Source organism: Lactuca serriola, chromosome 9 (assembly GCF_051521515.1).
Source record: "Lactuca serriola cultivar US96UC23 chromosome 9, Lser_US96UC23_V15, whole genome shotgun sequence".
Taxonomy (NCBI): domain Eukaryota; kingdom Viridiplantae; phylum Streptophyta; class Magnoliopsida; order Asterales; family Asteraceae; genus Lactuca; species Lactuca serriola.
The window spans coordinates 17,899,921-17,970,706 of NC_136416.1; the positions used below are offsets into that span (position 1 = coordinate 17,899,921).

General features: G+C 37.0%; 7 protein-coding genes and 1 long non-coding RNA gene across 12 annotated transcripts; 4 read left to right on the forward strand and 4 right to left on the reverse strand.

Moving 5' to 3' along the window:
• Positions 1–23,358: 23,358 nt before the first annotated feature.
• On the forward strand, positions 23,359–27,168 carry LOC145072273 (auxilin-related protein 1-like). 2 transcript variants are annotated; one of them, XM_079018673.1, is made up of 8 exons: positions 23,360–23,495; positions 23,596–24,160; positions 24,824–25,959; positions 26,055–26,143; positions 26,225–26,290; positions 26,366–26,455; positions 26,543–26,719; positions 26,875–27,168. In XM_079018673.1, the coding sequence occupies exons 2-8, from the start codon at positions 23,610–23,612 to the stop codon at positions 26,911–26,913; spliced, it is 2,148 nt and encodes a 715-aa protein (XP_078874799.1). In that variant the 5' UTR covers positions 23,360–23,495; positions 23,596–23,609; the 3' UTR covers positions 26,914–27,168. The 2 variants fall into 2 exon arrangements, with proteins under 2 accessions (XP_078874798.1, XP_078874799.1); XM_079018672.1 differs by having other exon boundaries at positions 23,359–23,495; positions 26,225–26,455.
• Positions 27,169–27,298: 130 nt separating this feature from the next.
• Positions 27,299–29,151, reverse strand: LOC145072274 (RPA-interacting protein A). Its single transcript, XM_079018674.1, has 6 exons — positions 28,850–29,151; positions 28,382–28,480; positions 28,075–28,306; positions 27,887–27,978; positions 27,650–27,757; positions 27,299–27,526 (listed from the first exon to the last, which is right to left on the reverse strand). The coding sequence occupies exons 1-6, from the start codon at positions 28,940–28,942 to the stop codon at positions 27,365–27,367; spliced, it is 786 nt and encodes a 261-aa protein (XP_078874800.1). The 5' UTR covers positions 28,943–29,151; the 3' UTR covers positions 27,299–27,364.
• Positions 29,152–34,925: 5,774 nt separating this feature from the next.
• On the forward strand, positions 34,926–36,753 carry LOC145072651 (uncharacterized). Its single transcript, XM_079019117.1, has 6 exons — positions 34,926–35,226; positions 35,308–35,342; positions 35,839–35,982; positions 36,071–36,121; positions 36,315–36,379; positions 36,479–36,753. The coding sequence occupies exons 1-6, from the start codon at positions 35,150–35,152 to the stop codon at positions 36,587–36,589; spliced, it is 483 nt and encodes a 160-aa protein (XP_078875243.1). The 5' UTR covers positions 34,926–35,149; the 3' UTR covers positions 36,590–36,753.
• Positions 36,754–36,780: 27 nt separating this feature from the next.
• On the reverse strand, positions 36,781–38,255 carry LOC145072650 (DUF2996 family protein). Its single transcript, XM_079019116.1, has 5 exons — positions 37,946–38,255; positions 37,759–37,837; positions 37,404–37,600; positions 37,139–37,211; positions 36,781–37,056 (listed from the first exon to the last, which is right to left on the reverse strand). Exons 1-5 carry the CDS (start codon positions 38,093–38,095, stop codon positions 36,902–36,904), a joined length of 654 nt encoding a protein of 217 aa, XP_078875242.1. The 5' UTR covers positions 38,096–38,255; the 3' UTR covers positions 36,781–36,901.
• Positions 38,256–39,477: 1,222 nt separating this feature from the next.
• On the reverse strand, positions 39,478–43,350 carry LOC145072913 (MLO-like protein 1). The gene is made up of 14 exons (XM_079019406.1): positions 42,586–43,350; positions 42,447–42,504; positions 42,103–42,314; positions 41,885–42,001; positions 41,734–41,794; positions 41,523–41,617; positions 41,323–41,397; positions 41,082–41,170; positions 40,943–40,992; positions 40,791–40,831; positions 40,462–40,671; positions 40,304–40,371; positions 40,156–40,216; positions 39,478–40,061 (listed from the first exon to the last, which is right to left on the reverse strand). The coding sequence occupies exons 1-14, from the start codon at positions 42,709–42,711 to the stop codon at positions 39,855–39,857; spliced, it is 1,470 nt and encodes a 489-aa protein (XP_078875532.1). The 5' UTR covers positions 42,712–43,350; the 3' UTR covers positions 39,478–39,854.
• A 2,967-nt stretch (positions 43,351–46,317) lies between these two features.
• LOC145073435 (oligoribonuclease-like) lies at positions 46,318–48,724 on the reverse strand. 2 transcript variants are annotated; one of them, XM_079019986.1, is made up of 9 exons: positions 48,586–48,724; positions 47,920–48,078; positions 47,706–47,825; positions 47,560–47,636; positions 47,383–47,464; positions 47,221–47,276; positions 47,043–47,129; positions 46,821–46,911; positions 46,318–46,553 (listed from the first exon to the last, which is right to left on the reverse strand). In XM_079019986.1, exons 2-9 carry the CDS (start codon positions 48,017–48,019, stop codon positions 46,435–46,437), a joined length of 732 nt encoding a protein of 243 aa, XP_078876112.1. In that variant the 5' UTR covers positions 48,020–48,078; positions 48,586–48,724; the 3' UTR covers positions 46,318–46,434. The 2 variants fall into 2 exon arrangements, with proteins under 2 accessions (XP_078876112.1, XP_078876113.1); XM_079019987.1 differs by lacking the exon at positions 48,586–48,724 and adding an exon at positions 48,356–48,508.
• Positions 48,725–52,235: 3,511 nt separating this feature from the next.
• LOC145074247 (mitochondrial import receptor subunit TOM40-1-like) lies at positions 52,236–55,280 on the forward strand. The gene is made up of 11 exons (XM_079020657.1): positions 52,236–52,535; positions 53,327–53,408; positions 53,494–53,593; positions 53,701–53,796; positions 53,879–53,929; positions 54,090–54,155; positions 54,243–54,344; positions 54,430–54,498; positions 54,586–54,669; positions 54,781–54,876; positions 54,958–55,280. Exons 1-11 carry the CDS (start codon positions 52,409–52,411, stop codon positions 55,012–55,014), a joined length of 930 nt encoding a protein of 309 aa, XP_078876783.1. The 5' UTR covers positions 52,236–52,408; the 3' UTR covers positions 55,015–55,280.
• A 9,816-nt stretch (positions 55,281–65,096) lies between these two features.
• Positions 65,097–67,352, forward strand: LOC145077221 (uncharacterized). 3 transcript variants are annotated; one of them, XR_013693021.1, is made up of 5 exons: positions 65,097–65,774; positions 65,982–66,033; positions 66,436–66,566; positions 66,940–67,008; positions 67,143–67,352. It is a non-coding gene; the product is annotated as an uncharacterized LOC145077221 (long non-coding RNA). The 3 variants fall into 3 exon arrangements; XR_013693020.1 differs by lacking the exon at positions 66,940–67,008 and having other exon boundaries at positions 65,102–65,774; XR_013693019.1 differs by lacking the exons at positions 66,940–67,008; positions 67,143–67,352 and having other exon boundaries at positions 65,099–65,774; positions 66,436–66,867.
• Positions 67,353–70,786: the final 3,434 nt, after the last annotated feature.

Here is a 70,786-nt window from a genome sequence, read left to right on the forward strand (position 1 = left end):
ATGAAAAGTAAATATGATATAGGAGATGACCCTTGAGATAATATCTTTAGGGAAGACTAAAAGAAGATAACGGGGATGGGTAATTGGGTTGATTGTTTGATTGTTTAAACATAATAACTATATTATTGTGGGTTGAAAACCCTATGTACTCACCAGGTTTCCCAACCTGACCCACTTAGTTTATTTACATCACAGGTGACGATATGAAGTGACATTACACTGAGAGATTTAAAGAGATGTAGATCACTAGTGTAAATAATTGTAAGTTCTGTTTATGCTTATGTTTCTGTATTAACAATGACATCCCAAACGTTTTAAAATGAAATAAATACGTTTCTTCGAAAATGTTTTAATAACGTATTTATCGTGTTTTTCTGGGAACAAATTCCGCAACATTTTTATAAAATGAAGTACTCTGATTTTTATAAAGCATAAACAAAATCGGTCTTTTCTGGCCGTGATTTTGGGGATGTCACAGGATCACACACAATAATGTGTTTTATAACATCAAGTTACTGATGCGTTTACACATTATCAATGTATAACCAACCAGCAAATAACAACCATATCTCTAAGTTTTAAGACTATATGATGTTATCACTTTGCGATCACTTAAGATAAGACACCTTTAAGTGATACAGCAAACTCGGGTTTAATCCAATGCTCAACTCATATTCACAAGCACTCATGAACTTTGCAGCAAACCTTTGCTATGTCCAAAACCTTTCAGAAAATCTACAAACAATTCATGACAGTCTTAATTCATATCTACTTCCAAAATATGACCGACTGTGGACCTTTTGAACAATCATATCATTCAGGAAGTCAAAACATGCAAAATGGAAACAATAGATAAATAACCAACATAAGATAGTAACTTTACTCATAAATAATACAATTTCATTTATTCATCAAATGTCAAGTACAAACTATCTATTACACATTTCCTATCTAATCCAAACTTATATCATCCTTCAGCCCAATGCTCTTAGCGTGCTGCAAGTGTTTGACCCTACTCAGTCCCTTCGTAAGGGGATCTGCTGGGTTCTCTTCTGATGATACCCTCTTCACGACGAGGAGTCCCTCTTCTACCCGATGTCTGATAAAATGGTATTTTCTGTCAATATGTCGAGATCTGCCATGATCTCTCGGTTCCTTGGTCAAGGCAACCGCACCTTCATTATCACAGAAAATTTCCATCGGCTCTTTTATGGATGGCACAACTCCAAGGTCTCCAATGAAGTTCTTCAACCATATAGCCTCCTTTGATGCTTCGCTCGCCGCAATATACTCTGATTCGCACGTTGAATCAGCTACGGTCTCTTGCTTGGAACTTTTCCAAGTCACCGCTCCTCCATTTAGGGTAAAGACCCAGCCCGACTGTGATCGGAAGTTGTCCCGATCCGTCTGAAAACTAGCGTCACTGTACCCTCGTACCCTTAAGTCATCACTCCCACCGAGGACTAGAAACCATTCCTTGGTCCTCCGAAGGTACTTAAGAATATTCTTAATTGCAATCCAATGTGCTCTACCAGGGTTCCCTTGATATCTGCTGACCATGCTCAAGGCGAAGGCCACATCAGGGCGAGTACAAGTCATAGCGTACATGATAGAGCCTATTGCGGAAGCGTAAGGTACTCGACTCATATCAGCTATCTCTGTCTCTGTACTCGGGCTCTGAGTCTTACTCAGCTTGGTATTGCTTTGGATTGGCAACTCCCCTTTCTTGGAATTTTCCATACTAAAACGCTTTAGTACCTTTTCCAAGTATGTATCCTGACTGAGTCCTATCAGTCTCTTTTCCCTGTTTCTAACTATTCTTATTCCCAGAATATAAGCAGCCTCTCCGAGGTCCTTCATAGCGAAACATTTCCCAAGCCAGGACTTGACCTCTTGCAAGGTTGGGATATCGTTTCCTATGAGTAGTATGTCGTCGACATACAATACGAGGAAGCTTACTATACTCCCACTGGCTTTGACATACACACAAGATTCATCTTCGCTTCGCAGAAAGCCAAACTCTTTAACCTTCTCGTCAAAACAAAGATTCCACCTACGAGATGCTTGTTTCAATCCATAAATGGATTTCTCAAGCTTGCATACTCTATTTGGATGCTTCCCATCGACAAAACCCTCTGGCTGATTCATGTAGACATCCTCAGCCAACTTTCCATTAAGGAAAGCGGTTTTCACGTCCATCTGCCATATTTCATAATCATGAAACGCAGCTATGGCAAGCATCACCCTAATAGATTTTATCTTCGCAACTGGCGAGAAGGTCTCATCATAGTCAACTCCGGGAGTTTGAGTAAAGCCCTTCGCAACCAATCGCGCTTTATAAGTATGCACTTTCCCATCCATGTCCGTCTTCTTCTTGAAGATCCACTTGCACCCGACTGTCTTACGACCCGGTACATTATCAACCAAATTCCAAACTTGGTTGTCGTACATGGACTGAATCTCGCTGTCCATAGCCTCTTTCCATTTTGCAGACTCTGGGCCTGCCATGGCTTCCTTATAGCTGCTCGGTTCATCTAAATTTACTAGTGTACTATCACTAATAAATGTATCCCCTTCAGTAGTAATATGAAAACCATAAAACTGGGGTGGAAAACTAGCCCTAGTGGAACGTCGAAGAGGTAGGGACTCGTCAATAGGTTCAACAGGAGTTTCCTCCTCAAGTTGAGTGCCAGTGTCCGAGGTTCCTTCATCGCTTTGATCTTGAATCTCTTCAAGTTCAATTTGCCTCCCACTGTCTTCTTGGCTTATTAATTCCCTTTCTCGGAAAACCCCTCTTCTAGCAACGAAGACAACATTGTCACTCGGTCTATAGAAAAGGTAGCCAAAAGACTTCTGCGGATAGCCAATGAAATAACACTTCTCACTACGAGGTTCTAGTTTGTCGTGAGTCTCTCGTCTTACGAAAGCCTCGCAACCCCAAACCTTGATATGTGCCAACGAGGGAGCCTTCCCTGTCCACATCTCGTGAGGAGTCTTGGAAACCTTCTTGGTGGGAACTAAGTTAAGTATGTGGGCGGTAGTCTCTAAGGCATACCCCCAGAAAGCTATTGGTAACGAAGTCCGACTCATCATAGAACGAACCATGTCCAACAAGGTCCGATTACGTCTCTCAGCCACACCATTCAATTGTGGCGTTCTCGGAGGCGTCAATTGCGAAACGATTCCGCATTCCTTTAGATAGTCGTGAAACTCAAGACTTAGGTACTCTCCTCCTCGGTCTGACCGAAGCATCTTGATTTTCCTGCCCAGCTGATTCTCCACTTCATTCTTAAACTCTTTGAACTTTTCAAAGGTTTCCGACTTTTGCTTGATCAAGTAGATATATCCATATCTACTATAATCATCTGTAAAAGTCACGTAGAAGCGGCAAGCATCCCTTGTGGTGGATCTAAAGGGTCCACACACATCGGTGTGTATGAGATCCAATAAACCCTCACCCCTTTCACAAGTGCCAGTAAAGGGTGACTTGGTCATCTTCCCAAGTAAACAAGATTCACACGTGTCATCGTCCCTAAGGTCGAATGACTCCAACACTCCATCCTTTTGGAGTTGGGCTATGCGTTTCTTGTTGACATGGCCAAGACGACAATGCCACAAGCATGCTTTGTCTAGACTAGTAGACGAATCAATATTCAAAACATTATTTCCAAAATTATCAACAATCATCACAGATTCATAAATCCCATTACAAGGTAATGCATTGAAATAAAAAACACCATTCAAATAAACATTAATAGAACCATTATTATTATCAAACGAATATCTGAAACCTTGTCTAAACAACCCGTGAAAAGAAATAATGTTTCTTGCCATATCTGGCGAATAACAGCAATTCTCTAAATCTATTCCTAACCCATTACTCAACACTAAAGAATAAACACCGACTTTGGTCACAGGCGAAGATCTTCTGTTTCCCATAATCAGGTTCATCTTCCCATGCTCTATCTCCCTACTTCTTTTTAGGCCCTGCAAATCAGAACAAATGTGGTAACCACATCCTGTATCAAGAACCCATGAAGTAGCAAATGATGAGTTATTAGACTTAATAGAATACATACCTGCAAATGTGGGCTTGATCTTCCCATCTCTTATGTCCTGCAGATATTGAGGGCAGCTTCGCTTCCAGTGGCCCTTTTGGTGGCAATAGAAGCACTCTGCTTCTTTAGGATCGGAAGAGGGTTTAACGAAGCCAGCTTTGGTCCCACTTGAGGACGAACCATCACGGGGTTTCCCTTTATGGTGGCTCTTACATGGAGCCTTCCTCTTTTTGCCCTTTCCTTGACCTATTGCCATCACAGGAGCGGCCACAGCAGGGGACGGTGCAACAGATTTGTCTTTGAGGTTGCTCTCAGCAGTCCACAAAAGTCCTTGGAGCTTGCTCAAGGAGACCTCCTCTTTGTTCATATGGTAGGTCATCTGTGACATCCCCAAAATCTCGGCCAGAAAAGACCGGTTTTCATTTATGCTTTTAAATATTTTCAGAGTAAATCCTTTTGATTTGAAAGAGTTGCGGAATTTGTTCCCAAAAACAAAACATGATAAAACATTGTTTACCGAAGCATTTCATAAAAGAAATGTATTTTCATTATAATCAGAACTCGGGGTGTCATGTTCCGATACAGACCAATAAGCATAAACGAATACATTACAAGTCATATAACAAATATAAACATATGCAGACTTGTAAACAAAACAACTTGATGGTTCATCCATCTCATGCCCTTCCGCCACTACCTGTAATACAATTTAAAACTGAGTGGGTCAGGCTTGGGAGCCTGGTGAGCATATAGAGTTTTCAACCCACAATAAATATCATATTTAATTTTCACCAACCAACAATAACCCAATTACCCATTCCCGTTATTCTCACTTTAATGTCCCTAAAACAACTAACATAAGGGACCTAGTCTAAGAATATTTCATCGGGGCGACAACACATGCTTCGGGGGTACCTCAGCAATATAAGTCAAATAAGGCAACCATGAGGGGGATGGAGTACCGCGAATGAACACCCAAGTTCATTAACACCTACAGGTGGCGAACCTGCTAATGTTTCCACACGACTGTCTAGAATAGCCAGTGGTCGTCATCTAAACTCCGCTAGATGACTCAATCAAACAACAACGAGGCTTCTCATCTGTTTATTACACACCAACTATCTACCCATGTTCTACCCAACATATTAGTAGATAAAAATGTACATTTGTATACATAGTTTAAAGAAAACCTGTATAGCATGCTTTAATCAACACATATATCACATAACAGATGAGGCACACACACACATAACACATATCTCATAAAGAAATAAGCAGATCTATAAGATAGAAGAGAGTGAATACTCATTCACACATAACACAACCAAATATATACACATAGCACGTATTTTTATATAAAATACTTCGTATTATTGTATTAGAAGAAATAACTACACACTCACTTGATCAGAAGACGATCCGACATCACTACGGCTTATAAAAGTAGTAATCCACAGCAGATCTGGAAGATCTCCTCGAAAATCGAACTTCTCGCGGGCAGAGCTTCGACTCGGGAACCGCACTTTTCGGGATCTTCGGGGTCTCGGGACTTGCCTCGGGGCTAGAGTATGATACCGGGACTTCGGGATAGCTTCGGCACGAAAAACGATGCAAAAGACTAGAGAGAAGAGAAGAAAATGAACAAGACATAAGGCTGTCCTCGGGTCCTTTATATAGAGGCTGGAAGCCTCAATTACGCGGGGCGTACAGCAGTACGCAACGCGTACTGCTCCAATGTTCGTAAGCGCATGCGTCATCCGAAGCCACTTGCTGCGATGTCGACACCCTCGGAGTACGCGGGGCGTACTCGAGTACGCGGCGCGTACCTCGGATCAGATCAATGACTCGTTCGGATAATACTTCCAAATTTTGAATTAAAAATAAATACAAAATGATTTATAAACTTCGGAAATTCATAACTTCTTCATACGAACTCCGTTTTCGACGTTCTTTATATCCACGCGAAGGTGAGACTACGCTCTATGACTTTCGTTTAGACTCCGTCGGCTAATTTTGACTTTATTTTTATTAATTATTTTTAATAGGCCGGGACAGAAACTTTCGTTATAAATTCATAACTTCTTCGTTTGACGTCCGTTCTTGCCTAACTTTTTATCGCTTCGATACCAACAATGAGATCTTCGATTCTCATTTAGATTGCTTCGGCTAACAACCGCTCGATCTCAAATCGAGTAAAACAGGCTGTATACCGCTAAGCCGGAACTTCGATAAATCATAACTTTCTCATACGAAGTCAGATTTGGGCGTTCTATATATATTCGGAAACCTTGTTTCAATTACTACAACATTAACCAAAGATATTAAGTTTATTTTACACTTAAATTTTGACGCTTATTTTTATTCTTAATTAATCAAACCACATAATTAAGCAATTAAGCACAAAACACATAATACTCAAATAATACAATCTTATTATTTCAAATCGGGTTACAAAGGTTAACCTAGACTATTACATTGCTAAAAGTGGCAAGCCCGGAAACACAGGAGTTATAATTCTCCCCACCTTAGAATGATTCCGTCCCCGTAATCACACATCAACAAACAAATGCGGATAGCGACTCAACATGTCACTCTCCGTCTCCCAGGTGAGATTCGGCCCATTCGTGTGTTTCAATCGGACAAGCACTAACCCAACCATTTTGCGTCGCAACTTCTTAGTCTTTCGGTCAAAAATTGCCTCTGGTTCTTCAATCAACCTTTTGTTCTCATCAATTCTCAATTCAGAAATTGGAATTATATCAGGAACTTCTCCCGTGAACTTCCTCAAATAACACACATGAAAAGTGTTGTGAATTCCATTCAGCTCTTCGGGTAATTCGAGCTTGTAAGCTTGATTCCCAATCCTCTGAAGGACTTTAAACGGTCCAATAAACCTTGGACTCAACTTTCCCCTTTTACCAAATCTTATAAGTCCCTTCCACGGCGAGACTTTAAGCAAAACCGAATCTCCAACCTCAAAAGTTATCGGTCTCCGCTTCTTGTCAACATAGCTCTTTTGACGATCTTGAGCTGCTAACATTCTTTCCCCAATTATTTTCAACTTTTCAGCAGTTTGATGAACCATCTCCGGTCCCATAAACTGCTTTTCCCCAGCCTCAAGCCAACAAGACGGCGTACGACACTTCTGTCCATACAAAGCTTGAAAAGGTGTCATCTTAATGCTCGAGTGAAAACTATTATTATAGGAAAATTCTACCAACGGTAAATGTTCATCCCAATTACCTAGGAATTCCAAGGTACATGCTCTCAGCATATCTTCAAGTGTTTGTATTGTTCTTTCACTCTGACCATCAGTCTGCGGATGGTAAGCTGTGCTTAAACATAACTTGGTACCCATTTCCTCTTGTAGACTTTTCCAAAACCTTGAGATGAAACGGCTATCACGATCCGATACAATCGTCAACGGAACACCGTGAAGCCTCACAATTTCCTTCACGTAAGAATTCGCAAGCTTTTCCATAGACCATTTCTCCTTGGCTGCTATGAAATGCGCACTCTTAGTGAATCGATCAACGACCACCCAAATCATGTCGTGACCATTCTTTGTTCTGGGCAGTTTAGTGACAAAGTCCATAGCAATGTCTTCCCACTTACCCATAGGCACAGGCAATGGTTCTAAACTCCCGTAAGGTTTCTGATGTTGTGTCTTGACTCTCGCACAAGTCACACACTCGGCCACATACTTTGCAACATCAAGCTTCATCGTCGGCCACCAGTAGTAGGGTTTTAGGTCCCTATACATTTTAGTGCTACCCGGATGAATTGAGTACATGGTTTTGTGAGCTTCTTCCATCAGAAGATCCCTAATTCCTCCTGACTTAGGTACCCAAATACGATCTTGGAATACCTTCAGTCCATGACCGTTAGTACCAAACGCCAACGTTTTACCCAAACGTTCCTCCTTTCGGTCATTTTTCTCAGAAGCTTCCTCTTGAGCTTTCTTTATACTTTCCACAATAGTCGAGACAACTTCAATTCTCAACGCTCCTGGCCTCTTCCTTTCCAGATTGACCTTCCGACTGAGAGCATCAGCAACAACATTAGCTTTACCGGGGTGGTAAAGTATCTCGCAGTCATAGTCTTTAAGTAATTCTAGCCAGCGTCGTTGCCTCATATTCAATTCTTTCTGATTAAAGAGGTATTGGAGACTCTTATGATCAGTAAAAAGTTTGCACTTCGTGCCATAGAGGTAATGCCTCCATATTTTCAGAGCGAAAACTACCGCTGCCAACTCCAAATCATGAGTTGGGTAATTCTTTTCATGCTCTTTCAGCTGTCGAGACGCATATGCTATCACCTTTTCTCTTTGGGTCAAAACACAACCCAATCCAACACCAGACGCATCGCTATAAACAGCGAAGTCTTCAACTCCATCAGGTAGAGAAAGTATCGGTGCCTCGCATAGCTTCTTCTTTAACTTCTCGAATGCTTCTTTATGCTTCTCACTCCAAGCATAAGTAGCTCCTTTGTGGGTCAAAGCTTTCAATGGAGTAGCAATCGAAGAAAAGCCTTGGATAAACCTGCGGTAATATCCGGCTAATCCCAAAAAGCTTCGCATCTCCGTGGGACTTTTCGGTTGTTCCCACTTCGTCACAGCTTCGATCTTCGCTGGATCAACCATTATCCCTTCTTGGTTGACCACGTGACCCAAGAATTGGACCTCACGAATCCAAAAATCACATTTGGAGAACTTTGCATAAAGCTTCTCCTCCTTCAAAACTTCTAACACTTCTCGCAAGTGTCTGCCATGCTCCTCCTGGCTTTTCGAGTAAATCAGAATGTCGTCTATGAACACTATCACAGATTTATCAAGGAACGGGTTACAAACCCTATTCATCAAATCCATGAACGCTGCTGGAGCATTGGTTAGTCCAAACGACATAACCAAGAACTCGTAGTGTCCATATCTAGTTCTGAATGCAGTCTTCTCGATATCTTGCTCTCTTACTTTCAGCTGATGATATCCTGACCTAAGATCGATCTTCGAGAAATAGCTTGAACCTTGCAATTGATCAAACAGGTCATCAATCCTCGGCAACGGATATCTATTCTTTATTGTTGCATTGTTCAGCTCTCTGTAATCGATGCACATTCTCATACTTCCATCTTTCTTCTTCACAAATAACACCGGAGCTCCCCAGGGCGATGAACTAGGTCTAATGAAACCTTTGTCCAACAACTCCTGAAGTTGCATCATTAACTCCTTCATCTCCGTCGGTGCTAATCGATAAGGTGCTTTTGCTATTGGCGTGGTTCCTGGTAACAAGTCTATTCTGAACTCCACTTGTCTATCAGGTGGTAATCCAGGAAGATCCTCGGGAAATACTTCCGGATAATCACACACCACTGGAATACTCTGCATCACCTTCTTTTCTTTCTTAGCATCAATCACGAATGCTAAATATGATGTACATCCCTTGGTCAAACACTTTCTGGCTTTCATTAGAGAAATGATTCCAGAATTCACTCTGCGTTTGTCCCCATACACCATAAACGAATCTTTCCCAGGTGGGTTTACTTTAACTATCTTCTTCTTGCACAAAATTTCGGCATCATTGGCGCTAAGTCAATCCATTCCCAACACGATGTCGAAACCATTTAGTTCGATAGGCAATAATTCCTCGAGAAACTTATTCCCATTAAGGTCGATCAAGACGTTTTTCATACGATGGCTAACAGGTACAAACTTGCCACTAGCTACTTCGACTAATAAAGCATTATTTAGTCTATCAACAGGCAAAGCTAGCTTTCTACCAAACTCATGCGAAATAAAAGAGTAGTTGGCTCCAGAATCAAACAATATATGAGCAGGTAATTCGTTTACGAGAAAGGTACCTGAAGCGACATCAGCTTCATCTTTAGCAGCCTCAAGTGTCATCTGGAAGGCTCTTGCCTTTGGCTTTGGTGGAATGTTGGGCCTAGCTGCCTCCTTCTTCTTCGGACAGTCTTTCAAAATATGCCCCTCTTCATTACACCCAAAACACATCCTTTTGTTGTTCGGACATTCATTGGCAAAATGTCCAACCTTTCCACACTTGTAGCAGGTCACATCCTCGCTACATTTCCCAAAGTGCCTTTTCTTACACTTATCACACCATTTTGCTTCGCCTCCTTTTCCTCCAAACTTTTTCGAATCAGATTTCGAGAATTTGCTCTTCTTACTGGAACCAGATGTTCCTTCAAACTTCCTTTTCTCACCAACCTCAACCTTGACAGTGGTTCTCCCCTTGATCATGTTCTCCACAGACTTGGCAGCCCAGATAGCTACCTCTAGAGTAAGTGCCTGACGTACTGGCACCTCGTACTCCCATGGAAGTCCCTTCGCATACCGATCCACCTTTGTCAGCTCGTCTGGAACAATACGCAAGGCAAACTCCATCTTATCGGTGAAGTTATTGGTGTACTCATCCACTGACATGCTACCCTTCGTCAATGTCAAAAACTTATTCTCCAACTCCAACAGATTTTGAGCCGAGCAGAACTTGCGCTTGAACTGCACCAAGAACTCTGCCCATGACAATTACAGTGGCTCATTAGGGCTTAAGGTCTTCCCTAGAGTGTTCCACCAACGAACAGCTCCACCTCGGAATTGACGCACGGCATAGATAGTTTGCAACTTGCCTCTGCAGCCGCAAGTCATGAAGGCTAGCTCCATTTTGGAGATCCAATCCATAACCCCAATCGGATCCTCCTTTCCATTGAAGGTCGATGGTTTGCAAGTCAAAAAGTCCTTGTACTTGCATCCCATTCCATCATTCCTTCCATCATGGTTATCTTGCCTAACTATCGGTGGGTTGGCTGGACCAACAGACCCACTGAAGTTTCCACCTTCCGAGTGCCCTTCATTCAGTTCAGGCTCTTCCACACGAATCGACAGTTCTTCACGATTTTGTTGAAGCAACCATCTAGTTTCATCCATCTGACGATCCAACATCGTCTGAATCATCAATTGCACACCAGCCATGGTTATTGGCTCAGGTGCTGCTGCTACGACAGGTATTGGCTCAATCACTGGTGGTTGATTCCTGTTTTCGTCAGCATTTCCAACTCCACTTCTTGTTCTCACCATTTTGATCTACACACCGAATAAGGTGAAATTAGATCCTCAATCATGATAGATATTCAAATCATCCTTATCACTTCGAAACGTTTACATGCTAGTTCTAATATCGTAGACGTACGCTTAGAATCCTACACACATAAGGTTTCTAGATCCGGTCGGCAACAGACCATAGATCTGAACAAATAATATCATATATGGCAACATATAACATTTAGCACATAAAGCATTTTAGGCAACTTTCCTAAAATAAACTAGTGCTTGTGTCTAAAACACAATAGACACGCATCTCAAAACTTCACTTAGCATTCTAAGTTTAAGTCTAGAAATCCTACAAATTCCTAGTTCGCTTAAACTAATGCTCTGATACCAACTGTGACATCCCCAAAATCTCGGCCAGAAAAGACCGATTTTCATTTATGCTTTTAAATATTTTCAGAGTAAATCCTTTTGATTTGAAAGAGTTGCGGAATTTGTTCCCAAAAAAAAAACATGATAAAACATTGTTTACCGAAGCATTTCATAAAAGAAATGTATTTTCATTATAATCAGAACTCGGGGTGTCATGTTCCGATACAGACCAATAAGCATAAACGAATACATTACAAGTCATATAACAAATATAAACATATGCAGACTTGTAAACAAAACAACTTGATGGTTCATCCATCTCATGCCCTTCCGCCACTACCTGTAATACAATTTAAAACTGAGTGGGTCAGGCTTGGGAGCCTGGTGAGCATATAGAGTTTTCAACCCACAATAAATATCATATTTAATTTTCACCAACCAACAATAACCCAATTACCCATTCCCGTTATTCTCACTTTAATGTCCCTAAAACAACTAACATAAGGGACCTAGTCTAAGAATATTTCATCGGGGCGACAACACATGCTTCGGGGGTACCTCAGCAATATAAGTCAAATAAGGCAACCATGAGGGGGATGGAGTACCGCGAATGAACACCCAAGTTCATTAACACCTACAGGTGGCGAACCTGCTAATGTTTCCACACGACTGTCTAGAATAGCCAGTGGTCGTCATCTAAACTCCGCTAGATGACTCAATCAAACAACAACGAGGCTTCTCATCTGTTTATTACACACCAACTGTCTACCCATGTTCTACCCAACATATTAGTAGATAAAAATGTACATTTGTATACATAGTTTAAAGAAAACCTGTATAGCATGCTTTAATCAACACATATATCACATAACAGATGAGGCACACACACACATAACACATATCTCATAAAGAAATAAGCAGATCTATAAGATAGAAGAGAGTGAATACTCATTCACACATAACACAACCAAATATATACACATAGCACGTATTTTTATATAAAATACTTCGTATTATTGTATTAGAAGAAATAACTACACACTCACTTGATCAGAAGACGATCCGACATCACTACGGCTTATAAAAGTAGTAATCCACAGCAGATCTGGAAGATCTCCTCGAAAATCGAACTTCTCGCGGGCAGAGCTTCGACTCGGGAACCGCACTTTTCGGGATCTTCGGGGTCTCGGGACTTGCCTCGGGGCTAGAGTATGATACCGGGACTTCGGGATAGCTTCGGCACGAAAAACGATGCAAAAGACTAGAGAGAAGAGAAGAAAATGAACAAGACATAAGGCTGTCCTCGGGTCCTTTATATAGAGGCTGGAAGCCTCAATTACGCGGGGCGTATAGCAGTACGCAACGCGTACTGCTCCAATGTTCGTAAGCGCATGCGTCATCCGAAGCCACTTGCTGCGATGTCGACACCCTCGGAGTACGCGGGGCGTACTCGAGTACGCGGCGCGTACCTCGGATCAGATCAATGACTCGTTCGGATAATACTTCCAAATTTTGAATTAAAAATAAATACAAAATGATTTATAAACTTCGGAAATTCATAACTTCTTCATACGAACTCCGTTTTCGACGTTCTTTATATCCACGCGAAGGTGAGACTACGCTCTACGACTTTCGTTTAGACTCCGTCGGCTAATTTTGACTTTATTTTTATTAATTATTTTTAATAGGCCGGGACAGAAACTTTCGTTATAAATTCATAACTTCTTCGTTTGACGTCCGTTCTTGCCTAACTTTTTATCGCTTCGATACCAACAATGAGATCTTCGATTCTCATTTAGATTGCTTCGGCTAACAACCGCTCGATCTCAAATCGAGTAAAACAGGCTGTATACCGCTAAGCCGGAACTTCGATAAATCATAACTTTCTCATACGAAGTCAGATTTGGGCGTTCTATATATATTCGGAAACCTTGTTTCAATTACTACAACATTAACCAAAGATATTAAGTTTATTTTACACTTAAATTTTGACGCTTATTTTTATTCTTAATTAATCAAACCACATAATTAAGCAATTAAGCACAAAACACATAATACTCAAATAATACAATCTTATTATTTCAAATCGGGTTACAAAGGTTAACCTAGACTATTACATTGCTAAAAGTGGCAAGCCCGGAAACACAGGCGTTACAATTAAAGGTGGGTTGCACCTGATCCTACATCGGCTTGGAAGGAGAACGAAACATCTCCTTATAAGGGGTGTAGATACCTTCCTTGTCACAACGCGTTTTAAAGTCGTGAGGGCAGCAGATCCCATAAGAACTCTGCAGTTAAGCGTGCTCGGGCGGGAGTAGTACCAGGATGGGTGACCCCCTGGGAAGTCCTCGTGCCGAGTGGCCCAAAGCGGACAATATTGTGATACGTGCCAGAGGGGATGTTACAAATGGTATCAGATCTAGGGCACGAGTCGATGTGTTTGACAGGGACGTCGAACCCTATAATGGGGGGTGAAGGTGGGTTGCACCTGATCCTACATCGGCTTGGAAGGAGAACGAAACATCTCCTTATAAGGGGTGTGGATACCTTCCTTGTCACAACGCGTTTTAAAGTCGTGAGGGCAGTAGATCCCATAAGAACTCTGCAGTTAAGCGTGCTCGGGCGGGAGTAGTACCAGGATGGGTGACCCCCTGGGAAGTCCTCGTGCCGAGTGGCCCAAAGCGGACAATATTGTGATACGTGCCAGAGGGGATGTTACATCATCCTAAACTGATTGTAGCAGGAGGGCAAGGAGTGGAGGATTATGTCGATAGCCAAATCCTCATCAAACTTAACATTAAGTTTGAGAAGATGATCAACATACCTCTGCATTTTCTGCAAATGAGAGGTTAGGGATTCTCCACTCCCCATCTTAGCGGTGATCATGTTAGTAATGATCTCATAGCGCTCTTGCCTCGCGCTCTGGTGATACCTGTCCAGCAAATCCTGATGCATTTCATATGGATACATGTCCTCATAGGACTTTTGGAGTTCGAGGTTCATGGTGGCCAGCATGATGCAGTGAACTTTCGTGGCATCACGCTCGTGGGCCTCAAAGGCGGCCAATTCTTCAGGAGTAGCAACAATTCTTCAGGAGTAGCAACATCTGGGATGATCTTCTCAAGCTTTTCATCGAGGACATATTCTTTGTCCTCGTAGCGTGTGATCATGCGAATGTACCTCATCCACTCGTTGAAGTTTGAACCATCAAATGTCACTTTCTGACACAAGTTCATCAACGAGAATGACCCAGAAGCATTGTTGTTGTTGTTGTTAGCAGACATCTGAAAAAGAAAGGAACAAAGTTTGATTAGAATTAAATCCCTAATTAAACACCCAAATGAGAAATTAGGGCTAGGATCCAACAACATTATTTACAACTTAGAAAGGGATGCCGTACTCTAAAAGTAAATAATTTGAAGGTAAGTGAATGACGATTCACTAATTCTCACCATGAAAAACGAAAAAGCAATTTAGGTTTTAAATGTATTGAAAACTCCTAGATCTTTGAGATTCATTGAACTTTTCAATGACATGTTTAAATCTCGATATGCATTTCAAATTTGCGACTGGGATGCCGAGGATCGCAAACAAATTTGTGAATAACCATGCGAATTAACGTGGTGCACCCAATGTCACTATCACCCAATCAATGTGCCGGTAAACCACACACGCTCCATTGATCTATGACAAACATCGAGTCACCCTTCGCTACCTATGTCATCCCCAAATTGATGTGCCGGTTAACCACACGCACTCCATCAACGTTTGACAAGGGTACGAAGTGTAATTCCATGGATTAGCATCATTTTCACATTTTACCCTAAAGTAACTAGGAATGGGAATTTGCAAAAAGCATGTAGTTACTTTGTATTCAACATTATACTTTTAATGAGTAGAGGGTTGCCCTATCCTACCCGTTCGGCTAACGACCCTCCACCAGTCAAGCAAGCGGTAGGTGTGAGTGTACACCCATTAAGCGCCATTTTATAGGCAGCAACCTTATACCCACCTTATAGACCGGCTTTGTGAATGAGGCTTACTAACGGTAAGACTAGCATTTAAGTTATACATATATATTAATTAAGCTTGTAATATATAATAGTATAGGGTTGAATTTTAAACTTGTAAAATTCTAAGGGTTTGAAATTTAAATTATTCAAAATTAAACTTTTAATTACAAAATTCAAATTTCAAAACTTGAGGGCAAGCTTTGAACTTTTCAAAACATAAGGGATCAAATAACAAATAATTCAAATTAACCAATTAATTTCATAATTATATATATTTGACCTAATCTTAATTTTAGTCATTAGATAATTACCAAATAATTTTTAAATAATCCATATTTATCACATGAATAACTAATATTTAAAAGGATTTGAAATTATCTATTCTTTTGGCAAGGATAAACACTTAATATAGATAAAATTCGGATTTTAACTTCATAAAACAATTAAGCATCAAGTCCAAGTCAAAACAGCAGCCAAAAACCCAAAAAACCCTAATTCTGACGAACTGACTCGCCGAGTCAGGCCTGGACTCGCCGAGTAGGGGCCAACTCGCCGAGTCCAGGTAGTGACTCGCCGAGTTGAGTCGGGCAGGGACCAAAAAAACGTTTTTGCAGCAAATAAAGCAGTTAAGCATCACATACAACTGAAACCAATCAAAGCTCTGATACCACTGATGGGTTTTATGCATAAGAAACATTCCTATGTGCTCATACAAACCCTAATGCTTGGATCTAGGTTTCACTATTGAACATGCTTTGATTCCAAGATTTACAAACCCTAATCTAGCATATAAACAACATAACTAACATATAGAATCAGATCTAGATGTTTACCTCTTCAATTGTTGGCTTAGATCTTGTATATCTTCTTCTTTTTGAGCCTAGAGTCACAAATGCAACTCCTCTAATGGTTCACAAACCCCACAAGCAAGAAGGCAATATGAGAGAGGGAGAGGGAGGCTAGAATTCGGCCTAGGGTACTCTTGGAATCAAGTGGTAGCCGAATTCATGCCCTAGGGGTCATATTTATAGTTACAGATTACTAGGGTTTCACTCTAAACCCTAATGGACAGCTTAACCATAAAGCAGCCCATGGAACCTTCTGGAATAAGGCCCTTGGACGAAAATATGATGGTTACCCATCATAATTTCGTTCCCCCTTAAGCCCATTAGGTTTCCTTAACCTAAAACTCAACTATCACACATTTGACAGTTTATACCCCTTTATTCAATTAATCTCTTTTGACCACTAAATTAATTCTTAATTAATTTATGACCAATACTAATTAAATAAATATGATTTCTCCTTTAATATATTATTCTTATAATATATTAATAAATCATAATACTCTCTCTTTCTCCTTAAATTACCTTGTCAAGTTGCTATGGAGAAGGCAACCCAAAAGGACCATGCACAACCGGGTCAAGTACATACCAAATATAGTTACGGGCTTAGACACTATTCCAACACGACGTACTCCCTAACTTCAGCCCCTTAGCTCTTGAGGTCTTAAACAGTTAAGACCCACGTCCAATTTCTAGATCTGACCACATCTAAGCCTCTTAATCCATGAAGTTGATGACTTTAAGCCTTTGCATGGCTGAACAAGCCACCAACTACCATAATATTCCATCCTCTAACTCTAGAAGGCTTAATACTCAAGCATGACCTCAAACTAACAGCCAAGATGGAAACTTTATGGTTCTAAATCACTAATACCACCGAAAAGGGACATATCTCGGACCATGGAGCACCTTATACTCATAAAGTCTCCACCTTTGGGGTTTTTAACCCTAGAAATGGCACATGCAACAACAACCAAAAGAAGAGGAAAGTTTTAACTTTATACCTCTAAGTGTAGCCCCTTTCTCTGTAGATCTCAGATCCAAATTGGCACTTCAAGCTTTAGCTTCCAAGAGCTCCTTTCCTTCTTCTTCACTAAGCCACCAAAACACAATTAGCTCCAACAACACTCACACACACTAAGGACGATGGGAGGCTCTCTCTTAGGGTTTCACTCACTGATATGGAGGCTGAGAAATGAGCCTTAGCACCCTTTAAATAGTGCACAGGACGGATTAGGGTTTTTGCTCCTGGGCCGGGTATGCCTGGCGTAACTCTGGGTACGCTCAGCGTACCTTGGCGACTCCGTGTCCAAACTAAGCTCATGAGTACGCGCAGCGTACCCCTCTGGTACGCCCAGCGTACTCACTTGCTAGTTTCCCTCCACTCAAGGACTAATCTGACCAATTGACAAAGAATAAGGGTGAAAGAAATGCACCTGAATCTCGGGGTGTTACAGTTATATGTTATGTATTTTGGGGACCTCATGGCAAGATGCAGCCGTTGGATATCCCGCTGTGGAAATGGGAGGATATTACGATGGATTTTATCACGAAGCTTCCCAGGACCGCACAGGGAATGGATTCGATATGGGTCATCGTGGATCGATTGACCAAGACCGCCCACTTTATCCCGATTCAGGAGAGCATCTCGGCCGAGAAATTGACCGATATCTATATCAGGGTGGTGGTGCCCCGGCACGAAGTGCCAGTTTCGGTGATTTCGGATAGGGATGTGCGGTTCACATCCATGTTTTAGAAGAAATTCCACGACGAGTTGGGTACCCGTCTGCTTTTCAGCACCGCCTTTCACCCGCAGACGGATGCCCAGAGCGAGCAGACCATCCAGACTCTGGAGGACATGCTGCGGGCTTGTGTTTTAGACTTCGGAGGTAGCTGGGATACCTACCCTCCGTTGGCGGAGTTCTCGTATAATAATAGCTATCATGCGAGCATCAACCGTCCTCCTTTCGAGATGTTGTATGGGAGGAGGTGCAGGACCCCGATATGCTGGGGTGAAGTTGGCCAGAGGGTCATGGGGAGCACCGAAGTGGTGCTCAAGACGACCGAGAAGATTCAACAAGTTTGGAGCAGGCTTCAGACTGCACAAAGTCGGCATAAAAGTTATGCCGACAAGCACCGTTCAGACATGGAATGCCAAGTCGGAGATATGGTTCTCCTGAAAGTGTCGCCTTGGAAATGCGTCATTCAATTCAGGAAGCGGGGCAAGTTGGGCCCAAGGTATATTGGACTGTTCAGGGTTATAGCCCGGGTGGGCAAGGTGGCATATAGGCTAGATTTGCCAGTCGAACTCAATCAGATACACAACACTTTCCATGTTTCTCAGCTGCGAAAGTGCCTGGTGGACGACTCAGCAGTGGTACCCTTGGAGGACATTCAGGTTGATGGCAGCCTGAATTACATCGAGCGGCCTGTAGCGATCCTTGATCGGAAGTCAAAGGATTTGAGGAACAAAAGAGTAGAACTCGTGAAGGTGCAATGGCAGCACCGGAAGGGGTCGGAGTGGAATTGGGAGCTGGTGGATGAGATGATGGAGCACTACCCCGAGCTGTTTTAGGATCTAGCAGCAGACTTTGAGGACGAAGTCTAAAATAAGTGGGGGAGATTTGTAGCACCTGGTTCTTGGTACGTATTCTGTTATTAAATCTTCATTTATCTTTGCATTTTTAGCCTTGGACTCGGCGATTCGAAGGACTGACTCGTCGAGTAGAAGCGGGATGAGGCGCGGAGTTTAAGTTGTGGACTCGGCGAGTCGGGGTCCGGACTCGTCGAGTAGCCACTGTCTGGACAAAAACCCTAATCCAGGGGGTTTGCACCCTATTTAAACGACCTTATGCAGCCTCCTTTCCCCCTTTATGCTCCCAAACACTTTTCCTAGCAAACCCTAGCCGTTTTTAAGAAAATCCAAGGCTTTTGAGTGATTCTTGTGAGTTTTGACCTCAAAGAGGAAGGAAGAACATAGAAAGATCAAGAGGAGACTGAAGGATTCGAGTTTGGTTCACCATTTGCAGTCTACAGAAGGTATAAAGTCTAAACCTTGCTCATTCATTTGTTAGATCCCTCTTTGGGGTGATTTAGGGCTTTTATAAGCCATTTTTGGTGGCCAACCATGTTTGCAAACATGGTTGGGGGTTTGAGCTTCTGGATCATGTCATTATTGGAGTCACAAGACATATTTGGGTTGCTTTTGCACTCAAGGAAGGCCCCATGCAACAAAAGAACCATTTTAAAGTCTTTTAAGCTCAAAAGTCCCATGCATGCACGTAAAGTTTGTAACTTTACGTGCTAGATCGAGTTTAGGGGCCTGGATCTATCTTTTGGTCAAGTGTTGTACATCATAAATCGAAGTTTTAAGGAAGGCATGTGACCGACTCGGCGAGTCCATTCCTGGACTCGGCGAGTCCAAGGGTTCTGTCCCATATCAGTGAGGGTCAAAAGGACCAGATGAGTGTGGAAAGGTTTTAGGGAGTTCCGGGGAGTGACCCAACGTTCTGAACTAAGCAAACTGTTCTGGAAATTCATGGTACTCGGCGAGTGCATAACGGACCCGGCGAGTCCAAGGCAAACTTCATAGAACTCGACGAGTTGTTCATCAACTCAGCGAGTCGAGGACAGAACGTGTTCATAGGATGAAGAGTAACTCGACGAGTTGTTCATATAACTCGGCGAGTCAGTGGCAGGACATGAGTATCAGTTGATGATGAACTCGATGAGTTGTTCATACAACTCGGCGAGCCGAATGAGGATTCAGTCGGTGTTCATTTAGAAGGAAAACTCGTCGAGTCATCGCCTAACTCGACGAGTAGAGACGGGTATGAGGTCTAATGGAAGGATAGGGACTCGGCGAGTTGTCGAGCCAACTCGGCGAGTCAGGTCAACTAGAAGTTGACTTTGACTTTGACTTGGTCAAGGGGTAAAATGGTCATTTTGCCCTAAGAGTAGATGTCAGTTTCTGACTAAGTGTTTTGTGGGAATTTTAGTCGGAGGATTTCCGGAGCAGCAGCAGCAGCAGTCGGAGGATTCCCACACAGTTCAACAGCTACTACGAGGTGAGTTACCTTCCAATAGCGGTGGGTCTAAGGCCACAATGTCGGCCCACCAGTAGAAGACGTATGATAGATGATTGTCTTTGTGATATCATCTAGGTTTGCTACTACTTGATATGTTATATGCTAGCATGATATGTTGTATGTGATAGTAGTGACGTTCGGTTGTTAGGACCGAAGGGTAGTCAGACACCCTAGATACGTCTGACAGTATGTGATGATATGTTTGCATGCTGGCTTGTTATGTTATATGTGATAGAGGTAGTAGGAGGGGACCAGTCCCCGAGTTCGGTTGTTAGGACCGAAGGGTAGTTCAGGCACCCCAGATATGTCTGATAATATGTTTATGTTATGTTATATGTGATAGTAGTAGTAGGGGGTGAAATAGTCCCCGAGGTTCGGTTGTTAGGACCAAATGGTAGTCAACACCCCATAATGGCTCGACATGGGTAGGTCAGCGCCCCAGAATGGCTTGACACGGGAAGGACGGCACCCCATAATGGCTGTACGGGTAAGTCGGCACCCCAGAATGGCCGTACCGGGTAGGTCAGGCACCCCAAAAATGTCTGGCAGTATGTATGTGATATGATTGTATGGTATGTGGTACGATAGGGGAGCTCACTAAACTTCGTGCTTATATTTTCCAGTTTTGGTTTCAGGTACCTCTTCAGCGAAGGGGAAGGAGCTGGCGCGGTAACGGCACATCATACACACACACATTTGTTTTCCGCATTATGAGATGATCTGGGATTGTACTCTGACATTATTATTATTTTCATGTTTTGGGTTTCAGATACGAGGTATGTTTTATGAAATGATATGATCGAATGATGTTTTACTACAAATGTTTTACAAACTACTTATTTTAAATGAAATTTTTGGGCATGAAAATTGGGTCGTTACATTAAATATAGAACTTATCAAATTCTAGTGTTACACGTACACATCCTCCTATTGCCTTATGTTTTGAGAGATTGACTTGATACTCTATTTTCTTGGATACGATTTGGAAACAATGGTTGTTTATTTATGGTTTATTGTGGAAATGTTTTTATAAAAAAAAAGTTGTCATGGTTGTGGGATGTTACATTTTTTAATCAGTTCACCCACTACCTAGACCATTATTTTTGGACCTACAAATTTAAAATTACAATCAAATGGGAGAATTTTGGCAAGGATTGAAGGGACAAGAACAGGTACATAAGATGGAAAGTTCTCTTTATTCTCTAAATCTATAGTTGTTTGTAGAAATCTGCTTCCAATGTTGTTTTAATGTGATGAAAGCAATAGCTATGGAGGATTGTTGTGTCAAAGTAGCAGTATACATAAGGCCTTTCATTGGAGATGAAAAGCTTCAAGCTTGTAAGGACATTGTCCTCCCTGTGAAACCTTAGGTTTAAGAAATTGTCCACTCACTCATCTCATAATCGTCTCTTCTTTCATTGATTGTTGATTCCCTAATCTGGTTTATGTTTTTGGCAGCATTGATTGGTCTCAGAGATAAATGAATATGAGGTATGAGAGATACAATAAATTGTGGAGGTTATCGTCTGGATGGGAACTCAATTCGACGAATCCTTCCTAAAATCATAAAACTCAGATGTTGGTGGTGGTTCTTCATATGGATGGGAACTCAATGATTTTGGTGGTGGCTCCCCTCCAGAAATTGAATCACCAAATTGACCTTTCAATCTAATTGAATTCACACTGGCGCCGATGGCGGTGTTGTTTTATAAAAATGAAGCGGAGGTCATGGGGTGTAGTTGCAACGGGGGGTTGTGATGATAGAGCACTGCCATAATTTAGAAAGGAATGAGTGAGATACATGTTAGATTAAGTGTCTAAGGTCTTAACTAAATTGGTATAATCTTGATGAATAAAACTAAAGTCTTTTTTGGGTTGCCCTCATAATCAGGAAATAACTTGGATTGATAATACGAGAGAGATAAATGATTTATTAATATATTATATGATTAATATATTAATTAGAAATAGTAATAACTAATTAAGAATTAATATGAAATTAACTACAGGTTAATTAGAATTAATTTGAGGAATAAGGACTGGACTGCAATTGTTCAAGAGTTGAGCAAATGAGAGAATCCAGAACCTTCCAAGACGCGATCCCAATCGGCCAATCGACCAACCCCATCGACGAAATCAGAGTGCCCAAAGTGCCCACTGCCACTGGTCGACTTCTTTCGGTCTTAATCGACTGACGCCGTCTTCAACGTCCAACGAAGAACGAACACAACGAGCCAGTAACTTCGATTTCAACGACTTCTTCTGGTCTGATTTCTCCTTTTCCAGTCTTCTTCTTCTGTCGATTTCAACTGAGTTTGGTTCATTGTTTATGATTTCTGTCGATTCAACTGAGTTTGGTTCATTGTTTATGTTTTGGGTGTCATACGTGAGTATATTAGCTTCATAAGAGTTATTCTACATTACAATTCTTGTGTTCGATTTATTGTTTATGTGTTGGGTTTGATTCTTTCACAGTTCTATGATTTAACTAAAACTGAACTTATCATTGAGTTTCTTAGTTCTGTCATATGTTTTGGGTTTGAGTTTCTCAGATGAACTTGTAACTGGTTTATGTAATGCTCATATGCTAATGTTGATGTATGTAATGATGATATGGTAATGCTTATTTATTTGATGCTGATATGGTAAATTGGTAATTATGATTTTCTGTTTTTGTGTAATGCTCATATAGAACCGGGGGAGCGGGGGCGGGACCGGGGGCTATGTAAACGGGGGATCCGAGGGCGATACTGAGGGTGTGGGCAACAACTGATTTCGGGGCAGGGACTGGGTAGCTACTTCCGTTTCCGTTTGCTCTCGTTGACATCCCTAATCTATTTATGTAGTTTTTTTTTTTTCCTACAAAGATTTTATTTTTTTAACTTATTTTATTATTACTTTTTATGTAAGATTTTGAATAAAAATAATGGAAGAGGAAATACCCAAAGATACTGCGGAAGTACGAGCAGAGTCCACACAGAAATCAAGAAGTGAACGACCGCCGTGAAAATCAACCGTCGTCAATTTACCGACACAGCTCTAAACCTAATCAACCTCCGGTTAGTTACTTCCGATTTCAGCAAATGCACTATGCATCCGTAGCTGTATAGCACATAATTTACTTCATATCGTATTTGTGATTCAAATATCTGTCGCCAGATCCGGTGAATCAAATGGATGACTTTGGAATGTTGGCAAGAGACTTAGGATTTCGGCCTCAAGGAAAATCTACCCCGATGAAACCGTCCTCATCAGCTACCGCCACTGAAGAGAATCATATATTCAGCGACGTGTTTGGTGGTCCGCCTAAACACACAAACAGCTCTAAATCGACATCGGCTATGACAGATTTTGATTATGATGTGATCTTCAAAAATTCAGCCCCCACGAATAATGAGGAAGCTAAAAGCAAAGCTACATCTGTGAAATTGCCCGTTTACGATAAACCGGCTTATGATAACGACATTTTCGACGGATTGTCAGGATTAAAGAGTAAATCGATGTCTTCTTCTGCTTCTCCGAGATACGAAGAAAACATTTTCGCATCGATGTCTACATCGCCGTCTAAACGGAATCAACAGAGTGATCATTTCGATGATCTTAAGGGGAATCCAAGTCGAGCACAGAAAGTTGCACCTACCAAGCAGAATCGTAGTAAGAGTCCTAGTGGTTTTGATGATCTGATTCCTGGCTTTGGAAGTGGCAGACCTGCGACCAGTAACAGGTACTATGCCTCTTTTGATATGCGATTTAGGTCTCTGTTTCATTATTTACTAGTTACTACCGACAAGATTTATGCATTGTTATCATTTAGTTTATACTGGGCATACAAATCACATTAACTTATATTGTTGAATTTCATCTGTTCTTAGTCTTAAAGTATAACCCAGAACAGAAGTGCCATTAACATTGTTAGGTTTATATATGGATCCAAAAATTGAAGTCAAACTAATATGAGTAGTTTCTACCACTGGAAAGTGCGGATTATCTATATTTACTGAAGAAGGTTCAAGTGTCTGTTAGTTATCATTGAAGTTGCATCATATTTAGTATCAATATCTTGCACAATGTTTGTGACTTTGTTCTAAGAGATAGTTAACAATGGTGCAAAGGGATATGCTTATGGGAAACTCCACATGTTTGGGGAAAGACTTGGCCTTCATGGTTTACTTATACTTTTGGTTTCTGAAAAGCACTGTCAGGAATTTAGTAAGCAAAGTCAAATACTTGGTATGAACTCCCACTACTTTGAAGTTTGAACCTAAACATGCTATTTGTTCTTCTTGACTACTTACTAGTTACTTCCATGAAAGCTCTTTTATGCTAATATTGTTACTCAATAAGCTTTTATGGTCCATAATTTTTGTAACATTTTCTTTTCTCACAGATCAAATTCAGAGCCCACCCCAAAATCAACCACCAATACAAAGGAAACTTCTAATACAATGCATAATCTGTTTGTGGTTCATGAGTCTAGCTCAACCACTGCTAATTCACCCCAGAGTTTCTCCATCGATCCACTAGAAGAGATTGGCAATGTCAGTAAATTTGATAGCCCAAAAACCAGAGGATCATCAGCAAGTAATGGTACTTCAGGTAAATCTGCAGCTGCATTCACAAGTAAAGATTCAACACAGAAAGCTTCTTTTAGATATTCCGAGAGTCGATCACAGGAGATGCCAGCAGTTCCCAGAAACCATCATAGATCTTTTGATGAGTCTACTTCACCACCTTCAAGTTCTCAATCAGAAAATATCCAGGTGGCTGATGATATATGGCTCACCGTGTCAGAGATACCTCTGTTCACAAAACCAACAAATGCTCCACCACCTTCAAGACCCCCTCCTCCAACTCCAAGGCATATTTTAAAATCAGAAAGAGGCTCATTACGTTCAAATTCCAGAAAAGTTGGAAATGGTTTATCTTCACCAAATTCCTCTAAATACCCTCAAAGTCCTACACCATTCCAGGCTGCAGCCACTAGCCCCCTGTCTGATTCCCACTCAGCTGAAGAGATGGACTCGATCTTAGCTGCTGCTGCAATGAAGGAAGCCATGGACAGAGCTGAAGCTAAATTTAGACACGCCAAGGAAGTAAGAGAAAGAGAACAAGTAAAGGCTTCTAGAAACAAAGAATCTGTACAAGATGAAGAGAGAGAAAAGAGTAAGCAAGCAGTAGAAAGGGCAACAAGGGAAGCACGTGAGAGAGCAGCCACTGAAGCTCGTTTGAAGATGGAGAGAGCTGCTGTTCAAAGAGCACAAGCTGAAGCCCGTGAGCGGGCAGCCACTGATGCACGGGAGAAAGAGAAGGCTGCTGTTGAGGCTAGAAAAGGAGGTGCTCAAGAAAGGGCAGCAGCTTCTAGAATCAACCAACAAAAGATGGATGATGAATTTGAATCATTTTTCAGCAGTGGTTCTCGATCAAGCAGTGCCCCAAAAAGAGGACAACAAGGGGCCCACACCAACATAAAGAAATCATCTGTCACTGTCAGTGTCGCAGACGATCTTAGCTCCATGTGTGGAGGTATGTTTTTGTTTAATGATTGAGAAGAACATGAACACATGGGCTCCATGTGAGTGATTTTATAGTTGCTAAAAGTTTTGTGGTGAAAATCAAAGGTGGAAAAATTCAAGTAGAAGTTGAAGGGGAAAGTGAGGAAAGACGAAGGGCAAGACTGGAAAGAGAGCAACGTACGCAAGAGCGTACGGTATGTAAAGAGTTTTCTTAATAATGGTTTTACCATTTTAACCCTCCTCGTGAGTCATGACATGACATGTGATTTGTTTAGGTTAAAGCATTGGCTGAAAAGAATGAGCGGGATCTTCAATCTCAGAGAGAACAGGAAGAAAGACATGTAAGTATTTTATTATTTAATAATATTTATCTTCTTTGTCTGATTTATTTTTTAAACATTAATATTATTTCTCAGAGAATTGGTGGGGCTTTAGATACTGAAATCAAGCGGTGGGCTGCAGGGAGAGAGGGAAATTTACGTGCACTTCTATCCTCATTACAATATGTATTGTCTCTTTCTTTCTTTTTTATGCTTTTTAGATTTTAATTTGAAGTTTTAAGATTTTTTTATTATGTATTTAATTGATTGCAGGTACTTTGGCCTGAATGTGGGTGGCAAGCGGTTTCATTGACAGATCTGATAACCGGTGCCAATGTGAAAAAAGCTTACAGAAAGGCAACTTTGTGTATACACCCTGATAAAGTTCAACAAAAAGGAGCTACTCTTCAACAAAAATATGTTGCTGAAAAGGTCTTCGATATACTTAAGGTACTACCTACTTACTTGCTTATTTATTTAATATCAACATTAATTACCCAAACTTGTTAGAAAGGCTAAAACCAATATTCATCTCGGAACATCTTTAAATTGTCCGTTAAAATCAAATCAATCATAATTTTTGAGTTTGATTGATATGACGATAGGAGGCTTGGAACAAGTTCAACTCGGAGGAACTCTTTTAAATCCTCCACTTATGGGGCATGGCTTCCAAAACATGACACGTGGCAAAGCCAATGTTTTATGGTCTTGTATTTGTGTATATTATTATTTTTTGTTATGTTATGGTTGGAAGGTTGAATATATGTATTTGCCGATTCTTTTTGCTCCCTATTTGAGCTTCCCATGTATTAAAAAAAAACTGTTAACAGTCGAGCTTCGGTGTATTAGTTTCGAGATGAATATTATTTTGGATGAATTTTGAAGCACATTCTTCTTGATGTACCATGTTTATACCTATTCTATTAAAATATTGTAATTTTTATATATTACTGCCCTCTACATGGATAGGTTATTTCTTTAAAATACAATACTATAACAAGAAGCAAAGAAAATATGATGTACAAGAGATGCAAAAACCAAGATTTTAAGTAAAACCCTTTAGCACAATACCATAAGAAAATAAAAATAAAAAAGTTATATTACAATCTCAAAGGTATTACAACCCTGGCACTCCATGTAGAGGGCAGTCATATCAAATTTAGAGCGGATACTGAATTTTGGTTTCAGCCTGCATCCCCTATCCAAATGTTGCCCGTGAGCTTCACCCAATCTATCCCGCACAAACTCTAGATTCACCTATTCATGAGTTGCAAATTGCAATCAATAATATTCAAGTTTGATGATACACAATGTGAAACCAATGTAAACATGCATAGGATCATCAACTTGTAAATGTAAAAAAGATGAAGTTATAACTACCTCGTTGTCTCCATTGAGTTTAAGTTCACAAAGAGGACAAAAGATAAGATGTCGACTTTGTTGCAATTCTCCTTTTTTGCATATGGGACACCAAACCGCTTTTTGCACCTATCGCCACAATGTATTCATACTTAGTTACCCTTAAATGGCAAAAAAATAGTTGGTTGCTACTACAAGCATTTTACCCTAGTCATCAACACCTAAAACTTAAAACACACCAACTCTTGGTAATAATACCTTGTCATCATTTAGCTGCATATTCTCAAAAACAGCACGAGCTAAATATTCATCTTCTTCCTCTTCCCATACTTTGATATACCCATCTGGTTCTGCAAATAGAAAGAAAAAGAAAAATTAAATTGCAAAATAATTGCTAAAGAGCGTAACAATATCACAATATGTAGATATAAACAACAACACTTAACCTTTTCCAATCTGTTCACTTTCAAGATCCTCATAAAAAATCTTCTGCATTTCCAACAAGATTTCTTCACATTCACCTTCGTATGCTGCATGAAGACCATCATATTCCCATAAAATATCATCACTAGTTTCTGGTTCAGGATTCATAGTTTCAGAACAGCTTTCCATTGGTGTCTCTTTAATTTTTCTGAGTTCATCAGATACGATGTCTTGGAAGGTTGATTTAATCAACTCCTGCAATGAAAAAACTTAATTTAAAGAAAACCATATATAAATATATTAAGTCACCACAATGTAAGCAAGACAAACCTCGTGCCTAAGAGAATGGTCTTTTGAATCAGGTAACCTCATTTTCCATAGAAGCCGATTCCGGTCCGCTCGAACCCTGTTGTAACAGTTCTCCCTTAGCTACAATATAAGAATAAAAACTTATAATTCCACAAATAGAAGCAATGTGATTGAGAAATTTCGCAAATGTAAGTATATCAGCACTTGATGTTTATCTTAAACTATGATGTAGATTCATGTCAGTTATCTAATTCGAGAAAATTTCTGTTGTTTTCACATTTATTTCCCACGATTGTGAATCTTACTTCTGGTGAAAACGTTCTCCAAATTGTGAAATTTACTTGACTAATCAACTACAATTTGAACATTCCAGCCCAGAAGGAGAGTTGTTAATGGAAAAAATATTCGCAAAATTAAATACAAATTGAGATGATCATGAATCAACAAGAATAAGGTATTCGCAAATTTTCAACAAAGATCCATACTCACCTTGTCTTTCCATTTGGGATAATTATTAAACGCGATATGAGATTTGATAGAGGACCTTGTTGGAGCTTTTTGCTCTTCTTCTCCGGCTACCATTGCTCCAATCCGTCGCCTGCTGCTGCCAACAGTACTAAATAATTTGCACCAAATTTGTGATTTTGTGCGAGGGTTTGAAGAAAGGGAGTTGGGATTCGGAGTTGTGCAGTTCTCGCGCGCTACAAGATACGGGGCCAAATCGGTAGTTTTTTGATCGGTTTGACCCGTATTTCAATCGGTATACTGGGATTTAGGGCTTTGGTAGAAACCGACCAACACCAAATAATTTTGTGCTTAATAAACTTGAATGATTCAGTATTAGTGTTTGATAAAGTTGCTGAACATATCTATTAAAAATATATTATAATTTTAACATTTTAACAAAAATATCATAATATAAATTACAAAATACATTATTACTTTTGATATTAGGTCTGACAACCGTCTTTTGTTCGGGTTGGCGGGTCAAAATATACCAACCCGAACACGACCCATTTAACTATACAAGTCACGGGTTGGCAGGTTTGGAACAAAAACTCATATATGACCCGTCAACCCACTTATTTATACGGGTTCACAGGTTGGCGGGTTTGTGAGTTGGATTCTATAAATAAAATTGATAATTAAATATGAATAAATTTTTGATGCAAACATATCCGAAATTTAGAAACTTATGTCTTAAACATCCAAATGAAAATTACAAACATTAATGGAAACATGTTCAAACTAAAACATTAACACAAACATAAATAAATTCAATTGTATGCTTCGACGCCGTTCGATAATGATTCAATCATTCATGTCGTCGTTCTTCGTAAGTTCAGTCTGTCGTTCATCACATATGGGAGACCGGGAGAGGGCTTATTCGATTTTGTTTGTAAGATACTGACATTATTTAGTGCAAACGTCAAACGTGTCGCGATGCAAATCAGCAAATGGTTACCCATAGGTTAAATGGTCAATGATATCGGGTATCCTATACTAGTATAAAGTATAAATTGTATAGTGTATAACACTTAATACAATTTAAAAAATATAGAATTTTTTATTAAAATTATAAACAGGTTGACGGGTCAAGCCTTATATTTTTTTAGAAACTTATATATGACATGTTTAATAAACGGGTTGACGGGTTGAGAAACTGAACCCAAACCCGTTTATTTTGTGTCGTGTAGCGGGTAATGTCGAGAATTGTCAGGCCTACTCGGAAAAAAAACAACACAAGAAGTTGAATAGAAGTTTAAAGATAAAATATGTATGGAAACAACACAAGTATTCTTTTAAAATCAAATTCTAAAAGCGATATAAGTTTTCTTGCTCAGAAAAAACAACAAAAATCAACTATATGGAATTTGATTCTACCCCAACATCTTCCAAGCAAAAAAGTAATAATAAATGGAAGTCTTACCAGTAAACATCGCGAAGGTGACACAAACTCAGAAAATATGGCAAAGCTTTCAAGCACTCGAAGCTATTGCTTTTGTCGGAGAAGCAACACCTACTGTTGGGAGGAAGTCGTCGAAAAAGCAACAATCGAGAAGTAGGCAGACGCGATGCACATGGTTGGCGATGGTTTTCGATGGGCAAAGGTCGTTGGTGGTTTCCAGTTGGAGGATGCCACCAGAGAGATTGTGGTGGACGGTGGTAGTCGAGTTCTTATGAAAGAGAAAAGACGAGTTAGAAATGAATTTAATCTGGGAGATCAAGAGATCTAAGGAGACTATCAAGAATTTGGTTCGTGGTCAGTACTTTCGGGAAAAAGACCTGGAACTGTAACCGAACTGGGTAGTACCGACCAAGTATTGTACCGAATAGGAAGACTCGATTCGTGTTTGGGTCAATACATATTTTAGTTTGATGGTTGGTTTGACAGGCTTATTGCTACATATTTCCACATATTTCTACATGACCCTCTTCAACTAAAACAATTTCCACCACCTATCGATCGATTTCATGCACTATATCTTTGTATATGGACACCGTCTACAAGATACAGATGTTGGAAAAATGGGTTTTCCTTTTATGAACACAAATTCAGAACCTCATTCATTATAAAAATAGATAATAGTTATACATTTGTGTTCTCCTCATTGATAGCTTCATGTTGGTATATTATACGCCTAAATCAGACTTTAAATAAATGAGAAATTAATCTTTATTGTGAGGTAGTTGGATGAATTGTATAAAGAGGTTTATTGGATTTAAGTCATCCCATATAGGTGAGAATATGAAAAAGAAGTGGGTATATATATATATATATATATATATATATATATATATATATATATATATATAAAGACTTATTAGCCTTAAAAGACTTAAAGAATTATTAACCTTAATAGCAAGACTCTTTCTAGCCCACATAGAGGTGCAAATGCAAACCAAAATGGTTTCAGTTCACTAAACTTGGGTGTGAACACGCGTTCTATAAACACGAATGCGCCATTGGGCCAACCATAAAAGTTAAGGGTTTTTTCTTTTTACTAAGTAATTATTTTTCATAACAGAAACTTTAATGCAATTTCACTTTTAAAACCTTATTAAACACATAATTAAATATTGATTTTGGTTGCAATCTTATATTGTGTAATCAAAGAGCGGTTATAGTTTGACCATATGAATACAACCTTATTAAACACATAATTAAATATTGATTTTGGTTGCAATCTTATATTGTGTAATCAAAGAGCGGTTATAGTTTGACCATATGAATACAACTTCTCTGCCACCAATTTTAATTTTAAAAAAACTGAAAATCAGATTGATTCATTTCCTCTGCCCCTATCTACTACTACAATTTGTTGTTATTTTAAAGGTAACATCCAAGCATATAAAGGTTCGGTGTCTTGAAGAATCGTTGTAGTTGTTGTATACTAGGAAACAAACATCTTATTACAGTGATTTGTTTTAAGGACACTATATTCAACACATGTCCCAGCATAAATTTGTTTTTCTATTATTATTTCATGAATTACCATAACTATATTCATATTACATTTGAATACACTATGCAAACCATGTTTAGCTAGTGTTTGGCATCAAAAATCCCTATACAAAAAATAGGATTTTTGTCATTTGACAGCTAAAACATATATCCCTATGTATAACTATTTACCTTGAAAATCATTGTGTTATATATAAATGCATTGAACCGTCTCATATATAACCCCAGTGAGCGTTGTTATCGTTAAATTCTATTCAACTAATGATAACAAGTTGATTAATTCTATAATATGAACTGTCGTTACACTGAGACAAATTATGGAGAAAGGCTTTTGCCCATTTCACATGACCAATGTTGTCTAGCCAACCACATTGAGTCTCGATAGCTTGAGACTCAATTTGATATTGAAGTCTATCAAATTTTGTTTAAGATAAAACATTATATACGATTTGCATGTCTACTAGAACAAATGTTCCACTACTTTACTTCAACCAAACCTACACGGCTACACCACAAAGCCACAACCGTATTCTAAAAAAAATACCCAATATATTAATATATGGGAAGACATGAATAAGGGAAAATTATATTTGCACAAACATAATGGTTATGAAGGCTACTAACGTCCCCGATTCATTCTTTTAACCTCATCAAGAACCAGGACTAAGATTTAACACTCAGTGTCATGCACAAGCTAGTCAAATACTATAGGTATGGTCTAATGGTTTATGTCCATGGAAACCATTATGAACATTGAGTGTAAGTAGCTCCCCTTTCAGAATGATACTACATATGAAAATCATTGGTAACATGTGTTAGGGATATGCCCATTACTAGTATATACGTTACAACAATATATAATCTTAGGTCCTCAACTCTACCATACTATGTTGTTTTGTATCATATTTGCACTGTAATTGTCCAGGATTCTTAAACTTCAACCTCTAACTTGATTATTTCGATGATTTTCAGAATTTCACTATAATCGTCCTCATACATCACAATAATATTAATATATATATATATATATATATATATATATATATATATATATATATATATATAGGGCTAGGTTAAAGTGTTTTTTTTACATTTAGTATGTGCTAGAATGTACCAATAGAAATTTAATAAAATTATATTATTATATAATTAAATAATGATAGGTATTAAATGGTTTCCATAATTATATGTATATTAAATGATATCCATAATTATAATTTTCTTTTTATGGAAATTAATTAAATTCGTCATTAATGTCAGCAATAACATTCTTTCAGAATGAATTCGTATCTAGGTTTTTATGTTAGTAATAACATTATTTCAGGACTCACTCACTTAAAATACAATAAAGTTGTATGGAATATGAAGAATGGTGTATTCTAGTAGAATATATTCTCGTTCTCCTAAAATACACTCTTATTATTTTATATATGAATTCATTCTGAAAGAATATTATTATTGACATTAATTACGAATTAAGTTAGTTTCTATAAAAAGGAATTATAAATATGGATATCATTTAATATACATTTAATATTTACTCAATTCTTATTGGTGCATTCTAGCACACAATAGATGTGAGAAAATTTGAATCTACCTCTTTCTTTCTCTCTCTCTCTCTCTCTCTCTCTCTATTTCTCTCTCTCTTTATATATATATATATATATATATATATATATATATATATATATATATATATATATATATAGTTTTCTCATTTTTTTTATAATTTACCAAATCCTAGTACTCCCCGGGTACTCGTTACTCGCTAGTTGACCGACCTCGAAATGCCAAAAGACTTTTGCAACACTGCTCACTACGCAACATGATGGTGACACAGTTGATTACATGAGCTTGTATGTGTTACAAATTTGACCTAAAATGAAAAACAAGAATAAATATTAGAAGAAAATTTAATTTATTATTTATTGAGATGTGAATAAGTAATTAGATGCGTCTAAAACCTTATGCAAATCGTCCTAATCACATCTCTTGTGTTCGATGACACCGAAGAAACCACCATATTTCTTTAGTTGAAATTCTCCAAGTTCAGAGGTAGGGTTTCTTGCTTACTTACTAATCAAGGGGTGCAATACTCTTAAACAAATTATTTTGGATCCTATTCCATATTCTTGACAACAAAAAAAATGTATTTTTAAACCTCATTTTAGGGTTAGGGTTGCTATTAATTGATTAAATCATGATCCATGGTCTAATCATAATGTTATTGTTTAAATGCTTTTGTTTCTTATTTGATTTATGTAATTCGAAAAATACACACTATGATGCAAAGACATGCAACCCAAAAATATGTGAACGTGTATTTTTTGCAAACATCAATCGTAACAAAATTAATAACTGTAAATAAAAAGGGGATTAATATTTTACAAAAGTATATTACTAGACAACCTAGAGCCACATAACATATCTGGAAACAATCCCTAATATTTTTCTTAATGTTGGTGAAAGTTTCCAGGTTGGTTAACACAAAACATAACTGAAAACAATTTCTAATATTTTTTTTCATGTTGGTGAAAGTTTTCAGGCCGGTTAATTCAAGATTATGAAAGTAAAAAGGAGCTCTCAAAGCTTTTTTTGCATATTCGATTTGATGAATTCATTTTCAAATATTGTAAAAAACAATTTTGAATTCTTGGTTGTAAGTAAAACAAAAGATGAAAAACAAAGGATGTGTAGTGCAAAGATTCCATTATGTATGTAAAAATGTCCAAAAATGTAGGAGGACAATATATAGTTTGTGTTCGAAATATCAAAATATATGATGTAAGTCCATAATTTAATATGTCAGTCTATAATGTAGGATGTCAGATTCTAAAATACATTTTATGTTAGTTGTTATGGATCATCCAATAACCCTAATAACCTTGAAGTGAACGTAACTGCTCCGATTTTCAAAACCAAAAAAAGGGTTAATTTTGTGAATGGTTTCCTTTATTAAGGGTTAGGTTTGTTAATATCGCATTTAGCTACGTAGATATCCTCTTAACACAACACCCTGCCCTCACGCGCCTTGTGGAGCGTTGGATCGGGTACTCGGACGACTCATCGTCAAGAAGTCGTTAAATAATCGAATTCCTCTTGTATTTCCCCTTTTCCTCTCTCCGGGTGTTCTACATCGACGGGCCGGCGGCACTGTCAAGAACCCTAGTCCCCTAAATCCCCCCATGCTTTCTTTAATTTACATGTAACACACCACTAAAATTTCAAATCATTTTGTGTATATATAACATATAGCGCCGGTGGTGGTGTTTGGGGGATTTTTGCAAAAAAAAAAAAACAAAAAAAAAAAGTTAAACCTAACAATGCTCGAAACACCTGCCGATTCATCATCTACGGTCAACATTGCCAGCATCAAACGCTATGCTCCTCCTAATCAAAGGTATGTGTTTTCTCTCTGTTTACATTGATTTGGTTGATTTTGACCTAAACGGCGTTATTTGTTTCACTTGCTTATATTTAGGAATCGATCCCTTGGAAGGAGAAAGTCTGGAGGAGGTAAACGTCTTTTGCTTATCATTTAACTTCTTTATTATCGTTAAATCGTGATAGTAGAAGCTGAATTCACTTGCATAAACAGATATTAGGGTTTTGGGATGTGTAATTTTCCTTTCTAATAGTTTTTTCCAGCTGAGTCGTTCTTTGTGTAGCAAGTATGCTTCTTTTGATTTGTAGATAGTCGTCAACTTATCTTTTGATGTCCGTGTCCCATGAATCCATGATCTGAGGTTTATTGTTGCCTTAAAAGTTAAAAGATAGGAAGAACACCTGAATCATCCTCATATTCTAGATCGGAGGAATGGAAATCAGCAAATTATCCTTCTTATTAATGGAAAACATTGCATTTGGTTATAACTATAGTAAGAATTGGAAAACTAGTGTGAGAAAATGCAGCAAATATGTCAGATTCATTGAGATCAATCACTATATCAGATTCAGATTTTGTGTTAGACTCTTATATAACTTTCATTTGGGTGATTTTGATTATATGCAGATAGATTGGAAAAGGCAGGTAGTTATGGGAATGATGGGGATAAAAATCAAAGAAATGTTCCTATTTTGGATCATGCTGATCCACCACGCTTAATTGGGTTGCAAGGATGCTGTAGCAGTGAAGCTTATCAACTCCTCAACAACCGTATGTACTTCCTTAATTACTTCATTCATTGAATTGAAGCCAAGTCTACTTTTTAAATATTGACAATAATTCTCTCTCATTATTGCAGGTTGGGCAGCTGCTATCAATGCATATGAAAATCCCTCAACTGATTTAGCCGGTGAGTAAAGGACTCAGCTTTCATCATTCATGAATGAACAATTTAAGGACAAACCCTTAAAATTTAGTTGCAAAGTGAGGTCTTTTTTTTTCTTCCCTTTTTGCAATTTTGTGAAAAGAAAAGTATCTTGCAAAAAAGCATAAACAGATAGAAACAAACTTATTTATTTATGTATATTTTTCTTGTTTTGTAGAGCGACCGGTTATGTATTCAGGAAGCAGTGCATCAGCATGGGGACAATTTCGACTTCCTCATCAGGTTATATATAAAATAAAATAATACAACAAATGTTTTTCATTCATCTTCTCTATCACTCTAACTTAAAACATATTTGTTGTATTTTTTTTTCTTCTTCAGATGATTTCTCAGACAGGCAGAGTTGGAGTTGGAGCTTCAGGGGGTCAGATTGATTTCTTAGGTGAACTGAGGCAAGCAATGCGAAGCCATAACTCAAACACCCATTTCTGAGTTCTGACAAGTAAACACAGTCAGAGCTTTCGGTTGTTTGGCCCATAATATCTTTCAGTTGCTGTTGTATGTGTTGTTAACTTGAATTTCTGTTGGATTTGATCTTAAAGACAGATCATTTGTACTCTAGATTTTAATGCAATTGGATGATGATACTTTTTTTAGTTTTTTAGTTATATACAAGTAAAAAATAAAGATCCAAGTGAATGAATGCTATTATAAACATTGTGTTTACAGCATCAAGAACCGAAAAACTTGTACATTATCATGTATATGGTTTGTTGCTGAGTATGAACAGTTAGAAACATGATCTTAATCTGTCCAGACAGGAATTATTCCTTGAGCAGCTAAACGCTTTTCAACCCAGAAAACAAGAAGTTTTGATGTCACTTTTTTCTCATCCACCAGAAAAGGTTCCACATTGCTTGCAGTTGACCCGTATGATGATATTGAAAACCCTTTTGGACCTGTTTGGATTACAGATACAGATAATTAATTATCAAATGGTGTTCTTGAGTTTGCTTTTTTAATGAATAAAGAAAAACTGACCTGTGATGTTACCATCTGGGAATAAAGCCCAGAATGAATATGGTATACCCTTCTTCATGAAGGACCCTTCTAGCTGCTTGCATAAGGGAACATACATTACATACATCTTAATAACTTGTTATTAGACTCCAATCAAGATTACACTTTAATTTTTAACCTCTCCAATTTATATATTTCAAATTTTGATTTACACTAGTAGTACATACTAATTACTACATACGCTTTTCAGTAAGATGATAATGATAAAGATGAAATGGCCACTAACCTTGTTGTCTTCAAAAAACAATTCAAGTTCGGATATATCTTGTTGAGTTTCAAGAATCGATCTTAGGGAAGGAATCACGTCCTCTTTCATCATCTCCGGTAACGCCTTAACAGGGGCTTTTGCCGGAGCCTTTGGCTTCGCCGGAGCAGCAGCCGCTTTGGATTCTCCCTCTTTATCCTCTTTAGTTTCGGCAGCAACTAAAAGATGATGCAAACAGTAATTTTATTTTATTCGAGATGATTACCATTACCGAAACCAACCAAAGGATAAACCATAAACCGAAATACGAGCATCCCTAAAAATATTGTGCAAATTCAGAAACTAAACCGTAGTTGTCTGACACTGCTGAGAATACCAGTAGAAGCGGCGGATGACTCTTGAACTGCGTAGCAAACGGCGTTCCGATGCGAAATGACAAATTTAGCTGCTGCAATCTGTTCATGGACACCAAAATCCGATCAACAATTCACCATCAGCAATAAACTACTCTCGGTGTGTGTGCTTGAGTGATTATCAGATATGATTATTCACAGCAATGGTACCAGAGGGAAGGAAGAGGAACTAGATTTAGGATCTCGACAACAGTGTGGAGAAGATGGAAAATGCAAATTCAAATTCGACAACGTAATTAATCCTCCGGTGGTTGCTATTTTTAGCGATGGTGATGATGATGATACATACTGCTTCATCATCGTCTTTGTATGATCTTGAAGCACAAACCTGCTTTCCCCGAACCAAAATTGTTAGGGTTTGAATTGTGGAGAGAGGGGGAGAATAGAATGAGGTGCATAGAGAACTGGGGAGTGGGGGGTAAGTTTGTTAATGTCGTCCACAAACTGCTTTGGAGGATTTGGTACCACTGGGTTAAATTTAGGATCCCTTTGTTTGTTTGTATATGGAGAATCAGAAGGCGATAACTAATTTCTTTGCTGGTTGTTGATTTACGTTTTAACTCGGGTTGAACCAGTTGAAAGTTGTACCAGGTCAGGTCAGGTCAGGTGTGACTCAATGTTATCTTTGAAAAAGAAATATTGTCATTTATAACGTAACGAATAAAAAAACGCCACAGATTAATCAAACTCGATTACTTTCTAAAAAAAAAAACTCAATTACAACCGAGGGACCAAATTCATCTTAAATTAGAGATTGTATTAACAATCCAAAAAAAGAAAAAGATTGAGTAACAATCTAATAATTTTTTATTTTTTACTAGGTTTTGTCTATCTAAAGATAATATAGTTCTGAAATGTCTAAATAACCCAAAGGACCGTGATGAAACTGCATCAAAACAATCAAAACAATTGCCTTGATTCACATTAAATTTGGTGATATCGACCCACTTGATCCTTTTAACCACCAAATTTGCGTTGTTTCACATTATTTTGCATAGTCAAACCAAAAGCTACAAAACGAATAGACTTGCCCATATTACAATTTAGAGGAAGATGACATAAGCTCTCATTGTGGGTGTTACAAAAGGGGATAAAGCACAAAATCAACATCAAACCCTTCGTCCACCAAACTGGCTTTAGCGGGCGCAATCTAAACTCAATCTCCAAGTCATAATACTAAGCTTAAGGAGAATAAAACTATTCCAACGAGTGGCGTTCTTCCCCGTATGCAAGGAACATCATCCAAAAAGCCACAAACCGAGGACGCCAAATAATCACAGTAAAATCCACATGTTATTTGATTCAGAATGTCAAACAAGTGCAACACATACTAACAATTGATTTCTACAAGCTAAAACTTGAGTACTTATATCAAACATTTCAAGATGCCAATATAAAATCGTATATTATTGTTGTGGCAATGTTTACTTTAGACTTAAACTATTTCTCTTTAGGCATCATATAATGATTATATATGAATTGTACATTTCATTCTATATTCTTTTCCGAGGTTTTAACATTTCTCAAATTTCTTTCTATGATATCACACATTGAACCAGCATGGTTCTCTAACATTTTATATATGTTAGATCATTCATTCTTTCCATAAGGACTCTTTTCATATATCTTATAATTAGAACTAATAGAACATATAGTATCATAGAACATATACTATCATCAGGTTTATCATTAAAATTTAAATGCTTACATCAATCATATGCTTTGTCCATTTCCTAATTATAGATAATATAGTTTCGTTTCATAGTTAATTTGACAACTAATACTATCATTGATAATTTATATATCTGATTGATGACTTTTGTTCCATAATTATCATCACTAAAACTTATAATGACCTCACATGTTCCCAATTAATCATTATTCGATTAACGGGTCAAAGTTAAAATCATGATCTTGATGTGCAGATATGATTTCGTTTCAAACCATGATCAAGAGATAAAATCATCGACACACATCATCCTATAGGTTAATCTTGATGAGCTCTAGATCTCAAATAGCTCATGAGTTGGTTTGGGAGGCAAATGTGAAGTTAAAATCTTCATGTATTCGTAGATCGTTGTGGATCTCTAGCAATATGAATTCCTTCCAGCTCGACACCACCGCCACCGCCGCCGCCAGGGCCATCTTGGGCAGAGTTGTTTGTTGTGGCGTTTAGAGCTTTATTTCTCTTGGCTTTGTGAGCCCAACTAATAAGACCTACTTGTACATGCTCTTCAAATATCGACTTCTTGAAACTACTTCCCATCTGCGTCATAGTATCATGCGTTTCACATCTCTTTGTAGAGTCGGAATTACAAGTTTGACCTTAAAAACAACAAAGTAAAGACGAAACAAATTACCTGTGTTACTAGCGCATAAAGTGGTAGAGTACTGTAACTGCACAAAACTTGAATAAAAACCCTAAACCAAACAAAAAAACAAATTAATGAATTTTAATCATTACCACATTTTGAATCCCAAACACAATGTTTTAATTAATTAATTTACCCAATGATGAGTCTGGGGATAATGTAAATCAATTTTTCCATTATGCACGAATCGAATCCAAATTGAATCTGTTGATAAAGAAAAGGAAACATTTGATTTATTTATTAGAGTAGATTGATATTTGGTAGGAGCGTTTAATTTGGTATATGTAGAGTTACCAATATCCAGAAGAAGAAGGCAATCTCAAAGGCATTTTGGAAGAGAATAAAATGTATGAAGAGAAGGACGAGCTTTGGGCGATGAAACCAAAAATGATCATCTGAAGGTTTTACTGCCAGTTCGCCTTCTATGGCTATATGCCTCTCTGCAACTTCATGAGCCAATTGAATGATTATGTGTTCAAGCTTCGATCCCACCGAAAGTAGCAACTGAACAAAAAATAATAAACAACTGAATTTTATTTCATCACAGTATTTAAGTAGAAGATTTTAATAGATCCTACTAGCTAGCTTGTGGTCCAACATATTGGATTTATTTCACAACTTACGATTAATGGAACAAAAGCTATCCAAAAATACGTATGCCAACCTGCACGAAACCAAGAAACAATAATTAATTATTTTTGTCACCCCAAAGTTCAAAAGAACAGTAGTGAAACTAGATAAATAAAACGTAAAATGGCAAAAGTGTTGTATATACCATTGACATTCAGTAACATGAATATGATCACGAATATCCACAAATACCAACTACAAATGAAACCATAAATTAGATTTAGCACAGCATACTCCATCAATGAGCTTGAATTTGTAAAATTAGAATGAAAGCACTTAATTACCTGATGCCTACAACTTTCCTAAAATCATCTTCAAGTGCACGTATCATGTACTTGTGAAAATTAAAATTTCGGCTTCCCTTGCAATGTGTCTGCCATGCATATATATATATATATATATATATATATATATATATATATATATATATATATATATATATATATATATATATATATATATAACCAAGATCATGATCATATGATCATTAGCATTTACTAGACTTTTTAAAAGAATAATACAAACCGTAATAAAACCGGATCGAAGAACTACATAATCTGGCCTCGTCACTGATCCATAGAATTGCTTGAAGAAAGAATGCTTCAAATTTGATCATTAGTTAGTTAGGATAACATAATTAATAAGATTTGAAGAACAACTTAAATCGGGGGGAAAAGATAATTAATTAATGGTGAAGCTGATACAACGATATGATAATACCTTACCTGCCAACCTAAAAGAGCTGAACGTTTGCCAAAACCCAAGAACCGTTTCCTGATGAAATCATGATTTCTAACATCTGTGATTGTCGGTTCTTGAACTGCATTTAAATCATCACAGTTGAGATTCATAAAATGAAATGGAAGTATAAAAATTAGAGAGATCATGAAATCCATAGTAGCTATATTATATTGTGATCGATATAACCTGAATCACCTTGTGTAGTGTTGGGATTTTCTTCTCTGATAGATGTTTCCCATTGCTTCCATTGGCGTATCTATTAATTAATACGTTAATTATTACAAAAGATACACTAATCAATCAAGTCAAAGAAAACAGTTTCCAGAAGACAATACTATTTACTAACCTTAAACCCTCCAAATACAGCAGTGAGAACAGAAAACGTCACATGTACAACTGCTAGTATGAAAATAAAGATGTGAAGATGATGCAGGGCCTCGCCTGATAACAATGGCACCTTATTCTGTAATTGGCCGGAGAATGAAGAGTGTAAATATTTGTACTATTTATTGGATAAATTAAGTTTCTCATTGTTGTACACAAAAGCTAGATTGATTTGATTACCCTTTGAGCACAATAACCCACTGAAGTTTCTTTATCTCCGAGCAATTGGCGAATAGTAGATGAGTTTTTTGACTTTGGATCAATCATCTTTTCTTTTGCTTTTAACGGGCAAGGAAGAAAGTGTTCCATGGTCGCCTCCTTTACACAGATCTTAACAATCCTATCTTGACAAACAGACAATAGTAGTGAAATAAACCCTAACAGCATCAATTCTGCACCAACAAAACAATAAAACTGATAGAGCTCAACGCCTAGTTATGCCCGATTAGTGCACACCATTGAAGAAGATGCATAAATTTTAATTGAGATTGAGTGTATCATTTGACTTTCCAAAAGAAGAATACCTTCCTTGACTTTTTGCAGAGCTTCAAACAGTGGCTTGCGCCCCTCCTTTTTCAATTTCTACACAAATCAGAGAAGAAACTAAACTTTACACAAATTTGAATAAGGAGAAACTATGTCAATTAAAAGTTTAAAACCAACCTTGCCGGCGTAGTGTAGTAGCCGTTCGACGACAAGGGAAACGCCGACGAAGACAGTACAGACGGCGGCTACAACCCATGTAGGTGTAAACTCCAACGACGTCCCTTCTCCTCCATCACCCGCCATGATTTAGATCAATCTACACTGTAATTACGGATTTAAATACGATTGAAACTGTTTATTTTCTAATCGATGCGTCATTTTCGGTTGAGTTTAACAAAAGAGTGCAGAGATCATCGCCGTTAAGGTGAAAATCGTAGACTGACTTTCGATCGATACGCGGAATGAAAAGTTAATTGAAACGATACGTTAACGTCGTTTATAGTGTAATGAGAAGATGAACAGATCATGGTAGGAGATGCTAGGAAATAAGAATTTAAATGCAAGCAAATAAAGACCGACCAGCATGGAAACGGCTAAATACTCCGGCGATACATCGGCGTTCGAAATTAAAACATGTCGTTCAGTTTTGTCGCAATTGTTACGAAGCATGTTTGTATCAGGAAACCGAATGTAACCGTTTTCTTTACAAACAAATTTTTATAGAATTATTTTTTATATGAATATGTTTTTTTTTTTTTAACCGACAAATCTAATCTACTCCTAAACTAACAACACCTATTCCACCTATGTCCGCGACGGGACTTGAACCCTCGACCTCAAAGAGAGAGGACAGCACCTGATACCGCTGGGCTATAAGCTCTTTGGTATACAACTATAATAATCATTATGTGTCGTAACTCGTAAGAAATAACCACCGGTACACAACTATAATAATCATTATGTGTTTCATAGATTGTAATTAGTTAGAAATTAATATAGATAAAATAACCAAAATCAATATTTTTATATATTGTTATGTTTATCTTTTGAATACGAAAGGATGTCTTCAAATAAGTATTTTTTTTCTTTTACATATTACTATGTTAGACACTCATGTTTACAAGATAAAATTTCATGTTTACAAGATAGATAATGAAAGTAAATTGATAAAATAAAAAATTTTAAGAATTCAATACTAAATTATAATGAAGTATAATTGTCAGTGTAAGATTGTCAATAAAGAGACTTGAATGGTTCATAATTTTATTTTGGCTTTTGTTTTTTTAACAAAAAATGGTTAAAATGATTGTATGATAATATATATAATTTTAAAAAAAAAGTTATTATCTTTTAATGAAAGGAAAAAAAAATATACATCCTATAAATCTAAAAAATAATTAGTTACTTCAATAATTTTTTTATATGATTTGGGTAGAATTATGTCTTCAAAATGTAATAAGAAACCAATACTTCAAGGACTTAAGTTGTAAGTTTGGAGTTAGTGACTCAAAATATATAAATTTCTTTTTGCTCAAGGGGGACAATATTTGAGATATAAAAAGAGACGATATTATATTTGTTTATAAAAGATAAATATGTAAAAGGTAATGATTAATGATTTCAAAATTTAAATACTGATTTGGCATTTAAAATTCAAAATATGAATATTGATATTTATATATTTTTTAAAGTATTAAACGTTAATGAATTTTTAAGGATGCCACATAATTTCATTAGAATCATACTCTAGAATTGTGTCACTTGACACTTAGCTATTTTTATTTATTAGGTAGTATAGATTATTTGGTATACGAGTATATCTTAAAAATCGTCTATAATTCCAATAATTATATTTTTGTTAATATAAATATCAATATTGTAGCTTTAAGAAAATTAAGGGAATAATTAAAAAAACATGCTAAAAGCCAAAACTGGATAATCTAAATTTGTTATTGTATCCAAAATACTATTTTACACAAGTAAACATTGTGAGACTACTTTATATGTTACGTCATTTTTTATTATAATTTTGGTGTGGGTGCTCATCGGTTGAAATCCAACGAATTTTGATGGAGTCGATCTAATCCGATTATCTATTGGATGTTAAATTTTGTCAATTTCATTATATACAACTGAACCGAAACGAACCGATCAAGTTCATTTTGTCAATTGATCCATTAAGTTTTGCAATGAGTAATGTTGTGTGTTAGATTAACGTATCTATATATAAAATATGTTTTGTTTCTTAAACTGGAAAAACTGTATGAGTGCAATTAAATGACTATTCTACTTTTAAATTCCAAAAACACAAATTTCATAATATTCAATAATTTCAATGTAAGAGGAGTTGAAAGTAAAAAAAAAAAAACGACGAATATCAAATAGGTAAACAGTTAGTGTTTTAACACATTAAGTCATTCTTTTGGCTTACGCTCTTTAAGTCCTATTGTCCGGATTTAGTTAAAAACATTTGTGCATAGTTGTTTGTTTAATACATTAAGCTCATTAGATTAAAAAGAATGTAGGCGTCATAAAAGCCTAGTGGTTGATATGTGAAATTATGTAAGAAATTCCAATGTTCAAAACTTAACTACAAGTTAGTGTTTCACGATTTACCCGTTATGGCGTCCGAATGGTACTATTTCCCATTTTATAAAAGAAACCATTATACCGATAATATGACCTTTAAATAATTATAATCACTTTGATCGAATACAAATTATTTTTGTGCCTTCAAATCGTTCTAATCAAATAACAAGTTAAAAACATCACAACCAAAGACCCATGTATTCGAAGCATGTTTATCTCCAAGAGTTTATGGATCTATAACATATACCTGATTGGAATAAGCAAACTCCCGACTTGATATATTTTATTATTCAAGAAATAGAGAAAAATTTTGAAAACATTTTAGGTTGCTGATCTGGGAAATAATTTCTAATGATCATGTTAATTACAAAAGAAATAGTAATTTTAACTTTCAGCCAAGAAAACAATGTTAACTTCGTTGATCTATAAATACTTGTAGTATCAATTTGCTCAAAGCAACAAAGATTTCTTTGCCATAAGTTCTTGGGGTAAAATCTTTGTTTATATAATGCATTTCACGTTTCATTTCAATTTTTTAAACAGTTGCAATGTGGTTGCATGATTCATATAAGTTGCATAAATTATAAATATATACAAAAACAAACTTCATGTATGTGAGTATTATTAGAGTAGCTAAAAGTATAAGCTTTTATGCATAATATAAAAGTACATTAATGCATGAAGTATATTTTCAATCCTTTAAGTTTATATAACCTGTCATTTTCAACCCTTTAATTTTAATAAATAATATTTATCAGCCTTTTACTTTTATAAATATCATTTTCATCATTTCTACCTTCAACTTTGTAAAATATCATTTTCACCCATTCGTTTTCTAAACTATCCTACTTATCCTGTAGTATATATAAATACGATTTTTCGTCGTTCTACCTTTTAGAATGCATTTTCCACCCTCTTATTTTTATAATGCTACTTTGACTCTCTTATCAGATAAATACATAATGTCAACACGTAAAGTGTAACTTTAACCCCTCAACTTTGTATAATACATTACTTGCAACCCTTCTATTTGTAGAAAATTTTTCATTCCTTTAATTTTTAGAATATGTCTTTCACCTTCTCCACCTTCAACTTTATAAAAAGTCACTTTCACCCCCTTCATCTTTCATCCCCAACTTTATATAATCTGTTACTTGCAACCCCTCGATATTGTAAAATTATGTCTTCCATCCCTTCGCTTTTTAATTTAACTTTGTAAAATGTCACATTCACCCTTCATTTTCTGAACTTTCCTATTTATCCCCCGTCCTATATATGTAATATGATTTTATCCCCTCTATTTTCCTAATACGCAACAAAAACACGTAAAAACCCGCGGCAAAGCGCGGGCTCAATTACTAGTTGGTAAAATAAAAATTAAAGATTGTTGATTAATTTTGTTCACATAAATTAAGGAACAATTGAAACGTGTAGATATTATCTCTTGGACTTTGGCGATATGAAGATATTTTGCTGGTAGTATTTGAGTTGTGCTATGCTTTCTTTGATGTCATCCATGGCCCTATGCTTCTTCTCCTTCCGAAAACCCTTCTTAACTACAACCAAAAAGCAATCAAAATCAAAGATACAACTTGAACACTTCATAAATAAATAAAAACAATTGGTTAAATCTGGGGACAGTTGGGTAATTTTACATTCATGATTCATCTCAATAATTAGTTTTCTTTGAAAACTGAAAACAAATTGCAGGGTAAGAAACTGCTTACAATCTCATGCCAATAAAACGTTATCAAGAGTGTACAGAAAGTATAAATATTTATCAATAAGAGCAGATATTATAAGCTATTATGATGAAATGTCACCTTGTGGAAACCAACAACGACATAAAGCCTTGATGCTGCTGACATCCACAATAACATGAGAGAAAAGACTAGCCAAATCAGGCATATACTTCTGCAATAAAAAACAACAATTTGAAACATAAATTTTATAATGTGTTGTGTAAGGCCATGTTTGTACTGTGTGTCAATGGGACAAAAATGGACAAAAATTGCAATTTGGGACCATTTTTTTTTTTTTTTTACCTTCAAGAACATAAAATCAACATAAACTGAATTTCCTGCAAGCAATGGAGTATATGCACTGACATGTCTCTTTACAAAGTCTATAACCTACACCAATACAAGCATCATAATCCTATGTTAGATTAATATATGCATTGTAAAGGCAAAAAGAGAAAGTTAAGTTTGACTTTGAGGTCACCTGCTTTTCAGCTTCTTTTTCACTGATTGTACTCTGTATCACCTTCTCAGTCAACCCTATTATAAATTGAAATGTTATTGTTAAGCCTAATTAGTTTTTGGTTTCTTGAACAGAAACACATTTTATTGAAGAAATAGAAAGCAGGAGGTGGAGGCTACTTACCATTAGTTGTATGATGATTTTGGCACCATTCTCCCATATTATCCAGACAATCTTTTGTTTGATGAATGACCAATTCAGGACCCTAAAAGAAAGAACACAAACCACATTCAGAAAAAAAAAAAAAAAAAAAGGAGAATGGCTGAAATTATAAAAAGGACAGACAGACTAGCAACTAACTTCTATAAGCTTCTTCAATTTCCCATCTGTAATCACACAAGCAATCTCCAATATTCTATCTACTTCAACATTCAAGCCTGCAAATGTAAATTACCTCCATTTTTAATTCTTTACTATAAAAATCTACACCAAAAGTAAATTCCCACCAGTCATTTCTAAGTCAATCCATACTAGGGGCAACTTGTAGTGTTCTTTTAACATGTCAAACCTTTGATCATTTTCTTCAATCACGTCCTCAACACTGTCATTCTCTTCCTTTGATTTCCCTGTATCAACAATTAATTTAAAAAATAAATACTCAGGGTTGTAATAAGCAGTGATAACAAGCATAGATCTTCAGCAAACAGTTCAAACATGTACCATTGGTTTTCTCTGTGCTATTAGTGGCACTTGCCATGTGTTGATCATCATCCTTGACGTCTAATTCTAGCAAAGAAGATGCATTTGGGAGATCGCTCATATCTGACTAAATACTTTGTTCAGATCCTGTGACAACTGGCAACAGAAGGATTGAATTGCCTGCAATGTGCAAACCATATTCATTTCAGAAACGCTAAAGTCAACTGCAAACGTAGCATCAACCGAGACCTAACTAAATCAGAGGCGACAACATGAAACTGAGATTGTTTTCTGGAGTTTAAAACTTAGATTGTGTTGGTAAAACTTATGCTTTTAATCAAGTTCAATATAGTTATCAAAATCGTATATCATGATACTTTCTGAAATTGGAAGTTAAAAACAATCCAACGGCACTCAAATGGCAGGATTGAATTCTAATTGTGGGAGTAATGATTACTTTGTCTTTTAAGTTTTATCACCGTCGAATGAACTCAAAGCCTTTACCAGGTAGTTGTCATCAAAATGAGACAATAATAATAATCATCATAATAACAAATACGCAGTAAACTCAAACTTAATCATCGAGCATAAGTACGTCTAGGGTTTCGTTTATCCTCCAAAACAAAACCCAACGAGCAGTTTCAATGCATCTGTCGACATTAGATACGCAGAGAGGCAAAGAATTACCTTCAGACAAGAATCGGGAGGGAAATTAAGATAGAAGATGATCTTTGATGCAAGTTCACATTGAGGATTTACCTAATTTACTGCAACATCAGTCAAATCTTATTCAAACGAGACGATTTATTAAGGGGAAATTCTGACCAAATTCATTAAAATTTAGGAATTATTACAAAATAAATTCATTAAAATTTATTAAGGGGAAATTCTAACCAAATTCTTTGCCCATTTACCTACAGTTTTAATTTTATATAATTTTAGTATATAAGGATTTTATTTTTTTTCATTTTTCATTACAAAACTAAACTGTAAACGAAAAAATGGTCTACTCTTTTCCTCTGAGAAGTCAATTGTTTCCTAAAGAGTGGATTAAAAATGATCTACTATTTCGTCTAAAAACCTATGGTTTTGGGTTTTTTTTGGGTATTTTGACTACTAATTCATGTATTTTATCTACTATATCGTATCTAGTATATATTAAAAGAAAAATCTCTTTTAGAGTAAAAGTCAGTGTTTTTCATCTTAAAAAAAACTTACACGAAATAGTAGATCATTTTTAATCCACTCTTTGGGAAATAGTAGATTTTTCAGAGGAAACAGTAGACATTTTTTCGTCTACGGTTTCGTAATGAAAAATGAAAAAAAAATAATCCTTATATACTAAAATCAAAACAGTAGGTAAATTGGCAAAACAATAGGCCGTTTTAACCAACTACGGTTTCGATGACTATTTTTTTAATAAATCCTAACTTTTGGCTAAAAAGTAATAAGGGATTAATGAATTTGGTTAGATTAGTAATTTCCCCTTTATCTAATCATAATAATTATCCTATTAAAGATTCTTTTATAAAATAACTAAAAATTAGGAAAATTATCGTAATAAGTAATAACCCAATATTTATAGGTCATCATAATAATAATCTTTTTAAAAATTCTTTTATTTAGTAACTAAATCAGAAAAATTATCATAATAACCATAAATTATCATAATAAACATAATTTTTATAGGTGACTAAGCTTTGTAAGTCACATATATATCCGGATAGTCTACAACTAAGATTAAGTTCGTATGCAAAAATTTGAAGTTTTTTTTTCCACCGAATAACTTATTTTAGAGTTAAAAACTATGACTTCTAATATCCAAATTGAGAGTGTAATGTATACAAAGATAACATTATTATATCAAACATATTTATATTATATTAGCTCAAAATGAAATTCGTATGTGAAATTGATAAAAGATCAAAGTTTGGGTCTTCTTTTTCATATTTTCAACCAAGTAGTCTACTTTAAAGTTAAAATGTGTGACTTTCTAACATCAAATTTTGAAGTGTAATATATGCATGGAACGCCTTGTTACAAAGAAACAATGAAAAAAAAACACAATTCAAACGAAATTTGTATGAAAAAACTATAAATCTTTGAAGTTGACAAAAAACGATTTTCATAGGTGGCTTTACCTGCGAAAATCATGGTTATTTTTGACATTTTTGAACGTTTTTATCTCTTTTATGGAAAATACTTGGAAAAAATTATGTCTATTATTATCATTTTTTCCGTAATAAATGAAAATCTAACCAATTTTTAGTGACCTAAAAAGTTTGGAACCCAACAAAAATATTTTCATTAAAAGAATACATCATGGGCTGACATTTCGGATTCCAAAAGAGAAAACTTTGGGATTTAAATAATAAGTTTGATTTTGATGAATAATTCTGAAATTTCGAAAAAATATTTCATTTTTTACTAAAATATAACAAATTTGTTTTAATATAAAAAAACATAGCAATTTGAAAATATATATGATGCAAATACTTAAAATCAAACATTTGATTAAAAAACAACGATTTTAAGCGTTTTGAAATGGAAATCTCGAACTTGAGTAGAGATAGTTGTTTGAAAATATTTTGTGCTAATGTCAGAAAAAAATACAATTTATATAATTTTAGTCAATCCAAATGTCAATAACACATCTGAAATGATTAATTTAGAACATGTGGTCTGTCATTTTAGTTATTAATACTATTGACAACGACAAATGAAAAACTGTCGTCAAAAGCACAGTTCTACGATTTTCTCAAGATTAAATAACAGCCGCATAAACTCCCTAATTTACAGTTATTAAGGCAGTTCTTCTTACCTTGGAGCAATCAATTTCTCATACCTCTCAAGTTTCCCCCTTCTGTACCCTCTCAGGCATATTTCGTTAACTGCAGACAGTTCTCTTTTGTGTTGTGTCTTCTTCAGCTACATTCTCCCTCGATTACATGATTACGTGCAAATGTATTTTTGTCGAGGAGTATAAAGGCCTTCCCACCACCTCGATTTTCACACGATCCCCTTTATCTTCCCATGTTCTCTCGAAACTTTCTACATATTAATAGAGTCAAGGTTACCGAGGGAGATTCATGATTATTTACAAGTTGGTTTGGGATGTTCTATTTTTCGCCAATCTTCTTCCCCATATTCTCCTTCACAACTTCTATTTAGGTGCGTTTCTCTATAATTTCATATGTATGGCAGGTTTATGGGGCGGATTAATGTTCATTTGGGTTTTGTGAACATGGAAGTGGGAAGACGAGAAAAGCGAGATCATGTTAGGGGTGATCTTTTGGCGTCCTTTCCTCTAACTTTTGCCCATTTCCGCCTTCTAAGATTCTCGTACCATTTATCTTTGTTCTCTCACACGCATGTCATCATCGTTCCATGAGTTGTTCTATTTAGTGTTATCTAAGCAACAATTATCTGCTATTAAAGTATGCAATTTCACTATATTATGCATCTATTTAACTATTTGGTTTGTTTTCCCATTGATTTGAGTGATGTTTGTGTCGTTTTAGTGTGCAAAAGTGCTTATGGTTGGTGATGTTGGTACCGGATGCGAGCTTCTCAAAACCATCTATCAGGATTTCAAGACATTCACAACGTAAGTCAATTTTACGTCTTTTTATTATTATATCATTTAAAGAGTGATTATTTCTTAATGTGTAGTAAGGGTTTGTGTTTGAGGTTTTACGCCTCGTTCCCGAGTTTAACAAAAGAAAAGAAGAGAAAAGAAAAGAAAGTCATGAGAGAAAAACAAGAGAAAGGAAAAGAAAACAAAATTTTCTTTTGTGTTCCCGAGTTGGAGAGAAATGAAAGAAAAATGAATCATTTTGTTATTTATTTCCAAATCCTCCAAAATCGGAAGAAAAATTAGGAGGGAAAGTGATCCTCTCATTTCCCTCCACTCCCTTCCATTTCCTTTCTTTAATGAAACTCGGAAAAATCAATTTTTTTTTTTTTTTCATTTCCACTCATTTCCTTTTCATTTTCTCGTTAAATTAAACTCGTGAACGGGATGTTAGGGTTTGATTTTTTAGTGGATTTTTTGTAAATTAGATAAAATGGTCACCGGTATTGAATACCTCAACCAAAATATATATCAGTCAGATCCTCATAGTCTCATTCACATAAAAACAATATCAATTTTTTGAAATCATCTATGTGTCAAAAAATTCTCATAAAAAGTATATGTGGTACTTTTTAACAACCGTATGGACTATTTGTGTAATTTAGTCATATTTTAATGTGATTATGGCTGAGCCGACCTTGCCAGCAAGCCGAACTTTTTATAGCAAACCTTGGTATTCATAAGGGTTTTGTAAAGTTGTAGAAGGGGGGCGGTATCATCGTACTCCTTCCATTCACTGAAAACACACATACTCTATTGCAACATCAATGGCCGCAATCACCTTATAGAGCAGAAAAAATAGTTTTTACGAACCACTCTACTGCTCATCACTACTCAAATCTAATCGAAATCCATTCAAGATCAACGTTGATACCAATGGCAGCTTTTATTCCTCAGCCACCCGCAACTGCTTTACCTGCCGAAGCTATTAAGCCAGAGAAAGTTGATTACATGGACCTGCCGTGCCCTATTCCTTACGAAGAAATTCACCGCGAGGCTATGAGTTAGCATCTAAATGATCTTCAGCTTCACTCATTTATTTGATTTGTTTTTTAATAGATTGTTAATTGTTTTGGTTATTGATTAAATCTGCGATGTTGTGATATCGTTGTGTATATGTGAGTCTCGAGTATTGTTAAACCCTAATTCTAAACCCTAGGTAGACCACATCAGGCATATCTTTACTTTGAAGACTGGAAATAGTTAATTTGTTAAAAAATATCTTTTATCGTTGCGCTATCTATGAATTTGGAGCTTATATGGCGTGATCTACCAGTTTAGCATTAGTTCCATCTATCCAATTTTTACTTTCAAGAGAAAATTTTAAAGGGAAACTAGATTCATTAAACGCACAAAATGCAATTGAAAAGCCTTGGAAAAATTTTTGGTTATCATAATCAAACTTCAAAGTTATTGATCTGTGGTAAATTAATGTGGAGCTTAGATGTCATAAGTTCCAAATACCCTTAAAAAGATTTGACAATGTAGAAATGACCACTTGTGAATATCAATTTCTTATGTCTTATGTGGTTGGGTTTGAAGATAAGAAATGTTCAATTGCATGTCATGTTATGTCATATGTGATGATATTCAAAAAGGAAGAGATGACCAATTGGATATACATGTTATATGTGATTTGTTGACTCCCTTAGTCTCTTATCTCCAATTGTCTTGTTTCTTGTTGACATAAGGACCAGTCACCCTTTGTTTTCTTATCAACTATGGGCAATGTAATGTTTCTCATCAATCATATGTTTATTATTCCTTATATCGAACACACTTACTCCTATGCAGTGTCATTAAAGCCTGAACTTTTTGAGGGTATGCGTGTCGACTTTACCAAGGGTCTGAATCAGAGATTCTCACTAAGTCACAGGTAGCCAGCTACACATTTAACTTATTTTGACTTGGTATGGATTAATCTACTTCTGATTTGATGAGTTTTCTTTTTTAATTTACAGTATTGTTATGGGGCCTACAGAACTTCCTTCTCAATCTGCTGATATAATTAAAATCCCTACTGCAAACTATGAGTTTGGTGCTAACTTTATCGATCCAAAGGTAAGTCACATTTCATTTACCACCATTGTTGTAATCACTTTTTTTTTATGCTTATAGATATCAAATTATCAATCTCACTTTGATGATGGTGTTTTGGTGTTTGAAAGTTGATGCTCTTTGGAAGGATCTTGACTGATGGGCGACTAAGTGCCCGAGTGAAGTGTGACTTGTCTGAAAATCTTACTATGAAAGCCAATGCTCAGGTATATACATGCATACCATGTATTTTGCTGATTATTAAATCTTTAAAAGTATGTTGTTAATTCAATTTTGGTTTTATATCAGCTTACAAATGAGCCTCACATGTCACATGGAATGTTCAACTTTGACTATAAGGTACATTATTCATCTTGTGGCTTTTTATGGTTATGATATCTAGAAATCTTGTCATTTATGTTCTTGCATGACATTGTACCTTCAAAATTCAGATACATTTTAATTTGTTTTGATGCAAATGTCCATTTTTGTTATGATGAATCGTTTTTTCTTGATGCAGGGTAGTGATTACAGGACACAGTTCCAACTAGGAAATGGTGGCCTTCTTGGAGCTAGTTATATCCAGGTAAAAGATCCCTCATCTATTATAATTTCATTTTTTATTTTTTTAATATCAGCATTTTCTCATGGGTTATTAATATTCTGCTTGCAGAGTGTGACCCCTCACCTGTCTTTAGGTGGGGAGGTGTTCTGGGCTGGTCAGCATCGGAAATCTGGTCTTGGCTATGCTGCAAGATACAACACGGACAAAATGGTAATTTTGCTCTCACTTACATATATATTTGTCCTTTTAGATATAAATAAATATATAATGAAATTAATTCCTTAATTTGTTGCAGGTTGCCTCTGGACAAATAGCCAGCACTGGAATGGTTGCTCTTAGCTATGTTCAGAAAGTGTCTGAAAAGGTAACCAGCTCAAATTTCTTAAATAATTATGTTATGAGATTTAATTCAAAATTATCAATAATTACCTGTGATTCTCATTTTGCATAGGTTTCTCTAGCAACTGATATGATGTACAATTACATGTCAAGAGATGTCACTGCCAGCTTTGGCTATGACTATATACTTCGTCAGGTAATTCAAACAAATCATTCAATTTTAATCCTCAATAAAATTAAAATTGGTTATTGCTATTTTATTTTTGTTATTTGTATTTATTATTTAGTTTTGTTTTGGTATTGACAGTGTCGTCTTAGAGGAAAGATCGACTCAAATGGGTGTGCGTCTGCTTTTCTTGAAGAAAGGTTGAATATGGGTCTGAATTTCATTCTATCAGCCGAGGTGATTATTAGTGAAATGTCTTAAATACCCTGTTCAGATCTCATATTTGAAAGTAATGTGTTTGTGAATTCTGTTATGCAGCTAGACCACAGGAAGAAAGACTACAAGTTTGGGTTTGGGCTGACAGTTGGAGAATAGACGAGGAGGCCAGGTGGGAAAAAGTAAACCAAGGAGGATTTTAAACTTATTTTTGAGTGAGAAACAAAAACTTTTCATACATGGTTATGGTATGATTTTTTTTTTTAAAAAAAAAACACGATCAAAGAGTCAAGTTTTGTACTTGGTTTTTGAGCAAGCATTATTTACTATGCAATTGCAGCAGCTGCATAGACAGTTTTTTTTAGAGCATAATCCATACTTGTCAAAATTTGCAGCTTTTAATATATAATTCATTCGACTTCCTATTTGAAGCTGTAGTAGAATGCATCATGATATGCTAATTGGCAATATATATCCGATTGTTGCCACACCTTTAGGCTTTAGGATATGCTTTTAGATGAGACCAACAGATATGTCGGAACTTACAAAACTAAATAACTGATTTATCTCTCATATATTTGAATATCGGTTTCAAAATTTTCAAAATATTTAAGTTTTTTGGTACAAAGACTTTCAAAAAACAGGTTACGTGTCAGCGACCGAGCTCTACTCTGGAAATGAATTGATTTTCTTTATCATAATGGAAAATTGGAAATGTATTTTGTTTTTAAATTATTCAAATTTAATAAACAGTTACAAATACTTTCTCGTTTTCGTTTTGGTTCCATTCTTTAATTTGGTGCCCTGCACTTCGAACCAATTATTCCAATCATCATCAAAATAAATTATAAATGGTTTCATCGTTGCAATGACTTGACATTTGAAAAGGTCGCATACGTTGAAATTAGGTAGAATAGGTGCGACTTAAAAATGAGACAAAAACTACAATTTAATTATTAATAGCTTTGAATATGAGAATTGTTCAATCGAAAAATTCGTACCGCAAAAACATTTGAGAACAAATTTGCCATACAATTTTTTTAAAATAAAATAATTAAATAGTATTAATATAAATCAAAAGATAAGTATAAAATTAAAAAACCTACTAACCAACACCACCCACCACCACCATCACTATCCATAACCACCACCCGTCACCGCCACCCATCACTACCAGCCAATCCACCGCTCACAAAAATCACCACAACCACCAACATCACCACCTGCCACCGCCAACCACGAGCACCATCTACCGCCAACCACGAGCACCACCACCCACCACCATCACCAACACCCGCCACCCCCACCCCCACCCCTACCCACCACCCGTCACACCACTCACCACAACCACCACCCACCACCACCACAACCACCCCTACCCACCACAACAACCCACCTCCATTACCCATCACCACCACCCGCCACAACCACCCCCACCAAGACCACCACCACCCACCTCTATTACCCATCACAACCACCCCACTCATCACCCACCAAAACCACCATACACCACCGCTACCAACCACCCACCACTAACATACGCCACTCACCACTTATCACCACTAATCGCCACCACCACTCACCCATCACCCACCAAAACCACCACCCACCCACCACCATACATCACCACCACCTGCATCCACCACCACTCGCTACCACCATTATCCACCAACCACCACCCATTACCACCACCACCTTCATCACCCACCTACACCACCCAACACCACTACCCCCACCACCATTACCCCCACCACCACCACCCACCAACATCATCACCACCTACTATCATCACCACCCACCACCTACCACCACCCACCACCACCAACAATACCACATGCAACCACCACCCACAACCACCACAAACCAACTATCACCCAAAACCCACCACGAGTCGCCACCACCACATGTCTCCATTACACCCCCACTTTCACCACCCATCACCACCATACGACCACTACCCACTACCGACAACCGCTAACATTTTATGTGATTCAATACATATAATGACATAAATCATGTGTGATTTATATGTTCTTTTTTTTATATGTATTTAATCATATAAATCACATATGGTTTAATACATATAATCACGTGTGATTATATGTATCTAATCACATATGATTTATATAAACAAGATTTGTTAAAACAAATATTTTCCAAATAAATCACATATGATTAAATACATATAATCACATGCGATTAAACCTAATACCTACCACCACCACCTTCCACTGTCACCCATCACCGCCACCTACCATCCAAGACCAACCACCCATTTTATTTACATTTGATTCAATATTTGTTTTCGTGTATTTAACCACATATGATTTAAAACACAAGAAAATTAATTAATTGAGAATGCAAAAACAAATCTTGGGGGTGGGTGGTAGGTGGTGTGAGGAGGGTGGGTAGATGGGTGAGTGGTGGATTGCAGTGGAGGGTGGGCGGCTGGGCGGTGGTGGTGTTAGGTGGTGGGTTTAATCACATGTGATTATATATATATATATATATATATATATATATATATATATATATATATATAATCACATATGAATTATGTGGAAAATATATTTTTTTTCATGTTCTTGATTCAATAACTGTTCTTGTGTATATAATTATACGTGATTATATACGTATTTCATCACATATGCTTTATATTGACAAAATTCGTTTTTGTCCATATAAATCATATGTGATTAGATACATATAGTGACATGTGATTAAATACAAGAGAAAAGTTATTGAATCAAAAGAGATAAAATAAATCTTGCCCAAATAATGATATTTGATTGGATACATATAATCACACATGATTTATGTGGATAATATTTATTTTCCCATTTTCAGTTTAATAGTCTGTCTCGTGTATCTAATCACATGTGATTATATATATATTTAATCACATATGATTTATATCGGAAATACTTTTTTTTCGTGATCTTAATTTAATAACTGTTCTCGTGTGTATAATCACATGTGATTATATGTATCTAATCACATATGAATTATATAGATATGACTTGTGAAACATCCCTAAAATATGGTCCAAAAGTTTTGTTTTAAATCATCTAAGAAAACCATGTTTCATCCAACATCATAATAACAAAACCACAAGTATCAAAATGTCATAAATCATGTATCTCAAAAATCTCATATCATCTATCAATGTATCAAAATCATATGTCAAAATATCAGAGTGAATCCTCCCAGGCTAGAAGTTGTGGTGTGTGTCATGCAGTCATCCCGAGCTCTTCCTCTTACTAGCGGAAGTACCTGAAACCAAAACAAAAAACTGTAAGCACGAAGCTTAGTGAGTCTCCCCAAACTACCACATACCACACATAAACACACAATCACATATCACATACATTGGTCCCCGCCCTACTGCATCAGGCACTGCCCGAAATCGGCTTGTCCGACATCGGGCCCCACCTGACATTGAGCAAAGCGTAGCATACATATAAGCACAACTACCAATACACATATCATAAGCATAACTACGTAGCTATAACACATACACATTCCTCGGGCCCCGCCCGACATCAGACCGAAATCCGGAAACATGCAAACATTCCTCGGGAACCGCCCCGACATCAGACCAAAATCTGGAAACATACAAATACATAAACATGCAAGAATCACAAAGACATCAAGCATACTAACATTATTCGGGTACTGTCCCGACATCGAACCGAAATCCAAAAAACATATAAATCAACATCGGAAACATATAAATACATAAACATGCAAGAATCACAAAGACATCAAGCATACTAACATTATTCGGGTACCGTCCCGACATCAAACCGAAATCCGGAAAAACCTATAAATCAACATCGGGCCCCGTCTGGCATCAGGCCTTAATCCGGAACATACTATCATACATAAACGGGTCGGGCTTGGTGCCTTATACCCGTTCCTACTGAAGGAAAACTCACTTCTCAAGCTAGCTGCTGAAATCTCAAGTGAGGAATCTCTGATGGCTACTCCAACGACTCCCCGACTATCATTATCACAATAATCACTTAGTCAAAAACTGAGAATCCTTCTAAGGGTAAAATGACCATTTTACCCATGGTCAAGGTCACCATTCTGGTCAAAGTCAACATTCAGGGTTGACCCGAATCGCCGAGTTGTTCCATCAACTCGCCGAGTCCTAGAACCCTGAAGTCACGATCTAACTCGTCGAGTCACCCCCTGACTCGTCGAGTTCCATGGCTACTCACAGTCGCGATTTGGCGAATCAACTCGTCGAGTCCCTTCACAGACTCGTCGAGTTCTTCCCTAAACTAAAACGGGTCAACACGACTCAACTCGTCGAGTTCCTCTATGGACTCGACGATTTCCTCTGTCTGTTTGGGCCATCTTAACAGATTAAGCCCCTACTCTCCAGATCTAAGGTCCATATTTCCTCTACACACTGAAAATGCCCCTTTAAGGGTAAAGTTTCCAACTTTAACCCGCTAATAATACTCCTTAGTGGGTTTAGCTAAAACCCTAGTTCATCAAGACATATATCTTTGTCCAAAAGCCTTATTACTCCAACCCAAAGCATGAAAATCGAGATCTAGGCCCAAGACACCCAGTAGACACGTAAAATCTCAGACTTTACTTCCATGCATGGCCTTTTGGTGCTTAAAAGGCCATAATAACGTCCACAAGGCTTGTATGGGGCTCTAATGGCATAAAGTTTGCACATTTATGTCTTAAAAACCGTTAATGGTTCCAGATCTGGAAGGTAAGCCACTTGGGACGTCCATGTCCCAAAGATCGAGATTCTTGAACTAAAACCCTCATAAAATGGAACTAAATAGATCTAATGAACTAATAGTCAAGCTAGAGACTTGATTACCAGGAAATGATGAGGATGGAAGGAAGTCTCTGGATCTACTATCTTCTCCTTGAACCTTCTAGCTCCTTCTTCTTCTTCTAGCTTGAAGAACACACAAAATCACTCAAGAATTGTAACATCCCAATTTTCAAGGCCAAAATTTTTGTTTTTAATTAACTTATAAAATAGTTTACTAAAAAACATCTCAGATTCATATCATTTCATAAAACATAGTCACGTGTCTCAAACCATAACATAAAATAGTAATAATGTCAGAGTACAATCCCAAGAATCTTATAAGGCGGAAATCATGTGTGTGTGAGTAATGCGTTGCTACCGTGTCGATTCCTTCCTCTTCGAAGAAGAGGTATCTGAAACAAAACTGAAAACTTTAAGCACGAAGCTTAGTGAGTTCCCCCATTATACCACATACATACTGCCGGGAATTTATGGGGTGCCCGACCTACCCTGTTAGGCATTTCTTAGGTGCCCGACCTACCCATGTCAAGCAGTTCTGGGGTGCTTGATCTACCATGCCAGGCAATTCTAGGGTGCCCGACCTACCCTCAAGTCCTTACGACCGTGTCACATGGACTATTCCCCCACTGTTACTATCACATAACATTATATCATGCTAGCACATAAAACATATCATGTAGTAGCAACCTATATAATTATAACAAAGACAATCATCTAACATACAACTCCTACCAGTGGGCCAACATTGTGACCGTAGATCCACCGCTACTGTAACACCCTGATTCCCGAGTATCAATTTGTAGTTATAATTTCTCATGATTTCAAGGTCTACTCGACAAGTTGGTTTCCTGACTCGCGGAGTAGCAGCGGGTTAGTCCACGTGTTTAATTGACCTACTCGCCGAGTCCAAGAAGGGACTCGACGAGTAGGAGCTGGAGGATGAAACCCTAATTCAGGGGTTTTGCACCCTATTTAAAGGTCCTTAACTTTCCTTCCCAACCTCCCTTGTCACCTTCACGTCCAGAGAAAACCCTAATAGCTAGCTAGTCTCTATTATTGAGTGTGTGAGACCAAAAGAGAGTGTATCAGAGCATTTCTTGATGAGCTGAGAGCTTGGGACAAGAAAGAGCTTGTAGGTCCAGCCTTTTCCAGTATAGTGGCATCAAGATTAAGGTATAAAGACACCACCTTTACATTTCATTCCTTAGATCTCCCCTTTGTGAAAGAAAATGGTCATTTCTAGGGCAAGATAGAGTCATTTTCAGGTTTGAGCTTGTCACAAGGGCAAAGTTTCAGATCTTGACTCCCCTAGGCTTTGTGGACAGAAAGCCTCAAGCTTTACGAAGCTTTGACCCTCCTTCATGTCCAAAACCTTCTCCTAATGCTAGTTATGAGTGTTTTAGTTCCATAGAGATTTGCATGCACGTAAAGTTAGCAACTTTACATGATAACAACACCCTCGGAGCCTAGATCTACAGTTTGGAGCCTTGGTTTCATGAAGAAGATTCTGTATGGATGAAGGACTGAAGGGACTTGCCGAGTTGCATGGGCAACTCGGCGAGTTCGATGAAGATTGTCGTGGACTCGACGAGTCAAATGAGTGACTCGGCGAGTCGGCTAGGGTTTTCCCAACCTTTGGACATGTATGAACTAGGTGAGTTTCAAGGGAGACTCGACGAGTCGGCCAAGGAGTTTACGACTGAAAACCTTAGGAACTCGACGAGTCACTCTAGTGACTTGGCGAGTTGGTGAGTTATGCAAGGAACTCGGCGAGTAGCTAAGGGTACTCGACGAGTTGAGGTCAACATGGACTGTTGACCTTGACCGTTAACTTTGACTTTGACCAAGGGTTGACCGGTTTGATTTTTGAGGATAATTGATAAGCGAGTATTTATGAATTGGATCATTGATGGTTATAGGTGTTGGAGTTTGGGGCAGTGTTTCGGGAGCGATTTCGTGGTTCAGTCCGACATTACAAGGTGAGTTCTCCTCACTAGATCAACAAGGTCTACGACACCAAGGCCGACCCTTTATGGTTTACATCCTGGTTTAGGATGGTTGCTATGTTAGATTTCATCCTAGTTTCAAGATGGTTGCTATGTTAGATTACATCCTGGTTTAGGATGGTTGCTATGTTAGATTACATCCTGGTTTAGGATGGTTGCTATGCTAGTAATCTGTTTGATTGATATCCTGTTTGTAGGATGGTTTCTATGTTAGAGATCGGTTAGATATGTATGACTATCTGTTATTGCATGCTAGCGCATGATATTTATGTGCACATGTTTATTGGTTCGGGGAAAGGGTTGAGGAGGGTCCTGTTGTGTGCAGTAGGCTAAGACACCCTGAGCGGACCGGGTAGACTGCAGGCTCGGGCCGGGTAAATCTAGTTAGGTCGAAGGCCCAACGAGCGGTCTGGATAGGCTGAAGGCCCCGAGGAGGGCGGTCCAAACGTGTCGAGGGCTCGGAGAGCGGTCTAGATAGACTGAGGACCGGGATTTGGTCTAGTCATACTGATGACTCATTATGCATGTTGTTTTCTTATGTGTTTATATGATATGGTTAACTATATGGCGTTGGTATATTGGGGGTAACTCACTAAGCTTTCGGGCTTACAATTTCAGTTAATTGTTTCAGGTTCAGTAGATGGCCGCGGGAAGGCGAAGGCGTGACCGTACACTTCCTCGATTGATGATTGTGATTTCTAGGAACTCTGATGTACAAACTATTTTGAAAACAAATTGTAATAATTGAATGATTTCAAATGATTCAAAAAGTTAAATTGGCTCGAATTTTATGGGTGTTACAACTACTAGAAGGTAACTCACCTCAATGCCGTGAAATGTCTGAACTGCCCTCGACGCCAGGATCAACTCCTCAACTCTTACACATAACAAACTTCCTTAATTACCATTACATACTCCTAACCCTAATCAAGGTTCAACTCAGGTCAATGGTCAATGTCAACATCATGGTCAAATTCAACTTCTAGTTGGCTCAACTCGCCGAGTTGGTCCACCAACTCGTCGAGTTCCATAACTCAGAGAATCTCATCGTTGCGATCTAACTCGTCGAGTTTCCCTCCAACTCGCCGAGTTTCTCCTTGTGACATAATCAAGACTTTCCATTTGAACTCGTCGAGTCCTTCCTTGGACTCGTCGAGTTCATCTTCATGTTAATCGGGACATTGCCTTGAACTCGTCGAGTCCTTTGATCTTCAAGACCATAATCACGTTCATCTTGTTGAGTCCTCTTCTAGACTCAACAGGATTCCTTAGAAATAGGAAAGGTTGTGGAACCATTACCTGACTCCCTGAGTTCTATGAACAACTCGACGAGTCCCACAAAGTCCATGCCCATACAGTCGGTTTCAGTTGAGCTCATTGCATCCAAAGTGTAGATATGACCACCTAGGGTCGATATAACACGTAAAATCACGAACATTATGTCCATGCATGGGTCTTCAAGCTCAAAAGGTCCAAAATGAAGCCTACAAGATGCATGGGGCTCTTATGGAAATAAAGTTGGCACCTTTATGTCATGAGAACCCTCCAAGGTTCAAGATCTGAAGTCATCACTCTACTATACACTCTACACCCGAAAGTGACTTAGAAATGCCCCAAAAAGACAAGATTCAAGCCATAAAGAAGATCTAACAAATGGGAAGTCAAGGTTGAAGCTTTTTACCTCAAACAAGCTGGAAATGCAACCAAGAATCTGGACCTACTGCCTTCTCCTTGAACCTCCAATCCTTCCCTTTCTTCTCCAAGCTTCAAATCACAAAAATGACACCAAAATAGCTAAGGAACACTCACAACTGATCAGGGTTTCAAGAATGGGGTCTGAGGGTGATGAAGACTGGAGTGAAGGCCACTTAATGTGTTTAAATAGGGTACAAACCCTCACATTTAGGGTTTCATCCAGACAGGTATACTCGTCGAGTTGGGGATTCTGACTCGGCGAGTAGAATCTTCCACCCGCGTCCCAAACCTCACATCTACTTGACGAGTTGGGCCTCCAACTTGTCAAGTCCCATAGTAAAATGCAAAAACTTAAATTAAAATATGTACAAGAAACTGGGAATTACAAGAATGGCTCACACACTCACAAAATGCTCTAGGGTTTCGTGGATTAGGGTTTTGGACTTGGAGGATGGAAATGAGGCCATAAGGTGTGGATTAAGATGCTTAAATAGGGTACAAAACCCCAAAGTTAGGGTTTCACTCAGGCAGGCCTACTCGCCGAGTTGAGAGCTCTCAACTCGTCGAGTAGACTGCTTAAAACCCCACGTCCATTCTCGTTTCTACTCGACGAGTCTGGGGCTCCCAACTCGTTGGGTAGCTCTACAAAAATAAATAAATTATAATTAAATGCGTACCAAGAATTAGACGTTAGAATTTGATTTTATCCATATAAATCATGTGTTTATATACATATAATCACATGTGATTAAATGTATTTAATCACATATGATTAAATTTAATACATAACAATTGTCACACTCTTAGATTCGGGCTAGTCAACTAAGATATAATAAACGTTAAAAATGATCTTTTTTATTATCTACGATAAAAAAAATCTTAGCCAAAGTAATAGTTATGGTCAACAATTGTAACCTATTTGATTTAATAAAGTAGAATTATGTGAATGTTATATGTTTCATGATTATTATAATATAATAAAATAGGAAAAATCAGTCGAATTGTCCGTAAATCGTAAAAAGAAGTGCACCAAAACACACATACACACACACACACACATATATATATATATATATATATATATATATATATATATATATAGTACACATCTTCCCGGTCCCAAAAATATAAATTTCGTAGAAATCCGACTCCGTATGATTTAGATATGATTTTTATAAGATATAAAAGTCAGTCGCACACAAGGAATGTGTGACGTAAAAAGCTACGAAGATAATGGTTGACTTTTAGCTAAAACCAACAAAAAGAAAATTATAGTACTCTTTAAAATAAAAATTTTGAGAAAAAGAATGCCAAAAATGGACCCGTATGAGAGAGTTATGATTTTAGCAAAATCATTTAATTTTATAAAAATATTGATGAAAAATAAAGTCAAAATTAGCCGACGAAGTCTAAACAAAAGTTATAGATCTTGTCGATAGCTACGTGTGGATATAAAGAACATTAAAAACGGAGTTCGTATGAACGAGTTATAATTTATAATAGCATATTTACGTATTTATATATATAATAAATTGAGAGGACACTTAAGAACAGTAAACTGTTACTATTTAGGAATTTGCTCTAAAGTCTTACTATTTAGGATTTTGGCCACACAATTTTCGGCTTTTGTCAACGAACGTCTCTTCTTTTTATTGTTTTACAGTTTTGGCGCGTATCTTTTACGGGCTGCCGATTTTTCCCTCACGCCTAAATTTTTAAGCAGACCAGATTTGGTACCTCCACCGCCTCCCTCACTTGCTGCACCGCCACCGCCACCGCCAAATATATCATCCAACAAAAATCGACAAAAGCTAAAGGCTCCTTTACACTCCATTTGATACCCCTTCGTTTCTATTTCACCTGCCTTCTAGATGGGTATGCCGATGACCAGGAAGACGAACAACAACAATCGTTGGGGTCGATGTATTGTTCCTCAGAACTCTGTCGACTCTCAGATTCCAATTCTTCATACCCTCCTTTGGATATCCGATCAACAATCCTACAGTTGGCTCTGTGTTGCCCTAAGTTTCTGGGATCAGGGGTTTTTAAGGAACTTTAGCTTCATCTACGTACCTTTCTATTAGAAAAAAAAAACCTCGGTGAATTAGGTCTGGATTTCGAAATCGAAGCAATCCGAGGGGTATGACAGACGTAGAAAAGGGAAACGATCGAAGGGGGTATAACAGACGACCAACTTTGTGTATACGCTTTCGGCTTTGACTTCCATTTTCTGCAATCAAATCAAGTGCCTTTCTCGCTGCTTCTGATGTCTCATCAATTTCAATAAAAATTTCATCATTTCATTTAGCTATAAGCATGGAGAAGAAAACAGGTGGCCACCAAACTCCGACTCAGCCATTGACGGGGCTTCAAGAAGGAGATGACGTTTTGGCATGATTAAGAGACAAGTGAGTTTTTCATTCTTCCTACCACCATTTGTTTCTCAATTTCGCAATTTTTTAGTGTTTTTGAATCTTATTGATTTTAAAGGTGTGAAATTCTTATATTGTGGTAACTTACTATTTATTTGGATTTGACCTTTATTATTAGATTCAATTATTGAATATAAATTTATGTTTTTTGTGCTTTTTTTTGTTTTTTGTTTTGAACACCAGCTGCTCGACAAAAAATCTCAACGAAAAATCTGGTCAACAGTGTTTCTACTTGGTAAAGTTGAATCAAACCTACAATTATGGTTTAAGCCCTGTTTACTTAATCAAATTTTATGTTCTATCACTTTCCTTCTGGTGGTATAGGAGGGTGATCAAATTGATGTAGTTACATGGTGGAACTTTTGATTTTGTTTAGATTGATCCCCTGTGTGGTTATTTTTCTTTTGCAAATGAATTGAGTTGCTGCAGTCTTTTGGAAGAATTTGTTCACATATATGTGGTTTTGTTGAATCATTGAGTATTGGTCATTCATGTAAGGACATATAGATTCAAAATAGAAAATTGGAATAATCTTGCTATTTTAAGTAAAGGAAGTCATTATTTTGTATTTGCACATTTATTCTAAAAAATGTTTGATAATAAGTTTGTATTTATTTCTTTCGTATTTATGTTTCAGGTTGGTATTGGTTTGAAAGTGGCAGATCAACTTCATTTGAAGTTAAGAAGTGAGATTGGTATGGACCTGACATGCCAACTTAATTAAAAGGCAAACAACAATCGGGTTGATTTGAAGTTGACAATCGAAAGGTACAATACGACCTCTATATCTTCATGTAATCGATTTTTTTATATATATATTCTTTTCCTTTGTGGTGCTATACTATAGTTGAATCCCGATTATTTATTTTTTAGTTATTTATGATATAGATATTGCATATTGATAAATGGTTGAGAGGTGGTTTATGTAATTTTTTGTATTAATTTGGTTGATAAAAGCATAGGCAACTTGGACTTGGTTTTTATTTTATATTTTTCTTTTCATTTAAATGTTTCTGTTTGATCAAATTGTCATATATATTTGACCAAAACCTCATGTAAATGTTTATATATGACAAAAGCATCGTGTAAGTGTTTGTATTTGATTAAATTGATCATTTAAATTGTGTTTTGCTAATTGTAGTGGTTATTTGTTGATAATCTGCATCGCCTTCTTCAAGTGTTCTTGGTTTCAATCCACTAAATACCTCTGGTACAAAAAATTATCCAGTTATATCAATTTCAAAATTACCAAATTGCCCTTAGTTGGTTAGGCTCGCATGTTACAAAATGAGATGAATAATGGTCATGGTTGTTGATAAATGGAAAAATAATTTATGTTGGCAGGGCAAGATTTCGTTTGCAGAAGTTCATACAAAGTGAATTTATTCGCATTCAAGTCATCTTTATGGCATTATACTGTAAGTACATTGAGTTTATGTGTAAAAGTACACTTCATTCAACAAACTTCATTATACTTAGGGGTGGGTAGACGAAATTTTGTTCGATTTGATTCTTCCTTTTTCATTAAAATGACCAAATTACCTTCATTATTGACTTTGAGATGAGTAAACAAGGAAAATTACGAAAAATCTGTAACATTCCAACCCATGCGTAGCATGGGGAAACTTTTCTAGTTAAAATAAAGTATAAATCATATATACGTGTGTGTATATATATATATATATATATATATATATATATATATATATATATATATATATATATATCATTAGAAAGGTATCGACGATGCGGTCTGGTGAGAGTCGAGACCACCAAATATAAAAAAACCTTAATACGACGACATTCAAAAATGAATTGTAGTAGCGGTAATAGGGATCGAATCCACAGAGATTGGTTCGAATCAAATCTATGCGTTCGGTTTCTACGAAATAAAAAAATAAAATTATATGGGGGGTTTTCAAAATGTTAAATGCGATAAAAACTATTTTACAAAAATAAAAAAAAAATGGAAAATACAAAATCTATAAAATAAAACGTTCCAATATCGGGATAGATCGCAAGTTCAACTATTTGACTAATCATCATAATTTTGTGGTGCAATGGGTTTAATGGATACTAATTTGGCTATAGCAATCTAAGAAGCTTGAGATCACCTAGACTTTTCTTAGTTAATACAATGGTTAGAGAAGCTCATAACACATTTTCTTAGTTAAAGTCACAATTTCCATGAAGCATGTAATTAATGAAAATTAACTAGCATTAAGATTTAAAAGCCATCAAATACAAGAGGAGTCAAAATGCTTTCACTACCATGTTGGAGAAAATGTTTTCATGATTGTGTGAGAAAAACAATCACAAGAACCATTTTTTGCTTGTTAATTTGAAGATCTATTACGTAATCAAGAAATTAACCAACTAATTAATTATTAATATATGTAAACTCATGATTAAAGACATATGAACATAAACAGATGTTTTACTAGAAAATATTTCATAGCATGCCATCAAAACCACATAAAACTATTCCTAATCAATTAATTATTCCATAAATTCACCCAACATTGAAAATAAAAACTAACTAGACAAATAATAATAACAATAAAAATGATAGAAATTATACCAATACCGATTACGAAACGAAGATAACAAATCTTTTTGAAATCGTCACTTCTTGTTGCTCCAAAAACTTCATCCATAATCCAAGTATTAATATAAGGGTTATTGTCATTGTTGCCCAACAAACTTTAGTATATTGGTTTAAATAGTCCCTCGTGAGTATTTTTTGCATTTGAAGGGCACAAACTTGTATTTTTAGGTTTTAAAAGGTCATTCTGGAAAATTTGAAGGGGTCACCCGGTGACACCCATCCTAATCAGCAGGTTTAAATGCCAACTCAATTGCCATGTGTAACACCTAATGTAATGCTTACTTTAGAACCCGAATCCGATCAAATCCCTTACCATCTTCCATCTTCACCTGCTCTGATGTTGTCTTCTCCGGCTCCGTCGTTGTCTTCTTCGGCTCCAACGATGGCCCTGATGTTCACTCCGGTAGAATCGAACACCAAGCATAGAGTCTGTTATGGTGAAGATCGATTAAAGGCTTAGTGTGGATGGGATGCATTCCTTCTTTTTCTAGGGTTAGGAAAACCCGTCATTGTTTTTTGTTCAAACAGAAACCCATATCGATCTTTTGGTTAAAAACCAAGTTCATCCCTTGTTTAATAGTTGTTAAATAGATCTAGAGAGAGAAACTAATGAAGATGAAGACTGGTGAAGATGAAACTGATGTTACCTCGATGAAATCGAACCCCAATCGGTTTCGTAGCTCCTTTCCTTCACTAACCATCGCCATCTTCATCTTCAAAGGTTCACGAACCATTGTGATGAGTAATTTTGTTTATTAGAACTGAACTTGTTTATAAAATTGAAAAGGTTGCTTGAAATCGGTATCATATAACCTTTGACGGTGGAGCTAATCAATTCTTCAATGGCTTCTTGATTTTACTATCACAATCAACCGTCGATCTACACTCTTTCCACCTCCCTCTCCGTTAGAACCCTAATTTATCACCCATACACATACCCAACTTAATAATTTCGCCATTAATAAACCCACTACCGATGATGACGACCATAGAAGGGCAAGATAGAGTCTTGGCAACGACTCAACAAATTGTCAAGAGCCTAAACATCAATACCAAAGCAACCGAGGATATGATCTTGATTCTCTCTAGTTTTGATAATCGGTTGTCTAACATCACCGATTTGATGGAGGGAGGTGCCGGTGATCGGTTTGTGTCAGCAGAGAAGATTATCCTCCGACATGATTCAGGTCTCGGTGAACCTTCGTCCAGGAGCTCTTCGCCATGGGAAGAGTCGTCTACAGAAGCTGCTGAGTATTTGGAAGTTGTTGACACGATTATCCAGTTAACGGAAGACCTCAATATCCAGTCCGATGCCGACAGCGAGATCATGGATCGAGCTGAAAAAGCGCTCCAATTAGCCAAGAACCCATCGAGCTGAAAACGTGCTCCGGTCATCTCTAATCATCTTATCATCTAAATCGGTTTCATCTTCGTCTCCGTCGTAATCATCGTCAAAAATCATATCTCGTGGAGTTGAAGATGATCGCCAAGAACCCATCGATTTATGTGTACCCAATAAGGGGTAGTGGTGCTGTGATTTTTGGAGGTTTTGAATCAATGGTGGTTTTTGTTGCTATAAGATACCACACAAACACACCTGGTAATCCACACAAACACACCTAGCAACGATGAGTCGACTCACCACTGAGTCATTGTTGTCTCACCTGCCTAGTTGGCAGCTGACATGGCACTGTAACCTTTAAAAATGGGTAAAGGTACCAAATTAACCGGTAAAACACAAGTTAGTACCCTTTAAAGGAAAAAAATAATCACAAGGGACCATTTAAACTAATATACTAAACATTGTTGGGCTACCGTGACAATAACCCTTAATACAAAAATTAACCTAACCTAATCTAATTAAAAAGATAAATAACTCATTAGCAAATTATGATTGTGAAATCATAAATGCAATGTTCCAAAAATAAGAAAAGAAAAGGAATAGAAGACAAGAAGAAACCAAAGAGGCGTCGTTTTTGTTCTCCCTATTCACTCACTGTGTTCTTTTCTTCTTAACTCCAAAAAATGCCCTACTTATGTGACTTGCTTTCCTTCTACCACCAACACAAACATACCGGGCCAATAAATAATTCATGTTGGCTGCTGGAAATTAAAATTTGGGCTGCTAGAAAATACACTTCGGCTATTTAACATCTGAAAATTGGCTGCCAAAGCTTTATGTATTGGGCTGCCAAAGCTAAAGCTGGCAGCTTCCTGTTCTGATGCTCACGAGGCCAAAAACCCGACCAAAACTTGTTTAAATCCATTTCTTTTTGGTGAGGTCGAAGATTGATGAGTTGTGAAGACTCCTGTAAATTTTCAGCTCAATCGGCCATCGTTTGCCCTTCCGTCTGATCACTTGAAGAAAGCCGCGCAAAGC

Bases quoted from the DNA above. Each gene is read 5' to 3' on its own strand.
- LOC145072273 (XM_079018672.1), top strand. From the start codon at position 23,610: ATGGATGACTTTGGAATGTTGGCAAGAGACTTAGGATTTCGGCCTCAA. The intron at 26,144-26,224 runs GTATGTAAAGAG...TGATTTGTTTAG, and splicing joins AACGTACGCAAGAGCGTACG to GTTAAAGCATTGGCTGAAAA. The intron at 26,456-26,542 runs GTATTGTCTCTT...AATTGATTGCAG, and splicing joins TTCTATCCTCATTACAATAT to GTACTTTGGCCTGAATGTGG.
- LOC145072913 (XM_079019406.1), bottom strand. From the start codon at position 42,711: ATGGCGGGTGATGGAGGAGAAGGGACGTCGTTGGAGTTTACACCTACA. The intron at 41,795-41,884 runs GTTAGTAAATAG...ATTAATTAATAG, and splicing joins CTGTATTTGGAGGGTTTAAG to ATACGCCAATGGAAGCAATG. The intron at 40,993-41,081 runs GTAATTAAGTGC...TTTCATTTGTAG, and splicing joins AGGAAAGTTGTAGGCATCAG to TTGGTATTTGTGGATATTCG.
- LOC145072274 (XM_079018674.1), bottom strand. From the start codon at position 28,942: ATGGTAGCCGGAGAAGAAGAGCAAAAAGCTCCAACAAGGTCCTCTATC. The intron at 28,481-28,849 runs GTGAGTATGGAT...CTTATATTGTAG, and splicing joins ATCCCAAATGGAAAGACAAG to CTAAGGGAGAACTGTTACAA. The intron at 27,758-27,886 runs GTATTATTACCA...TTGTGGCGATAG, and splicing joins TGCAGCTAAATGATGACAAG to GTGCAAAAAGCGGTTTGGTG.
- LOC145074247 (XM_079020657.1), top strand. From the start codon at position 52,409: ATGGCAGCTTTTATTCCTCAGCCACCCGCAACTGCTTTACCTGCCGAA. The intron at 54,156-54,242 runs GTAAAAGATCCC...TTCTGCTTGCAG, and splicing joins TTGGAGCTAGTTATATCCAG to AGTGTGACCCCTCACCTGTC. The intron at 54,877-54,957 runs GTGATTATTAGT...TCTGTTATGCAG, and splicing joins ATTTCATTCTATCAGCCGAG to CTAGACCACAGGAAGAAAGA.
- LOC145072650 (XM_079019116.1), bottom strand. From the start codon at position 38,095: ATGATGAAGCAGTATGTATCATCATCATCACCATCGCTAAAAATAGCA. The intron at 37,838-37,945 runs GTACCATTGCTG...GTCCATGAACAG, and splicing joins GTTCCTCTTCCTTCCCTCTG to ATTGCAGCAGCTAAATTTGT. The intron at 37,601-37,758 runs GTATTCTCAGCA...ATCATCTTTTAG, and splicing joins GTCATCCGCCGCTTCTACTG to TTGCTGCCGAAACTAAAGAG.
- LOC145072651 (XM_079019117.1), top strand. From the start codon at position 35,150: ATGCTCGAAACACCTGCCGATTCATCATCTACGGTCAACATTGCCAGC. The intron at 35,227-35,307 runs GTATGTGTTTTC...GCTTATATTTAG, and splicing joins TATGCTCCTCCTAATCAAAG to GAATCGATCCCTTGGAAGGA. The intron at 35,343-35,838 runs GTAAACGTCTTT...GATTATATGCAG, and splicing joins AAGGAGAAAGTCTGGAGGAG to ATAGATTGGAAAAGGCAGGT.
- LOC145073435 (XM_079019986.1), bottom strand. From the start codon at position 48,019: ATGAGCGATCTCCCAAATGCATCTTCTTTGCTAGAATTAGACGTCAAG. The intron at 47,826-47,919 runs GTACATGTTTGA...TTGTTGATACAG, and splicing joins TAGCACAGAGAAAACCAATG to GGAAATCAAAGGAAGAGAAT. The intron at 46,912-47,042 runs GTAAAAAAAAAA...TTTTTATTGCAG, and splicing joins TTGATTTTATGTTCTTGAAG to AAGTATATGCCTGATTTGGC.